The sequence below is a fragment of the Gopherus evgoodei genome, chromosome 10 (genome assembly GCF_007399415.2).
Source record: "Gopherus evgoodei ecotype Sinaloan lineage chromosome 10, rGopEvg1_v1.p, whole genome shotgun sequence".
Lineage (NCBI taxonomy): Eukaryota > Metazoa > Chordata > Testudines > Testudinidae > Gopherus > Gopherus evgoodei.
This window is the reverse complement of record NC_044331.1, coordinates 24,053,477-24,125,565: the sequence shown is the minus strand read 5'-3', so window position 1 is coordinate 24,125,565 and position 72,089 is coordinate 24,053,477. Positions and strand designations below refer to the sequence as shown.

Here is a 72,089-nt window from a genome sequence, read left to right as displayed (position 1 = left end):
AACACAGGGTAATACGAGTACTGCCAGAGAGTGCATAGTAGAATGAATACGATTTGATGCATGTTATCTGATAACGCTACTTTTTTAAAGCCTACATTAAAAATAATCTTATAGGGCTGAGTTAAATCCATAAAAGTAAAGAAATTCTGATTTAAGCAGCTGCTCCAAGTTTGTTCATCCTGTTGTGCCTACATATAAACTTTTTTTCCATAGTAATTTGCACTGACAGCAAAGCTTATCAGTAGGAGAGAAAGACAATGCATTATATATTCTGGAACAACATCTGGCCAGCAAGCTGTTGTTGAAACTGGTCATATATTAAATACCATAGACAAATAAGTAAGAACTGTACTTTTCTCTCTGTTCCATGTGAAACATACCAGCAAGGCTGAGGTCTAGAGATTCTCTCTTCAGTGTTGCTCACAGAATCACATCAACATCAGCACTGACACAAATAGCACCACCAGTTTTTTGCTATCTTCTAGAGAGAGCCAACAGAAACAAATGTGTTAGTTCATTAAACCAAAAATGAACTAGTTTAGAATTAAGAACAAATGATGGAAAGGGACCAGTTTACAAAAAATCCATTTGATCCGTTTGAAATTTGAAAATCTTGAAAAAATATCAATACCATAAATCATTATTGTGTTACTAAAGGGAAAATCTAGCCTGCTATCAGTCCTGTTATTTACATAGGATTATATAATGTACAGAATTGTATTGAGGTAGAGTTAACCCCATGTTACACCAGTGTTAACTTTGGTCAGTATCCGGCTCCTTGTACTTATCTAGGATCCAGTCCTGAATTCAGTGGGAATATTAGGTGCACAAGGAATTTGGGATCAGACCTTAAAGAAGTCAGGAACTGGCTGAAATATTCTGTCTCCAATTTAAGATCAATGCTGCATTAGTTCAATGAGATTTAAATGGCTATTTATGTGTTTATTGAGTTCTCACTGTGCACTATATTGTGAATTTGGGGCTCAAAAATCGAAATAATCCTGCAAATGTTCATTTTGCCTCAGCCTGATCACAGGTAGCCTTTCGAAAAAAAACTTCAGAAAGGAGCTTCAGAGTATGTATGCTGTTCTCTGACATGGGCAAACTGAAAATGCTTTGAGTTCCAGGTTTAAGTAGGGAAGGTTCACAATACTGCCATAATCAACCTTCATCAGTCACTCTATACAGCATGGATACAGAAAAGCTGATGGAAAGCTAACAAGCCTTTGTCAGTTAAAAGGTAGAACTGAGGGTGTCACGAGTGGTTAAACACTCAGTTTACTATATATGAAGGTAGAGCAATCTATATCCCAATCACTGAAGTCGTTTGAGGTTTGCGTGTTGCTGACAAATGAGGATGGACAGATATGTAAAGATGATGCGTCATGAGCTGCGGCAATGAGCTTACTGTGTCAAAGAGTGACAGAAGTACATCACACAAAGTCTGGCAGTTTAATTTGGTGTCAGCTATTAGTGTTGACTTTCAGCACTATTGCTGTTCAGTGTTTCTGCCAGCAAGGTGACATAGCCTCACAGATTGCTAAACTTCTTTGTTGTAAGAAATAGGGTTTCCTCTCTGCATGGCAGCCCTCCAACAGAGAAAATCCAGGAGGTCAGAAAACTCTTTTTTTCAGGTTGCAGGGCTCTGCTTCATAACCTAGACTTTTCAGTACATAATTTTTTAGTTTCATATTTGATTATATCAGTGTTTCTCAAACTGGGATCGCTGCTTGTGTAGGGAAAGCCCCTGGCAGGCCAGGCAGGTTTGTTTACCTACCTCATCCACAGGTCCGACCGATTGTGGCTCCCACTGGCCGTGGTTCGCCGCTGCAAGCCAAAGGGAGCTGCTGGAAGCAGCAGCCAGTACGTCACTCAGCCCGCGCCGCTTCCAACAGCTGCCATTGGCCTGCAGCGGCAAACAAACTTGCCTGGCTCACCAGAGGCTTTCTGTACACAAGCAGCGACCCTAGTTTGAGAAACACTGGATTATGTCTCTACACAAAAAAAAAAAAAATGGCATGGACATTTGGTAGTGGTTGGGGGTTCGTTTGTTTGTTTGTGATTGTTTTAATTACTCCCTCATGTTAAAGGCTTTATTAATGTTAAAGGTTAAGTTTACCTTTAAGAATATAAATGTCCATACTGAGTCAGACTAGTGGGCATCTAGCCCAGTATCCTGTCTTCCAGCAGTGCCATATGCTTCAGAGGGAATGAACGGAACAGGGCAATTACTCTGTCCTTCAGTCCCAGCTTCTGGCAGTCAGAGGCATAGGGACACCCAGAGGATGGGGTTGCATCGCTGACCATCTTGGCTCATAGCCAATGATGGGCCTATCCTCCATTGATATATCTGATTCTTTTTTTTAACCCAGTTATACTTTTGGCCTTCACAACATCTCCTGGCAACAAGTTTCAGAGATTGTCTGTGCATTGTGTGAAGAAATATTTCCTTATGTTTGTTTTAAACCTTCTGCCTATTAACTTCATAGTGTGATTCCTGGTTCTTGTGTTCTGTGAAGGAGTAAATAACACTTCCTTATTCACATTCTCCATATTGTTCATAACTTAATGAACATCTCGCATTTTCCCCCCAAGTCATCTCTTTTCTAAGCAATATTTCCTAGAATCTACTAAATTCATTGAAGAACAGCCAGGCCATTGTAAGTTTAAAACTGATTGAAAATTTTCCACTGAAAACACCTTTTAAGGGGAAAAGACGTTTTATTTCCAAATGAAATTTTTCACTGAAACTTTGCTTGTTAACTTATTCAGTTATTTGACAAAAGAACAAGAACAAAAACATTTTCAGACCTCCTCCCCCCATTTCTCTATATTTTTTATTCATTTCCACTTTTCTATTGGAAAAGGGAGAGTAAAAGAGAGAGAAAGGAGTAAATTGAACATCAAAAATAGTTCAGTTTTTGAAAACTGAAAAGATTTTGGGGGGGAAATGTTGAAAAACAAAAAAATTCAAAATTCCCTATGAAAAACTGGCATTTTTTTGACCACCTGTTCCTAAATCATTCACCATCCTCTTCCATGGAACTGAAGAATAGTGAATTATGAAAGGCACTTTCATAAGTTTTAATTTTGTTTAGAATTTAATTTTAGTGCAACCAAGCATAAGGAACTGAACCTGATTGACTGAAATTCTAGATTAGCACCTTAACCACTGAAACATCATTCCTATGCTTGGCCATGCTCCACCGCCTTTGTGCCACCCTTAGCCTCCCATTGCAATGGGCTGTCCAGTGGCTGGAGGGTGGCTGGAGCATGCTGCACTTAGGCACTCCTAGGCCAGCAGAACAGTTACTTTGGGGCCATTACTTCTGCCTCAAGTTAAATCTGCTCTTATGCTGCTTTCACTTGTGTTGAACAGGATTCCGCCATCCCCACAATTTAGGGGGAGATAAGTGGCTGAAAGTCACCTATGTGCCCCTCTGCTCACTTGCACCAAACCCAGCTATCATATACCTGAGGAGCTGATACCCTATACTGAGAGAGAGAGACAAACAAGGATTGTGACCAAGATGAAATGAATAAGTGGTTTGGGTCCAAGTCCTAGTGGACAGATGTCACAACACCAAGCCCAGCAATAAAACTAGCACTAGCTGCACAGACTTTTGAGGACGTGGCCCTTGTTTCCCCTAGTAACCTCAAACTGAGCTGCTGAGTCTCCACGTTAACATCAACTCCAGTAACATATTTTAACAATATGACATTTATCCAGAGTCCAAGATCTGAGGATGTTGCCTTCACACATGAGACAAGAGCCCACATAGAACCCTTTCAGGAAAGAATGGAAGAAATCAAGCCCATATAATGCAGTTTGACAGGAGCCATGGAATATCTATGCACAATTTTCATTTGGGTTTCCTTAACTGATGCTGAAACTGAACATCTTGAGGAATGAGACCAAATATAATTCCAGTCCACATCAGTCAAGTTCAGATTCATGTCCTTCCTTAACTATTCTCTCATACTCAGGAGGATTTTACCTTAAAATAAAATCAAGAGTCTCTCTTAAAGAATTCCTCAACGGTTGTCTCAAAACCAGTCGCTTATTCAACCAAAAGGGCCTAAAAGAGCTGAAAGTAGCCATTTGTGTGTTCAATACAGCTAATGTCACAAATCCCACCCATCAGCACACCATGACCTTCACACATTTAAAAGCTTGATCCTGCAAGATGCTGACTGGCTTCAACTCTCATTGCTTTTATGGAAGTTACAGATGCTCAGCACCTCCCAGAATCAGGTCCTTAAAACCTAATCTGTGGAACCCTTCATCAACTTTCTTCTAACCTAGTTTAGGGCTTTATTCTGCTACCCATCACAGTAGTATCTGAGTACCTTCCATGTAGAATTCAGAGCAATAGTGAATTCACTAGTGGACTTCATGGAGTTTCTGCAATGTCTCTCTTTTTGGAAAGGCTTTTTCGAAGAGGAAGTTTTTTCAACGTTTCTTAAAGTCAGTCAGACAGTGGCTTTGCCAACTCTCCTCTGCAATCGTGTTCCATAGTCAGATCCCTTTGACCGTGCTGTACACAATTCAGGATTCCATTTTTCTTTTTAGAAGTTCATTTTATTTAATATTTGATTTTTAATATTCTTATTTAAATTGTCCACTACTTTTGATTATTTAGCTGGTATTTGTTTCATTGGTTGGTTGAAATAATGTAAGTTTCCCCAAATCAATTGACCATTCTTAATTTGATAGTTTATAATGTGGCCTTTTAAAGCTATTGGTTGTTTTGTTTTTTTTAATTCAAACAAAGTGTTGATAATCCTATAGCTCTGAATGTGAGCTACCTAAAGTACAGGGCAGCACAGAATCAGTTCCCATGCGTTTTTGCTGATTTTTGTCAAGTTGAACTGTTAGAAAAATACAGCCCTGATTGGAATGACATTATTTAATATGTGTTTTCTCTCCTTTGGCAACGTAAGTTTAAGCAGCACATGAGCTCCTTTGACATTGAATTATACATTTGAAAACAAAAACTGTGCACTCTGCAAAGCATGGGTGGATGGATGGATGATTAGATGGATAGAAAACGATGGACTTCATCGGCTGCCTTTCAGTGATTGCAATAATAATTTTAAACATAAAGTACAGTTTAGAGCAAGGAAGGCAATATAACATATATTTTAATATATAATATTTTTAAGCCCAGAGGACACTTTTCAAGATTCTTACTTTCAACACATAAAGAGGGTGGGAGTTATTTTATAAAAAGGACAATGGTGAGCAAGACAGACTTTGTGGCAGAAGGGATGTTTTGTGCCATATCCATCTCAAACACTGGTAGTAACAGATTCACCACCACACAAGTAAAATCATCTGTACAAGAGCTATTAAATTTTACCTCTGTTAGGGTCTGATCCAAAGCCCATTGAATTTAACTCAGAGTGCCAATTATTTCAATAACCTCTGGCTTGGGCCCTACTAGCATGTCATGATTACCCAAACTAAATGATGAACTTAATAAAAATACCCAGCTCTTATATAGCATTTTTCATCAGCAGATCTCTAAGTGCTTTACAAAGAAGACTGGTATCATCCCCATTTTACAGATAAGGTCTTTTGTGGGGGGAGCTCTAGTCTATAGGGGGACACTCAGGAAAGTGAATCTAAAGGAGAATACCTGTATTCAGAAATAACAAAGTCTTAATTTGGGTTAGTTTAATTAACTTTAAGCAAGTTACTAAAAACTACACTGAATTAAAGCCACTTTAATTCAAATAAGGGTGTTCACCCAGGGGTTTAACCACTTTTTATTCACACCGTTCATTAGTTTGGATTAGTTTCTCAATAGTCCTTGTGTAGATTAGCCCAAAGTGACTTGTCCAAGGTCAGCGGCAGGCCAGTGACAGAGCTGGGAATAGAAATCATGTCTCCTGAGTCCCAGTCCAGTGCCCTGGTCACTGCATTGACTTTGTGCTGATCCAATATGTGGACTATGCAAGCGTTCAGTAGCTCTTCACAATTTCTTATTTGGTTCTTGTGGTCATATTGTCACCACCTACATCCAGACTGAGCCTGTCCCATAATCAGGTGCACCAGAGCAGGGCACAAGGAGCATCCTCCCATTTTGTGCAGTTGTTTATAAGGGCCAGGTACAATTGCAGTCTACAGCTCAGGGAGAGTCCCCTCCATTCTCCCCTCAGAGAAAAAGCACCCCAGTGGGGTGGGGAGGAGGTAAGGGCATGGCCCACTTCCTGTACCAGACAGGGCAGCAGAACTGGCACAGTGGGGAAATAAGTTGTCATGAAGGGGTATATGGGCACGTGCTCTGGAGAGCTCTGGGAGGAATTTAACCCATTGCCCACAACTGCATGGAATGTCTGATCTGCTCAAATGACTACGGGATTCACTCACCATATAAGAGCCCAATCAATCTCATGAGGTTCTGACAACTTCTTAGCTGCCAGGACCTGATTCCCTCCCCTGCGGGACCTGAATAACTTCCAAGGAGATCAGTTTGAAATATTTGTGCCTTGCAAGGTGAGATGGGTAAAATCTGGACTCTTGTTGCCCTCAGTGAAAGCTGAGGATGCTCAGCAGCTCTCAGGATCAGGCCCGAACCCAGGTAGAAACGCTGGCTCCAGACTTCTGTAAGGATTTCTTTATAGCAATGCCCATGTAATGGACCCATTCTCTACTTATCAGCAAGGGGTTTTTAGTTTCGGTATTTATCTCTGAGCCCTTATTAAAAAAAAAAAAAAAAACAAGACCTGGAGTGAGTGTTTTAATATGCCAGCGTGATAAGAGCGTAATAGCTGTGCACTGGGTGAGAGGTATAATAAACAAGCTGAAATGAGGAACCAAGCTAGCTGCCAGCCTGGGAGTTCCATGCAGCGCATTCCTAGCAAGGCTCTGGATCAAAAAGTGGTTCATCCACCAGCCAAACGTAGCCTTGAGAGGAACCAGGGCCAGCTCCAGGCCCCAGCGCGCCAAGTGTGTGCTTGGGGCGGCATGCCTCGGGGGGCGCTCTGCCGGTTGCCGGGAGGGTGGCAGGCAGCTCTGGTGGACCTCCCACAGGCGTCCCTGCGGAGGGTCCATCGGTCCCGCGGTTCCGGTGGAGCATCCGCAGGCAGAGCGCCCCCTGCGGTGTGCCGCCGTGCTTGGGGCGGGGAAATGGCTAGAGCCAGCCCTCAGAGTAACAATAGACAAAATCCCCTAGACAGAGGGGCAGTGTTACACTTCCTGTTTCTGAGGCTTCATTTGGGGAATTCCACTTCATTATGGCCTTTCCCATTATGTCTCTGATCCGTCCTCATCAGCAGCACATTCTTGAATGTCAGAAAACTGCTGCTGTCAATACCGGACTGTGTCCACCCCAGCTTTCAACACATCTTTAAATGACATTTTACCTTTACCGCGGCAGGAATTCGCTCCTTTCACTTATAGCTGCCAAAGCGTAAAGATAAACACAACGCACCAGCAGTAATGGGTACGTTACCATTGACATTCACCCCACCTTCACTATGCACTGTTGGCCTGTGAGCTGAAGTCTCCTGGTAGCCAGTCATATTACGCTGGCACTGTGAACCTGCACTCTATTGATTGGCTCTGTGATTAATGCTGAGTAATAGTATCCCTTATCTCCTTTCAGGTGGAAAAGTAAAAGGGTGTGTAGGCATGTAAGTATAATATGGCCATCCACTCATGTGTAATGCAAAGAAACAGGACTCAGAGGCCCATCTTCAAGATGTGAGCACAAATGTGAAAAAGTTCACTTGTTTTCATATAAAAATTGAGATTTTTGTGTGTCTGTCTCTTGGGACAGGGGGCTATACATGAATAGAAGCCTATAATTGAGACAGCTTCTTGTTCAGTTTTTAGGTTTCTTTCAGAGAAAACCCCATAAAGAAATGATGAAAAAACAGCAAACTTCATATGTCTGTGTAAAAAAAAGATCAGCATTGTACATTTTAAAGATAACTAGAGGGTAGCACCCTTTATTGCTGATGCAGCAAGCTAACAGGTGGGTGCGAAGGTTCTGGCTCAGAGAGGTTAAGTGAATTCACCATGGTCACAGAGAATGGCAGTTGCAGAACAAGGAACAAAGCAGCTGTCTCAGGGGTTCCAGCATTGTGCTGTAAACACTAGACCACACTGCCTGCCTCTGAATGCGCTATCCATTATGGACTAATGATGCTGAACATTTTTGCTTGTGGAGCGCAGCACTAATGATATAGAGCTGTTTATCATGAAATGGAACCAGAGAGCTACCAGGTAACTGTTGTGAAACATCCTGATGCAGTTAACGAGTGTTTTTACAATGTTTGTATAATATAAGCATGCATATAATTTTAATTAAAGAGAGTGTAACATTACAAGGTTACTTACACTCCCCACAAAAATGGTGCTGTTACCTTTGAAACCAAACTATTTGACTGTACACCTGACTGTGATAATCGACTATATAATATTAAGGTACTATGAAATATTGTAGCCTAGCAAATAAATGGTTAATTGTCTCTGTGTTTTCCACCTGGTTCACTTAGAACACTATCTACTGTGTAACTAGCAAACAGTGTCTGGAATAGACAATATCTAAAAGATATTTTTGCAATTAATGTTCTGACTTGTACCCTATGCCTGGCGAAGAGCTGCGTTGATTGTGGTGCTAAAAGAAAATTCAGCTGACTTTGGAGTTGGTGATAGCTGGTCAGGAATTTCTTTTTCCTTGTGAAATATGTTGATGAAAATGTTTCATATTCATTTTTCTTGGGTGTGTGTGTGTGTGTGTGTGTGTGTGTGTGTGTGTGTGTGTGTGTGTGTGTGTGTGTCCAAAAAAAATGAAAAACCTCAAAATCTCAGTTTTTGGAAACTGAACACCTTAAATTTTCAGTTTAAAACAAACATTCAGATTTTGGTTGCTGAAGGTCTCTCACAGCCAAAAACTCCTGATTTTCAGGAATTTTTTTAATGAAAATCTAAACATTTTGATACAAGCAAATTTTTTTTCAAAAAATGACTAATGAAAAGGCCGTTTTCCATCTAAAAAAGGTTTGACGGGAAAGTTTTGACCAACTCTATTAGACAATTGTTTCTCTTTCACTTAATGCATCTCTCTTCTGGTTTAATAAATTTAAGCATTGTGTTAAGTGGTTGCTTTTTGATTCTTCAGTACACCACTGGTGCCCTGTACTAAAAGGCTTTATAAACCACATTATGCTAAAAGTATGTGAGCTAAAGTACTCTCGACGCTATACAGTGAAATACTAAAACACTAAACTAAAAGTCTTTATAAAACAGACTTCAGCTAAATAAGATACAAATAGAGACTGTTCACTTGCTAAATCTTGGCCTTCTCACTTCTGGCTTTGCCATTTGTGTGAAAGCTTGTTATATCAATATAACTCACGTGTAAACCTCAACTCAGCTTTAACTATAGTCATGAAACCAGTGATTCTATGATAGATAAACATACAGGGGCATATGTATATATATTCTTGTCCCTTTTCACCCTAAGCAGCTAGTCAAAGTTCAGGGCTTGGGGAATGTTCCAGTGTGGGATAGAAATTGACGCTGGAGTCTGGTGTTTTCTTTAATATAATCTTGTTTATTTACAAGGAATGTACAAGTTCCTGCCTTTCTGAACACAGGAGGAATTAGGCACAAAAGAAGAGTTTCTTGACTTATCCCCCCAACCTTCTTGAGCTCACACTAGGCCCAAAATATACTCTCTCTGGCTTTTTCCAGGATCATGCACAGTGCTCATAGGCCGCTGCTTGACTTTCTTGCCTTTCGCCTTAGGGCTTGTCTATACTTGAAATGCAACAAGCGATACAGCTGCAGTGCTCTAGCACATCAGTGTCAACATGACCTATGCCAATGAGAGGGGTTCTCCCATTGGCATAGGTAATCCACCACCCTGAGAGCCTGTAGCTATGTTGATGGAAGAATTCTTCTATCAAGTTGTGGGTTAGGTTGGTTTAATTACATTGCTAGGAGGTATGGATTTTTCACACTCCTGAGTGACATAGCTGGGTCAACTTAACTTTATTTTAGTATAGACCAGGATCTAGTCTCTCTGTTTCTGTTCTCTGATATCCCTTCCCTCGCGCACACACACTGCACCGCAAAACAATTCTCAGCAAAAGCCCCTCCTCCCACCCTGTCCAAGACTCCTGGACAGGTTCACAGTCCCTTTTGTCTGAACTGGGGGACTTATGATTAATTTATCCTGACAGTTATGTTAGGATCTCAAAGAGGTTTGTGACCCATGCAGTCAGCAGCACCTCTCAGCATAACAGTATATAAAACTACACCAGTCAGAATATAAGCCATCAATAAACCATAGCATATCTATATATTAGATAACAGCATAAACTGCCACCACACAGATTCCACAGAACAGTTCTACCTATGGCTACCAATGGGCAACAGCATCCTCCACACTGCTGAATTGTTCTCATTTCAAACTCATGAAAATGAAATGAATACAACTGCCTCAGTCACATTTGTAGTCTAGCAGTAATGGCTGTCAGAGCCAGCATTTCCCGCCAGTTAATAAACAACTGGAGCTGTTGACTAGATTCTTTGTCTTTGGCTCACACTCTTATACTTACCAGTCATTGACTGACAGGAGAGGCTCGAAATAGCAATCGCAATTACAATTATAATCTGTGGCCATATTTAAATGTAAAAAAAAAAAGAAAACTGTGTCCTTGTGTGTTGCAAAGTTAAAATGTGAGTGGGACATTGCTGTGATGACAGTGCTTTCCCTGTAATACTTTTCTTGTTACATTTTCAGGCCTGATCCAATGCTCATCAGAGATTATGAGAATCTTTCACTTGACTTCAGCGACCACTGGAGTGAGTTTTTAGTAATCAATATGAAATTAAGGCATCATTCTGAATGCTCTACTTTATTTACCAGCTAAATACAGAATTTGCCTGCTTAGCAGCTCATATCAGTGGTCCATTTAGTCTAATATCTGGCATTTGACTAGTCTGACTTGCTACTTCAAACCCAAAACACCAATAATCTATTAAACCAACTGGAAAAGACTCTGGTTCCCAGGAGAGGAGAGCAGGGAGCGAATACCTTCCTGGCCCCTATAGTTGCTCATTTTATGCTGTGAAACATGGAATTTGATTACCCTTATCATTATCTTACCTCACATAGCTACAAATGTTATTAGTGGCCATAAAATTACCCAGCCCCTCTTCAAATCCATTTTTCAAGAGTGTGTGTGTGATGTATTAGCAGATCTGAAATCCTGATTTCAAATACCCACATATGACTATCAGAAGCAAAATGTAGATCTAAGCAGTGGCAGCAAAGCCTGAGAAGTGCTAATGAAGAGTGGTGTCATTGCCTAAGAGAAACATTACACATTATTAACACATTAGCCCACTAAGGCATGGTGCCAACTATAATAAGCAACCAATTTGGCATGCTAACTCAGATAAGCAGGATCATTCAGAAAATCTTCCCCCATTTTTTCTCCCCAGTGGACAAATACATGATGCAATGTGTTCTTGTCTAGCTAATGCCTAGAAAATCACTGCCTATACAAGGTTGCTAACTCCTAAGCGCAGCTGGCCATGGTGCATATTAATATTTTGACACTAATAATTCTTATGTGAGGTCCAGTTCACAAAACTGCTACATATTTTATATGTGGGGGAGGGGATAAATAAATCATATTCACTAGCCACATTCAAGAAATTCCAAACACATGAGAAGTACTGATGGCTTCCTTAGGGAACTAGAAACAGCTTGTCAGAGATATACAAGTAAAGGGTGCAAAATCAATTATGAAAGGAGATGTTTCCTGTTCTAACAACCTAATTCCTGTACATCTAGGGGAAACTGATGCTTTTTATTTTTTAATGGAGATGCTGTCAAATTAAATCAACTTGGAAGGAGCAGAGGGTTTAATGTATTCCCCCAGCCAATCTTCACTTTAACATATTTACATATGCAAACATGTTAATATTCTCCATCTGAGCAAGAGATATGAAACTGACAGAAAGTAAGTCAATAATAGACAAGGCAGGTTACAGCAAAACCACTGTGTGAGCCTGACTCTTCATTTCATTTACACCAGTAATGACTTCAAAAGAGAGAGCGAGCATGCAGAATCTGTCCCTATGGGAAAATTAGACTTTCCTAAATCCTGCCACAAGTGGAATGCATTTCAGTAAGATAACTAAATATAGAAATTGGTCATAACATATAATCAGATGCCTACATGCTATTCTACTGCATAACCCTTGGATCATAGTGTACTTCCAGCTGCTTCTCACAGAAAAATACCTCTTCTTTGCACGTTAGCTGCCCAAGCACTGGAAAGCACTTGTTTGACTTCCACAAATCCTACTTATCTCAAGTGCCAGCGATTCTCCTACCCTGCTCCAGTGAATTTTGAAAGCAGAGCTATGCCAGTGGCAACCCATTCTGAAAAGAATGTATCAAGAAAAGTTCACATCACCCCTTATACCCATAGGATAGATGTCCAATGCTGATCTTGCATCTCACCAACTCATCTGAGAATACTCAGAAGAAACAATGATGTTAATGCAAAGGCGGGGCTGACTGACAACCCCCTGAAGCCAATCAGCTTTAAAGGGAAATGCACAGGCCTCAGCTTTATGTCTGCCAGAGCCCTCCTAATATGTATTTCCAAGCTCGATTATCATGGTTGCATCCAGCTGTGTCAATCTATTTTCATCCATGAGCTGACTGTGGCTAGAAGGCAGATGATCTGATATGGGTTCTCTTACCTTTAACTATTCCTACATGATCAGGGGTGTTTCTGGGATACAGATAGTAGGCCAGATCCTGAAGTCCTTATCAGAGCTAAATTGTCCCTGTTTCTTGCAGTTCCAGGTGTGCAGGGAGAGATTACAAGGACCTTCCATATCCTTGCTCATTCAGCACAATGGTCAGAAGCAATTTCAGTGCTGCACTTGGAGGAGTTTAGAAGCTGCTCTCTGTTGTATCTCAGGGCAAAACTTTACCTTAAAGGGCATGGGGTGGAAGCTGGGCCATTCCCCACTGTCCTGCACCAGCCCGCATTACCACTCTGTGCCCTGCCAAGGAGCTTAAAAGGGATTGTGGCCCAATCTAGTTCTCAGTCCTCGCAAGCAAAACTCCCAATGTAGCTTTTCCTAAGTAAGACCTGAGTAAGGACTCCAGGATTTGGGCCCACTTTTTGCCAAATGTTTTGTTCCTTTGTTTGCTTTCCTTTGTCCTACAGAGAAGGCTTTGGCAACACTCAAAAACCATGTTCATAAAACTGATGCATGTCCCTGCAGGTTCAGCTGCATCTTGGGGGAAATGCACAATATGTCCGACAGGTAGATGGACTTACTCATTTGTGGAGCTTATCCCTTGGTCCCATTGTCTGACACAGGCTTTCCTTCACACACACGTCTGCAGATGACAATTTCCTATTTCATATGCCGCCCATCACTCCCATTTTCTCAGTGCTTCCACCCTCCAGGTACACAGTTTTATGTATTTAAGACTAAACAGGAGTGTTCAAGTATGACTAGACACGGGGTGTAAGTAAGTTAGCACAAACTTAGAGGAAAGACATCACATCATTGAATCCAGCCATCTTATTGTGACAGATTGGACAATTTCCTGCAACAGCCCTGAAAAAACCTTATTGGATTGAATTTAGGTAACGTTGAAGTCCATTTATTGACTGCAAAGTATTATTGTGGAATTGGATGTAACTTCTCTAGGGGAAGACATGACCAATGTAAGCCTTGAGAGAAATGTTCTGATCGTCAAAGGATTATTTTAAACCATGTGCCAGACAAGCAGCAACTTTTTGCCCACAGTAAAGTGGGTTTCCTATGAAATTCCCTGGGGCAGGTGAATTCAGGTGAACTCCCACCTCAGGACCCAGCCTTCTGAAGAGAATATTGTCTACTGATTACCTGTTCTGTGTATATGAAGATCAAAGGCCCAGGCTATATAAAGGAGATTCTGACTTATTCATGGCTGCTTGTTCTGAGCTAAACTGTTATAAACTTGTAAGCACAGAAAAACCCCTGTGTGGGGTTTGGAGGACAGTCTCCTACCAGATCCCTGGCTGAGGCAGGAGGGGTGGTCACGGGGAAGGTTTTAGTATGTTCATTGGAGCACTTATCATGTTTAATATGTTTTCTCTGTAATGCTTTTACCTTAAGAATAAATGTGCTTGCTTAGAAAGATCAGTGTGGTGCCTTATCACTGTGGGCAATTAGCCAGTTCACAGCCTCAGTAGAGAAAGCAAAGCACAGACACAGTTTTATGCAGTCTGGCTGGCTGGGGAACTCAGTATAGGTAAGGAACTGTGCAATCTGGAAAAACACTACTCAGGAGAAACAGCGATCAGGTCTCAGCCCAACAGATATAAAGGATGAAGAGCTGGGAGTCTAAAGTGGGTGCTCTTCCTGGACGATGGAGGAAGGGTACAGATGCAGTTTCCCTGAACTGCAACCTTGATCACACAAGGTTAGTTCTGGATGATGCATAGTGGATCAGAGACTGTAGTCCCCAGTCTTTGTGGGAAACAGACAAACAAAGAGTGTGGTTTTGTAATAATATTTAGTTTGCGGGGTGGGCCCAACCTCAGAGGATACAGAGAGGTGGAGCAACTGAAAACCTAGCTAAATACCTCCCAACACAAAGTCCTTGGCACTCTATCCAAATGAAAGAAGGCCCTGGCCTGATTAACTGTATTGCACAAAGCAGAGAATAAGGAAAATAATGGAAAATTCACTTGCTCAGATTTTCAAAACAGGGGTTCCTGGGCAGCTATGTGAGCACACCAGCACTGCTTTTTGTCCTCCAAAAAACTAGCTGAAAGAATTAAGTGCCTCTGGAAATTCTCTTTAAATTATGTTGGTCCCCCACACACTAAAGGCTTATTTACATGTGGACACTTGGGAAAGGTAACGCAGATTAAATTTTAAAGTAGAAAGTTTAGACTCACTGAAGCTCCTGTATGGATGCTTTTATTCAGAATTAAAGTTGTCCTATTCTGGTTTAGTTTAACATGCTCATAGGTTAAAATGACCTTTCTGCCACTTTTCACTCACATGAACAATTTAAGCCTTCAGACAAGGGCACGATTTAGTTTAATAATCATCAGTGCAAATTTGGAAGGCACAAGGAATACAAGATCAAAGCCTACAGTCAGTATAAGAAAAGAAAGATTAGTATGACTTTATGAATCATGTCAATATTAATATTTAGCTTAGCTTTTATATGCAGCAGTTTTCATCCATAGACCTTATCCTTGTTTTACAGATAGGAAAATTGAAAGACTGATTAAGCATTATCAATAATTGTGAAAATGTTGTGGGTTTTTTTAAAGCTAGTGTGGGAATTTGGGGGCATTGGCAACTGAGAAATAAAATGAGAACAAATAAGTCCTTAATTGCTTTTTAGTTCATTAGAAAATCTGAAATAAGAAATGGGTTAGAAACCTGATCCTGCAAACAGTTTCTACCAGGCATAGAGACTTGCCAATGCCCTCTGAAGTCAGTGGCAAGACTCCCATAAACTTAAAATGGCATTAGATCAAGCCATTATGCTACTGAAATGAATGGAACTGCTCACTGAGATAAACCTAGTACAGTAGTATTTCCAGAAGCAGGCCCTCATGCTGTGTCAAAAACTGGTATTTTTTACAACAAATCATCTGTTTAATATATATGCCCAAGCATGTGTACATGTGAGTGTATACCCAGACATACATATATGTACATATGTATGTTTATATATATATACACACAAAATATATTACATATTTTCTTTCGCTGTTTATCTTTGAAAAACAATAAATACTCTTTAAAATATAAAATAACAAAAAACTATCTGAAAAGTTGTTTTTGTTTTTCCCTTTTGAAAGGTGGATGTAGCAAAGCCAGCACCCACTTCATGTTCACAAACATTTATCTGCAGGGTCTCAAACATAATGATCAATATCCTGTCTGTTGTGGTAAACAGAAATTGTTTAAAAGATTCCTGCTCCATAGTCCACAGAAGTGAGTAGAATTTGATTTCCATGCCTATTGAATAATGATGGATTTTATGACAACAAATTTAAGATATGTCACGTGACTGGGATTAACTTTTGCTGATAGTCCAATATCTGATCATATTGCTAACTAGCTAATGTTTTACATCTCCTTTGCAGTATTTGTTCTCTTTGTGCTCTGCGTTCTAAGGCAATACAAAGGGCCTGATTTTTCTCTCACACACATACGTATGACTCCATTGACAGTACTGGAGTTACTCCTCATTTACAGCAATGCAAAGGAGAACAGCATCAGGCCCACAAGTAAGTAACCTGTAATATATCTTCCATTTCTAAATCCCTTGAAGAAAATGCATTGATTTTCCCTGTTTGATTACAGTACTTAAATTCCATTTGTTAATTTACTTTAAACATAGGGTTTGGTTTGTGTGTGTTTGCATCTTCAGATAATGGCCACCCCATCTCCATACTTTCCTGACATACCTCTCACACTATGATTCTATATATGCTTGTGTCCCTGGACTTTCTGAACAACTGAATGGTGGTTCTCCCTTAGAATCAGGCTGTTGGCAGAGGCACCAAGTAAACAAATAATCCTGTGTTGATGTTTTATTGCAGGGGCTCTCAACCCTTCCAGACTACTGTACCCCTTTCAGATGTCTGATTTCTCTTGCGTACCCACAGTTTCACCTCACTTAAAAACTACCTGCTTACAAAATCAGACATAAAAATACAAAAGTGTCACAGCACACTATTGCTGCAAAATTGCTTCCTTTCTCATTTTACCTTATAATTATAAAATAAATCAATTGGAATATAAATAGTGGACTTACAATAAACAAGCCATTGTCCATATGAAATTTTAGTTTGTACTGACTTGGCTAGGGCTTTTTAAGTAGCCTATTATGAAACTAGGCAAATATCTAGATGAGCTGATGTTCCCCATGGAAGACCTCTGAGTACCCCCTTGGAAACACATACCCCTGGTTCAGAACCATATATCATGCCTCTGTGTCCTCGCCATATGACAGATTCAGAAGCCATCCTGTTTTCAGGGGAAATTCGGAAAGAGATAGATAAACCATTAGGTGTTTAACTAGCGGGTTGGAGATAGCAGTGTAAGAATAAATGGTAGATACTGTAATCTTCACATTAATGAATTAACAGGGATAGTAAACTGAATGGCAGTTTTCTGTGAATAGCTGCTTAGTGTGAGTGGAACAGCTGCCATATGAATTTTTTAAAAATCACAGGTCACATACATAAACCAGCTGAGTAGCTTAATGCACCATGATAATTCACACAGTAGGCAAGTAACATTTTAGGTTGCTTCAACAGGCTTCTAAGATGTCTCTTATGAGAGTGTAGCAACCAAACACCCTGATTTCCACATCAATCAAGCCTTTTCAAATACTGAAACTACATAATATCAAAGAATGGTGTGATCCATTACATGCTGCAGCTCTAACATCTAAAACTGACCCAAAAAGTTAAAAATAAATAAAACACATCAGAACTTTTTATTTGTGTGATCGTCACTTAATAATAGTAATCTGTCGTCCTAAAATAGTGTATGCAGTGTTGTTGTCACTATATTGGTCCCAGGATATTAGAGCTCTGTGTAAGCTTGAAAGCTCATCTCTCTCACCAACAGAAGTTGGTCCAATAAACGTCATTCATCATGTCTCCTAAAATGGTAGTAGTTTTATTGTCCTCCTATTTTACAGTCATGCTGTCATGAAAAGATAATTGCCAAATTCCTGCATATGGCAGACACCCACCCTGCAAAGCATGGAGAAACAGGGTTTGCCTGGAAAACTTATGTAAGGGGTTGGGGGGAACCAAATCTTTCCCACCACCCAGTGCATAGAACAGCTGTGCAGCTGCTCCAGAGTCTCTACTGCAGTTTCCATGCTCTAGCAGCTGTAATGTCCCACTGTGTGAGATTTTCAAAAGCACCTAAGGGTATTATGCACCTAACTCCCATTGAAAGTCAGTGAGAACTGGGTTCCCAACTTTCTAAAATCTCACCGTGTTAACACTTATGTTGCACAATACAGAGTGCAAACAACTGTGCAAGGCTTTAAAGCAAGATTTGAGGACATCAGTAACTAAGCCAGAGGTTATGAGCCTATTACAGGAGTGGGTGGGTGAGGTTCAGTGGCCTGACAGGTGCAGGAGGTCAGACTGGATGATCAGGCTGGTTCATTCTGTCCTTAAAGTGTCTGAGCCTATGGGACTGACAACATTTGTACCTTTTAAGTCCAGGTTAACTTTTAGATCTCCTGCCTTTCTCTGATTGTTAACATTATGACTTTAGTGTTACTTTAAGCTATCCTTTGCCCTTAATTTAGGGTAGGCTGTTAGCATCTCAGGACTGGGGAGTCTTGGTGTAACCTCTTAGTCCAGGCAAACAGGACAATGCTCCCATCCTTTGGAGCAGTCAGGGCTCTGTTAGCGAAGGAAATGTTAGTGTCACCCTAGCCTGTTCTGGAGAAAGCATTTACTTTAGGTTAGGAGAAGTGCCAAGGGGAAAGGGGGCTGTCTCCCGCTGGCTATTAGGCATGTTAGTTAAATATTTATAATGTCTAAATTAGCATAGTGAACGCTCAATTCATCAATTTGTTCTGGTCTGGTTGTAAATCACAAAAGAACAAATAGCAGGACCTGCCTGTAGAAAACATAGGGCAGGGTCACTAGCAGGGTGACTGGATGTCTTAGGAACCTGTGGTCAAGTTCTTATTTGGATCCTCTTTAAAGATCCTGCTTTCTCCTGCAAGCCATTTGCCAGGCCTCCAGCTGGGGCCTGCGCTGGCCCAGCGCAGACAGCGGGAGAAGCCCTGGCTGGTCTGGGTCACAGGGCCCCTGTCCTCAGCTGGGGCCGGGGCGGCGGCTCCAACGCCAGAGCGGCTCCCTGCGTGGGGAGAAGAGCCGGGGGAGCAGCTCTCCCGCTTGTTCCTGGGAGGCTCCATGCCCGGCTCTGGCGGCGGCTCCCCTCTCCCTGCTGGGATCCGGGGCGTTGCGGGTGGAATCCCCCCGGGCCGGCAGCAGGCGGGTCCGACCCCGGAGCTGAAACCCGAGCGCTAATGACCGGTGCCCTTCGCCCTGCTGCGCTGGCAGCCGCAGGTCCCCGGCCGCGCCCGGCGCCGCCCCAGCGCACAGCTTGTCCCAGCTGTACCGCCCCCCTCCCCCGGCAGCAGGACGTTTTGTCCTGGGGTCACTGACCCCCGGCTCCCCCGTCAGCTGCCTGCGAGCCTTAATTGAATGACAGATGGTCAGCTTGGGGCCGCGGCGCCGGAGGGGGGGGGGGCGCCGGAGCCGGGGGTGGGCCCCTCTCCCCGCACACCCACGCGTGTCCTTTCCGCCCCCAGCCTCCCTCTGCCCGGCTCACGGGGCGCCGCTGGCCATCCCCCGCTGGCCCCTGACTCGGGCAGTTCCCTGCCGACCGCCCCTCCTTTGTGCTGCACCACAGAGGCCACGGGTGCCCGGGGGCGAATCGGGCCAAGGGGAGGCACCTGCCAATGATCCCTTTGTCCATCCTCCCACACCCATGATGAGCTGCCCTCCCACCTCATTATTATCCCCCCCTTGCTGCCCTCCGCTGTTCCCTACCCCCCAAAAACCCCATCACTCGCCTGAAGCTGGGGGACTTGTCATGGAAGAATCCAGAGGACACCGACTGCAGCTGGACGATGTGGGGGGGGGGGGCTGTTGTAACAGACTAGAGGAGCTGGTTCTTGCTAAGCTAACCCCTCTCCAGTTTCCCAGCACACCAGCCCGGTGTAGGTAAAAACTCACTGGTCCCAGAACAGGGCAGAGCAAAAGCCCTGCGGCCTCCAGAGGAAAGGCCTGGCCATGCCAATGTTGTGAGATGTTCAATTTTCTCCAGCTTTTTTTCCTCTCTCTCTTCTCCCCGCCCCTCCCCCAAATTGAGTAGGTGTGTGGCTGTTGGTCTACCTACTACGTTGGCTTTTTATCTGTGTTCTTGCATCCTTTCAGCTATTTCCCTTGTGGCAAGCAGAGACTCTTGGGAGATCAGCTCTCCGATTACTTGGGGGATAAGGGCAGAATGTTGCGGGGTGAAGGTGTTCTGGGCTCGCTTTAGCTTGCACTCTTTCTGATAGCTAAGCCAAGCTGGGAGCATAAAAGCCCCTTGGAGCTGGCTTTGTTGGACTTTGGGTGACACCACTGCTCTATACCAAGAAACCTAATGGCAAGTGAATAGGGAAATCCATGTGCTATAAACACCCTTCCCCATAGGCACCGGCATCTATTGGGCATCTTCCCGCTGCACTGAAACCTGAGGCCTGGTTTGCTAGAGGGAGCTGGCAGGGACCGAGTCCCGGGAACAGCAGGTAACAGCATTAGGAATCCCTGGGCTTTGGGGATGAAGAATGAAACCCCATTGGGTGGCAAGAAGCAGGGGATTGAATTGAATAATTACAATTACCTGCAGTGGGGTTCTGGCCTTCACAAAGGGGCAGTTTGTAGCAATGTCCATCCGCTGGCAGAGAGCCTGCCCCAGAGTCCATTGGAAAGGCTTGGTCGGGCTGCATTAGAGAGAAGTGAAAGGGTTCAGGTCCTGACAAAGATACATATGTCATGAGGGCTGTAGTTACAAGGGGGGCGAAAGTTCCCTTCATAGGAGCTGAGCGATATGCAAAAACATGTAACTAGCATATTAGAGATACAATAAATGTTTCCTTACCAGAAATCTATATGTATCTATGCAAAACTCGCCATCACCACCACGTTAAAGACTCCTATCCCTTTAAAATAAAAACGGTGAGTCCTACAATTACTGGGATTACTGTGAAAGGGGTATTGATTTGCAGCCTGCATTGTATGATCAGCACTAGGCAACCTCCCACCCCCAACGTCTTATACTGTAAGCACTAAACCATTCATAAATGTTTTATTTCACTGCTCCACTAACACCTGCTGCATAATAATCACCCGCCCAGAATGGCGATACATTCCCGCAGCCAGCGAAAGGCAGCGATGTGATATGCAGTAGACACTGATTTGTGTGCGTGTTTTAATTACTGACTGAAACCAGTACACAAGCATAACGAGAGGGAGAGAGGGAAGGCCCACATGAAGCAGGCAAATGCAGCCTAATGCACAGATAGCTGACATCAACTTCCGTTAGGCAGCTACTTCAGATCGAACCTTTCGATTGTAACTGAAACAATTTGCATACTGATTCCCTTTCATAGCCTCCCAGATCCATAACAAGCCAGCCAGCTATTCAAATGCAAGTAGCATCCCTAAATGCAAGGCTAGACTGACCAAAAAGCGCTGTCCAACAAGCAAAGACGAAGAAAAGCCTTTGATGATGATTATTTTTTTAACCTTTAAAGATTTAGCTGAAAGCTGCTTGTTTATGACGGGAATGTAAGGGAGAGAATTGATGGAGCAAAGGGCGCTGGAGACATTTTTGACCTAGACCACAAACTGAGGCTCTTTTGAGGCGGGGGAATGGGACTTTGTCCCCCCCGTATACACAAAAAAATCTGCTTGCAACTCAGCTCCTGCAGACCTAAGAAATACACAAATTGCTGTCTGTGTGTCTCGTGTATATTGGGCTGATGAAGAACGTGTAACTCTGGCTGTAATTTTTGCTTTTAAATTGGTCCAATAAAAGGTCTCAACCACATCTTGTGGGGTTTTGTGCTGTATATTTTTTGAACGGGACTGGCGTGACAACCAAGGTGTTTTTTTGTTGTTGTTTTTTTCTTCTCGTTCTCATTTGAAATTATGCAGATAGGGTTGGTTTTTTCTCCTAGCAGGCAAATCTAGGATGCGAACCTGCTTCGGATGTCAGAAAGGCAACTTGCCATGAAATCTGCTAATGTGCCACGGATCACGGGGGTAAGCATATCTAACCCGAGCATGGAGGGGGAGAGGAAAAAGGCTTTGGGGAAAGCTGCAGCCTGTGGTGATCAGGAGGGTTAGTGAAAGGGGGCCGGTGACATTTGGCACCCAGCTGAGTTTAGTGGACATGCAAACAAGGTTTAAAGCTCTGTAGAGGTCAGCAGCAGCGTCATGAGCTCAGAGAGCCTGCAAGCTCTAGTACTGCAGCGCGGAGGCTGCCAGCATCCTTTCCCTGCAACTCGCATTTCTCTCTGTCGAAATTAGCAAGAGATAGAGAATAGATCATATATACTGCACTGTACCAGTCTCCTATGGAGAGCAGTAATGCTGGGTGGGTGCGCGCGCAATATATACAGAGGGCGAGATCCGGTCTGGAGAAAAATTTCTTTCCTATGTTTCTTGAAGTTCAGTTCTGTCTCTTCTAATGGGTCCCCGAATTAATCCGCTGGCTACAAACCTGGGTTTCTCAAATTCTCCTCATATATATCTCTAGATAGCTCTATCTAGATAGAAAAGAAGTGGGATTTGACTAGACTATTAGGAACGGCGGATTTATTAGCTATTTTCTGATGCAGCCATGTGTCATTTTAAAGGTCCTTTTTTTTTAAGGTATGAACAATTCCCTCTTGTCAAATATTATTAATGCAGCAGCATTTTGCAGTTAGGAAAGAAAAAGGTCTTGATCTTAGAAAAAAACACCACCGGGTTTGTTTAATCTTTTGGAGCATTCAGAATCCATATTTGTGTTTTGTTCTTTGCTAAATTTTAAAATCAATCCAGATACTTTTCTGCTAATAATGAGCACTTCTTTATTTTATTTGGACAAAAATAACAATAATACTATAGACCAAGGCAAATCGATTATTAAATAGTTTCAGGATAAGACAATAAATTATATAAACTAGCGATGCAAATCCTAAGCATATGTTTGCTATGAACATGTATGCATAAATAAATATCCAAGAGAGGTGGATATTTGATTTATCAGCTACCGTTAAGGAAAGGCGTTTAAGATGGTGCGAAGATATTTACCTGTTTTCAGTCCTTATAAAATCCTCCTTTGCCTTTAGACATCACCGAAAATAACATATAGTTTTCCTCTTTTGAAAAAAAAAACGACAAACCAAACTGACAGAATTATTCCCTTTGAGAGCAGTATTTTCTGTTGAATTATTTTATTAATAGAATTCGGGTGAAATCAAATTAGTCCTCAAATTATTCTATGAGAAAGGCAAGTACTGGTACGATAAGAAATGATCCCAGTGTGACAGATTTTCATTTTGATTTTATTTGACTGCATTTGATGGTTGTAGATCTTTCTCTGGTTTGTTGAGTCACCACAGCTGACTTCTTAAAACAGTAACTCAAGATGTAAGTAAAAGTGTTTTCATTTTTATTGATCCTGCTAACATCTTTCATTACCCAACATGTAACCACAACAAATTATTGCTCATTTGATACAGAGAGTTTTATTGACAATCTTACTACTTCTGATCTCGTATTTACACGTATTAAATAAAGTTACTGTATATAAAATATCAGGCACAAATATGCATATTTTACACATTTTTTTAAATTTCCCTTATTGATGAACTAGCTAAATTTTATCGAAGGAAGGTGATTTTATTGGAAGCGGCTCTTAACTTCTTTGCTAAACTTTTAGACGGGTTACCAGAGCGGAAATGACGTGTGAAATAATTTGTCCTACAGTATTTCATAAGAGATTTCCCCAAACGTACAAGCCCAGTCAGGAGTGAAATGTGTGGCAGGCTAGTCGATAAAGCAGCGCAGGATGTGTGTCTGGGGCAGGGTCTGATGTGTCCATAGGCAGGGCCCTGAGTTTAAGACCTGCATATCCAGAAAATCAGTGGCTCTGGCCGAGTGCAGAGCAGACACCGTGACTGTGGTGCTAAACCTGAGGCCAGATCCATCATCTCTCACTCTGACAAAACTCTCGTTGAAGTCAGGACGTTTGACGATATCTTTGCTGGGTAAGGAGTGTAGGGCTGGACCCCAAAGTCAAGGGTGCTTTCTTGAGTACAGATCACAGGATGGCTCCCTGGGGTACATAATTCCCAAGCACCTTCTATGCAAATGAACTTGCCTAAGCAGCCTCCGGTGGGCGCTTATGTGCCCTGCGATGGGCTTTGCAAATACAAACACTCAGGCTTCCCAGGAAGGACACTGTGGGGATTTAGGATGAGCTCTGGGAAAGTGAACAATGGTAGAGCGTGGAGTTGCACGGATGCTGATGCTGCTTCTGCCTAGGGAGAGAGCAGCACGTGAGATGTAAAAAGCCCCCTCTAGTCTTATCCCCTCTCTCTTGTTATAAATCCCTCCAGAAAACAGCAGCGCACTTTGCAGGACGTCAGCAGAGACCGCGCGACCCCAGGACAGGGCTGGAGGGGGAGAGCGCTCTGTGCTCAGAGACAGCTGATTAACTGATATCTGCCTTTTCATTAATGAAGGCACCTCACCAACAGTTTTTCCTTGTTTAGTGGAGGATTTCAAGGGTCTGGATTTTGCTACCCATCATTTGTATGTAATGGGGAAGCTGATAGGAGAAATGGTATGCAGACATACACCCACACAGTATCTATTTTACATATACCCGCTGTACAGATATATTACACATACAGCAAGGCATCAAAACACATACACATTGTAAATAGTCTAATAGGATTTGGGGCTTCATTACGATTACAATGTCTAATGTCATTGCAATATTTTTGTTTTCATAATTGTCCTCGAAATGGGATAAAGACATTATTATTCAGTGTAATTAGTTAATATATTGAAAGTGTAAAACTGGTTGATATTGGATTTTTTTAAATGTAAACTTAAATGTGTCTTATGGAGAAGAAGAGACAAATAAAAGAAAACCTACCAACATTTATCTTGTACTTATATAATGATTCTCTATAAAAATATTATATGAGTAAATATGTGATTGTATACAGCGCACATCTACACACATATTATTTGCAAATACGTGTCCATATTACGTTTCCCACCTAGCATACATCTTATATCATGAGTACACGTGCATATCCAATATGTGTGCGTAGACACACACATTTTACTGCTCGCACACACAGTGAGAGGTTGACTGCGGCTTGTCTTGGTTCATATATATGTATACGTGTAAATGTAACTAGGTTTGAAATCATATTATCTTATAGACTTCCATTGAAAATGATCGCAGCTTCCTAAACATTGTGCGTTGATTACCCCTCGTTGTTAAAGCCATTCTCCATGTGCATATACAGATCCTTGGTACAATTGCTGCTACCAGTGCAGAATGCATCGCCTGCTTTACGGAGACGTCCGAAGTCCATTAGGAAAACACAAATATTCATGTCAAGCCTGCTTGCCAGAAGTATGGTGCCATTACTTTAATGAATTGATCGTGTTTGTAGATGGGCCTCGAGGATATCGTTCCTGAGGCAAATAGTTTGTTTCTCACCTGTTCTATACCGTTGAACCCAATACCAAGAAATACAATGAAATCAAATGTTTGAATGACAAGGTACACACTTCCTAGGCACCGCTCTCCAGTTTCTCATCTTACTTAAAGAGAATTTAAAATCTAATGTCGATTCATTTGATGTAATATGTTTGAATATTTCTTTAAAAATAAAACAAAATAATTTTACTGTAGGGAAGAACTATAAGGAGTCCTACTTGTTGTTATGGGCGGTGCAATGTCCAATGTTTACAAAAGTAAAAATCAGGCTCTTTTATTTACATACATTAGTGAACAAGGATTTTGGACTCCTAAAACAAACCCTAATATGTTAATTTTTTTTAAAACATTGTTTGTATTCTTATTACTAAAATACAATGTGATGTTTTCTCATAAAAATTGATGTTTTTTGATTCATGGGACATACAGTCAAATTAAAGTAGTTGGATTCTATAGTAAATTATTTTTAATCTTCCGCTTTTTTATGAAAATAAAAGGCAGCACTTTGTCATTTTTAACAACGTATGTAGCCAATAAATCTAATTTCAACATTGATTTTTGTAGGAATTAAGCGATCTCTGCATTATCTGCTGTGATTTGTTTTTGGAAACAAGCCTGCTGTCTCCTAGATTATGTAGTTTTTATAAATTGCTAATTACCGAAGGATTTTTCATTAATATTGCTTATATTTGACAGCTTTTTTTCATAGAACATATATATATATATATATATATTTGACCGTGCAAATATATTATACCATCAATATACCATCTATAATGGAGTTTTATGAACTACGTTAGGAAAGGCATGGAATATAACATGTTCAGTGAATGATTCCTATTCCTATAATTAGTTCTCAGAACAGTTTACGAAGTTGTCAGTCTCCTAGTATAAACGGGGGAAAGTGAGTGATCACATTCGCTCATACATGTAACTAACAAAGATCTCAGCAACACAGAAACTTATTATAATCAAATGCAGCTACTGTGCAGCCTCCAATTGATTAAAATGCACCTATGCCCAAATTAATTAATGGAGGTTCTAAAACGGCACGTGTTTCTCCCTTGCTTTCTTGTACAATCCAGTCTTTCTTTCGTTCCTTTTTGGGGGGACAGGGTTTTGTTATTTCTTTAGGATCTGAGGGAGCATCACCTTTTAACAAGCAGAGGATTTTTAACGCCCTCCTTCCCTAGCTGATCAAACAGATTAACAGTGTTCATTAAAGTGATATTGATCTCTATTGTATGACAGTCCAGGAGTGTGTGTATATTTGCATACATACATCTGTATTCACTCAGCGATGGTCTGTAATGTAATACTTGAAGAAAGATACATTTCATGTCATGTGATAGAAACGCGAGTGAGAGAGAGAGAAATTAGTGAAGCAGGGTTAGATCTAGATCACCTTTCCGGGTTAGATTTTGTGTAACAGAGTCCTGGGCATTCTTATAATACTTTAAATAGATATGAGTGAATTTACTTTCCCTCCTGGGCGTGGTAATGTAGATGGTGACTGAAGAAAACCGTGATGCCGCAAGCTGCTGAGTTCCCTCAATTGCCATTCAATTCAATAGGAAAAGGTGTTCAGCTCTGCGAGGATCTGATCCTAACTCACGTCTAGGGCGTATCAAAAATAGGGAAATGTGGCTTAGCTACAGAAGATCTGAATGTGCCCAAGGATGTTTTTTCCATGTGATTTTTCTCAATGAGAATGCTTCGGGCCAGATCGTGCTGCCGGATTAGTCGAACCGATCTGACTCCCCCAAATATCTCCGACTTTTCATCTTTGAATGCTTCAAATTCGACCTCGTCTACTAAACAGTTAGCAACGCAGCTACGAGGGTCCAGGGCTGCTCCGGAGAATTAAACACACTCGCTCTGTCAATGGACAGCGGAAGCCGCAACATTAAACTTTAGTCTCGGGGTTGCTGTTTTTTCCCCCTCCCCTTTCAGACTCGGAAATAGGCTGGCGTTTGAATTTATTTTGGCTCAAGGAGCTCTGACATCTCTTCCATTGCAATGTTCACAAAACAAAATGTAAAACGGTGTTTTCAACCAAACGAGATTATTCGCTGCACGCGGCTGACTCCTGTCATTGGCATATCAAACAGCAAATAAACCAAGTACAGAGTTCAAAAGGCTGGTGCCAGACAGTTTGCTTCGGTCCCCACCCACCAGCCCTCCCCAAAAGAAAGACCTAATATGTATTTTACTTCATGGGCCTTAACCTGCAGCCCCTCCACACCCAAACCTCCCAATGAAACCAGTCGGTAAGGAGTGCAGCATGGGGCCCAGCACTGAAAAATATTGTAATTAATGTTTGCCCTTGTGACCTTAAAGCTTTAATACGTTAACATGAAAGGACTGTGCAAAGTGGGCAGCACTTTTGCACAAGTCACCCTTGCTTGGGCTTCATTTCCAGTCTTTTCCTGACTTTCAGTTGGGGGGGATACATTAACCTGAGAAATGTATTCGGTTATTAGCAAACCTAGCTCTCTTCCATGGGGGGGAGGGTCTATTTCAACACAAATGCAGAATCAGAACCAGACAGCTGTAGCTTAATGGCAGCTAATTTGAACGAGTCAGTTCTTCAGCCTTGGCTTTAACCCTTTATTGCCTGGATGCCACAAGTTCAAACTTTTCCTTTGTATGTAGGAGTTTGGAACGATCTGTCACGAGTTAAAGTTAAATTCAGTAACTCTAATATTATTAGCTAATATTAATAGTAAGGTAATATTAATAGTATTCATAGCACTGATAACAAATAATAAAGAAGGAACAAAAAAAGCTGCACAAGAGAAGTAAGAAATCAGTCCAACCAGAAATTTCAGAAGCACGATAGACAATGTATTTTGCTGTACAAGCACTCATCACCGTATTTAGATGTTATGCTCTTCCCACCCTAGGAATAAGCGCATAGTTATTGCAATATCATTCCTTTGATCGGAGACAAGGGGATAATTTGTTTCGAACACACCAGCTTGGAGGTGAAACTTTGTAATAGTGGACTGTGGTTTCAGAGGCAGTCTCTCTTATCGGGGATCTTTTGCTTTATTTTAAGAAGGCTACTTGTTTATCAGGTAAACCTTCTTTGTGTAGCTGGGCAACATTCTTTCTTGCTGAATCCAACTCCTATGAGAATTAACTTTTTTCGGGAAAATACGTGTGTGTTGGTAGCTTCCGACCCAATTCTATTAGTAATTTACAATTTTCCAACCTGCGTATAAAATGGTTGGCTCTGACCTCCGGGTACTCTGTCTTCTGTTACGTGGGAGCACGTAGTGTGTGCCCTCTGCTGCTTCTGTGAAGTTAAAATAACTTTTTAAAGAGTCTTTTCAAATAAAAAAAACTCCACGTCTTGTTGGGAAACAAAAATCAAACACATTTTCAGCAAGTATTATTCGTAAAGAACTGGCAGCATAAACCGGAATTTAGTAATGAAAACCTAATGCAACCGGACAGGATTCGGAATGAAATTAACGTTTGATTTGCATACGGGTCGATTTTTGTTGAGTGAATAATCTGCCAATAAACTACACGCAGTGTGAGACAGTTTAGACGTTTCTACAGTCTGTGAATTTGTACTTTCACTTCTAAACACTCAGGGTCTGTTTAACTGTTCATTCTCCAACCGAGGATCATCAAAACATATTGTAGAAATTAAACAACCAGCCCAACCCTCTAGCTTCCCTTTAAAACATTTTTTTAAATTAACGTTAGAGTAGATGAAAGATCAGCTTTTATTCAGAAAACGCCCACCTTGTGCTTAGGCCTGTGGTAACAAAGTTCAACTGGTTTTGCTAGCTGGATTAATGCTTTCATTCTCCACTCCTAGAGATAACCCTAGATGTTTACCATATCATTAGTTTCCATTGATAGATCAGGGGTTTCTTTTCAAATATAGGAATATTCTAAGTGACTGTCGAGTCACGTTGGTTTGAAACCTTCGATTTTCTAGTTCTTGTCTCGATGGCGCTGAGAACAAAGAAGCCCCAGACTTTTTCTTAGTACCAGCAATGGCAATAAAGCTGTGATATTATTTTAGTGGCGGCTCTAAGCCCTAACAGTGAAGAGTCGGGAGTAGAGTTCAAATGCATCAAACTATCAGAAGTAATTTTTCCGGATTCATAAATAATGTCTTTATTACACTCAGCCCCCTTAATTCATGCTCCTGTCCGCTTTCTTGGCGGGGTTTCAACAGATAAAAAGTTTATAAGTTGGTTGGGTTTTTGTTTTCCTTTTTTCATCATTAACATCATTAATATAAGCTATCAATAACCCTGTCGTTTGGAGCATAGCTTCACAGTATTGATCCGCGTAGCTATTCATCTCTGCCATAGAAGACACGGAATAATTTTCGCATTACAGCAGCTTGGATTTGCTTTTAATTCATATTTAAAGCTGCAACTGGCTCTGTGGAGCTCTCTTCGAAAGACTAGAGGCGCCTAATTAATAATAAGTTAGAAACGAAGGAAGGCACCAGCGGATAAATAATTAATACAGACATCTATGTCTCTTTGAATATTGCTACTTTAAAAATTTAGACTTACCAGGGCTATACTGTAAGTCTGCAATTTATATTGAGGAGATGATTTAAGAAAGCTATTTTTTTCTCTGAAATACAATGCTAAATTATTTACAGTGTTTTGCAAGCCTCCATAAGTTCCTTCATTATCAAACACTGCGGTTTGCTCATTCTGGCGGGGCGGGGGGGGGAAGCACGAATCTAAAGACAAATCCGAAGTAGCAGCTGGATCTCCGCTTATATTTATGTATATACGGGGATAAAGCAGGCGAAGTCGTCCAAAGAGAAGGTTAAGAGAGCAGCCGGGGAGGAGCGCGTCTCTGACAAATTATTTTAAGAGACGTGTCGTAGTGTTACCAAGGCTCTGCTGCATTTACAAAGTGATCTCCAGGAAAATAAACATCGGGTTCGTATACCGAATGGCTCAGGGCTGTGAAACTGGACTCAAGGAAAATCAAAACAATAATCAACAACTTCCCTCCCGTTTCCCCCGTTTTGGGCCAGTGTCCAAACTCAATGAACTCTTACTTTTAAGTAAAACGATTTGGAATAAAAGAATGGAGGAGAAAAATAATTTGTTTAGCTGGGGGAATGGAGCGTGGGCTGGGACGAATTCCTAGAGATACAAATCTCGCTTCACCTGTTATTGGGGGGGGGTAACAGGGTGATCCTACATTAAACCCAAAATGGGTGAAGTGATTTGAGAGCCCCTATGCCCATCATCGAAGGAATTAGATTCACCCTCTTGGGTGAAACACAGTGGTGACTTGGTGGGATGGGTGAAGGCTGCACTGCGGGTCTCTTGGTGTGAATACTGCGGGAGAAAGCAATTAACTTTTAGTACAGTATCTCCCTACCTAACTTCTCCTTGACTTGTGGGTTTGACTGCGCACCCTTTGCGCTAAGCGCGCACAGCGCTTTAAGGTCATTTGCCCCTGAACTCCGACAGGCCAAGGGGAGCTTTGCGATCCGCATCACGGCCGCTTGAGTGCCTCCCAACAAAAAGAGTCCTTTCCCCCCTTGCAAGCCCGACAGCTAGGAGCGTGCAGGACAAATATCGACCACTCTGAGAATGGGAACAGATGCAGCGTGCTCTGCCAGCCCCACTTCGCTTTCATTCGGGTTCCCAGGATGTCTTTTTAAATGTTCATTAATGCCACTTCAGAATATTGACATTGTTTGGGCGGGGGGGGGGGAGAGCCTAGTGCATTAATGGGATAAAACCAATGGCCAAAATGGCTTTCCCCTCCTCCTCCCGTTTGGGATGGTTTAATGTACAACTGCACCGAGAAGAAGGGGGGTGGAGAGGGCCGGGGGAGGTCAAAAAAGAGTGTGCGCTTTTCAAAGCTGCTCAAATGCCTGATCAACAACCCCGGGAGGGGGGGGGATTTGTGTTTATGGGTGGGTATGGGTGTGTGGACGCGAGAGAGAATGGGTCTGTGTGCGTGGCCACGCGTGGGGAAGAGAGAACCTCTGAGCCTAGGACCTTCCCAGCGCTCCCTAGCTGTAGCTGCCACTCTCCCATTTCCATCCCTTCCTTCCTGAAAATGCTCTCGGTAGGAGATTTTAAAGTCCGGAGAGAAATGATAGCCTCTAACTACGCTCCCCGGGTTAACACAACCCTTTCGCGTTTTGCCGCGCCAACAAACGAGCTCCACAAAGTTGTGTGTCGCTGAACTCCGAGCTACTCTGTGTATATCGGGGGCGTTTCATGACGGTGCCACCAGTTGTCCCAGCCTTTTAAAGCGCCCTTTTCTCTGAACTCCCTATGACAGATGTATCTGTTTTCCTCACCAGGCAAGTTTCCAAGAAGCTCAACAGGGGAAAGTCTAGAAAAGTTAATCTCCTCCTGGCAGCTGTTGGCTTTTGGAGTCTTCAAGCGTCACCTTTGACATGTTCCCCTTTGGAACGGGGCGAGATCTCCATCCACTGACCACTGCAAGCTGTCACCAACACAAGGGGAGCAAAGGGGCCTTTTTATCATCTGACCACGACAGAGAATAAACATCGCTTACAAGGGGGAGAAGCAGAAAAGCCGGCCTCGTTTCAGAAACCTTCACAAAACACAGGCCCCTGTCAAATCCGCCCCAACATATTGTAATGGATTCCGCCCCACCGCCCCCTCCTCTCTGCTGTGCTTCAGCTTCCCGGGTTGTTTGCAATTTGTTTGGGCCGTCTTTAGCTTCGCATCATTTGCACACACAGCCCCTCCTCTTCTGCTGCGGGTAGGCCCGGCCCCAGGGTCAGACCTGGCTCGCCCAGGGAGGTCGCATAACTGCCTTTTCTCCCTCTTTTCTTTCTCTTTTTTCCCCTTCTTAATTGCTACAGTTTACAGGCTGCCAAATAATTATTACAACCCGCGCTGTATTTGTTAATGTCAAAGGGAGAGATGATGGATATTTCATGGCCTTGTTCTCTTGGATTTAAACCACACACACACACACTCACACCAGAATTCAAACAAGCAAAGTTGGGTTTTAAGTCCTCTCTGCTGATCAAATAAAGACTTAAGCGAGGTAACGATTTTTCTGTTAAATAGATGGCACTTGGCTACACGAAGTGTAATTGATTAGAGCGCCAAAATGATTTGTTTCCAGGGTTCTCTTGCACTCTTCCGCAAGATCCATCTGGGTTGAGGCTCCCTTAAACATCACAAACTTTAAGCATTTCAAAGATGAAACTCCACAGAGCAGGACTCCCTCAGAGTCAGATTCTGTGGTTTTCATTTAAGCCTCCTAAAGCCAGAAATGTATTCTACAATGTCTAACCCTTGGCAGGTCAGCCAGGGATTGGTAGGTTAGGATCTCCCATATCCTGGCTTTGCAGACCGCTGTAAAACAGGCTTTTGTCCAAGGAGCTGCGTCAGGTGTAGGCCCGGGAAATTCTCCGTTGTTGGTTTGTATGCTAGTCGATGGATTTTTGTGTTCAGTTTCCTTTTCACTTCGGGGGGAGGGGAGCAGAGAAATCGATCTCTGAGATTAATTTACATCACTTTATGATCCTTCCATGAAGAAGGGGACCTCAATAGACCCCCATCCAGCGCTACCCGGACCCTAATCCATAGAGAGCTGACACCATACACTGTTGTGTATTACTGGGAACTCTGAGCCTGTGGATTACTGAGACCAGAGTGGCTGTGTGACTAGGTTGTTGTAATCTGTGGATTATTGACACTCTAGATCTTGGGAGCTGTTTACACTCTCCCATGTTAACAGCACAAACATATGGGGAGTAAACTGTGTCCTATATTTCTCTGGCACAGAAATCTTCATAGAAAATACTGACTGTACCCATACAGTACTAACCCTTCACAATTTTTAAAAAATCGGGGCCATTTCGTTGCATTTTTTTCACAAGCAAAAGAATAAATGTAGACTATGAATTAATTAAAATGTTCGTATTTTAAATTTCAATCATGTTAAGGTATTAGAGTGTCAAACAGTTATTGAAACCTTCGCACAAAAACATTCTATCCTTTTTAAGACAAATTTGATCCAATAATTGACTGCAGGCAGGACAGAGTTTCATTATAAAATAGAAAAGTTGGGATCCAGTTAGACTGGTAACATGGCTATAGTGCTGCTCCTGTGAAACATCAGATTCTGCTTTTTTTCATTTATTTCGGCTGTTTATTTTTAAATAAACTTAAAAACTTTCTGAAATCATTAATCGAGCTTCAGATCCATTGTTTGTGCAACCTGCAGCTTCGATAGTTCTTGTTCTCTGTTCATCAATATTAGAAATGGAGATAGCTTTTATCTTAACATTACAGGTATTACAAGAGGTTTAGCAGGGTTAATTTTTAGCATAGACTCTGTTTTTGGGGGGAGGAGGATAGCAAGGTATTAAAGATTAAGATATTAAAATTATGTAGGACTGAGATGTAGGTACTAGCACAATTTATAAGTGTACGGAGTTTCAGACGGGAAGGGAAAATAAAACTGTCGGAGTAATTGATGGCTTTCCGCCATCTGTTGAAGTAGGGCTGAATTCTGACAAATACAATCTTGTAATCAGTTTTCCAGAGAATTAATAAAGCAGCCCCAATCACTTTGGAAATGTTGACTTTTTCAAATAGCTCTAATGTTTGCCTTTGGGAGATGACTATTAAACATGTGTATCAGCTACTTATCATTAGGAAAAGTTTTCCTCTGCGCTTACTCTGCATTTTATCTTCTCCTCAGTCGTATTCAGAATCAGGCTGTTCTCTCTTTGGGAGGCTTTGCGTTGTAACCGCTCTGCTCATTTGGTGTCCGGCTCAGAGGGCCTTACGTCTCCCCTTTTGAACATCCCTACATGGAACCTCAATGTATCGATAGATCTATGAGCCTGATCAAGGCAGAGGTCAATGTCGCCCGCTCCACCCTTTGATTTCCATGGACCACGGTCTGCGGATCTGGATATGGCCGGTATTATCAGACACTTCTGACAAATACCGTCAGCGCTGCGCTCACATGTGTGTCTGTGTAGATACAGATGTAGGCATTTTCCACTGTAATGGGCCTAACTGTAGGCTTAGGCACCAAACAGGGCCGGCTCTAGCCATTTCGCCGCCCCAAGCACGGCGGCACGCCGCTGGGGGCGCTCTGTCTGCGGATGCTCCACCGGAACCGCCGGGACCTGCGGACCCTCCTCAAGGAGACCTGCGGGAGGTCCACCGGAGCTGCCTCCCGCCCTCCCGGCAACCTGCAGAGCGCCCCCCGTGGCATGCCGCCCCAAGCACGAGCTTGGCGCGCTGGGGCCTGGAGCCACCCCAAGCCCTAATCAGGATCCTTAGCCATTCCTGTGCTTGACATAACTTAGACCAGCGTATGGGAAGTGTAGATTGCTTTATCCGAAGTGCTCCAAGGCTCATCCATGGGCTCCTCTAGGCAATGAGCTGGCTAAGGGATGGATCGGTTTTCTTGTACTGATGGCCTAGCGCACACAGACAACGAGAGGCCTGTTACAAAGCAGCGTTTGCATCCGTGCTGCGCCCCTTGCCCCTAACTCATGTTGCGAGACCCCTGCTATACCGTATTACTCCCCATGGGGTCTCAGGCAGCAGACTATGACCTCCACCTTTCACACTGGGATGGGTGTCTGCTGACAGATTCCTCCCCTTTGTGGACATTTCTCTGGCGCATCTATTCCTACCCTCCACGGGAAGCGCCCGGGTACTTCCGTAATGGGCAGATAAAGAAGCAAGTGTCTGTGTTGTGCAGAGCTAGGGAGCCGAGCAACAACTCCAGAGCATGGAGAAGTGGAGGCTAATCCTTCTGGAGGAGAAGATAGATGTGAGAACCGGGGGGGGACATGAAAGAGGACGAGATTAGCACGAAGAGGAGAGGGAAGGAAGTAAAACAGGGCGCAGATGAGATGGAGGGAGGGAGTGTGACCAGAGGAGATGGTGGGAGAGGAGGGTTGTGGAAGGAGAGGGGAGAAGACCAGAACGGGGAGTAGCAAGGGACGAGCGAGGCAAGCGGAGCAGCGCGGGGGGCTGCAGGAAGGAGAACAAGACCAGGCAGGCTAAAGGAGGAGACTGTGGAGCGAGGGGCACCGCAGGAGCAGGGCGAGGGGTCACGGGGAGCGGGGCAGGGAAGAGGAGCAAAGCGGAGGATGGATGGGACGGGGTCGTTTCCACTCCGACAAACGGGGAGATGGCGCCAAGGAAAGGGCGGCCATAGGGGAGAGCGAGAGGAAATACACCGCAGCGGCCAAACTCCAGGCAGCTAGACCAGGAGGAAAGGATAAAAGAGGGAGATGAAGGAAGGAGCCTGCACGCCGGAAAACACCCTTCATCCCTTCCCCAGCGCGGGTTTCCATCCGCCCAGCCACCCTCTCTGCCAGTCACAGGAGAATAAAGCCCGTCCCCTGGAGGGCTCCAGTGTTCAGGCGCGGGCCTGCTGCTGCTGCAGACCTTGAGGCGGTGCTCGGCTCTGGGGTGCCCCAGCTGGGAGGGAAGTTTTACCCCTTCATGCCAGTGTGGCGGGTAAATCACCTGCGGGCCAAGGTCTGAGTCTGAGCACCAGCTTCTGCACCCTGCGGCCCAGAGCAGCGAGCTGTTCCATTCCACGCCTTTGGGTGAAACGGGCCCCGCTGCAGTCCGGGGCCAGGATTTCACCTTCACTCCACTGCTGCAGGGGAGCCACTTAGGTGGCTAGTGTTAAAGTAACGTTGCTGGCGATGTCATTAGATCAGTTCAGTATTGCTGGCTTTATTTGATTACGGTTAAATTAGGGGGTCAGTTTTGGGGGACAGCCTTGGGCCTGCGGTGGGGGTCCCAGACTGGGAGTGCGGAGGTCTGGTTTCTAGTTTCTAGTCTCAGCTCTGCCTGTGCTTTGGGGATTAGTTCCCTCCTTTGTAAAACGGGATAATAAAGCTTGCTCACCTTTGTAAAGCCCTTTGAGCTGTACAGAGGAATAGCTCTATGTACCTGCAGAACATGGTCCTATATGTGTTTCTAGCTACTTTGTTTTATTATCGTCTTGTGCTTTATTCTTGCTTGAAAATGTTGACGTGCCTGCAGGAACATTGAGCGATTTGCCTTATTGTAGCATCACCCCGCTTTATTTTCGAGGCACCCTCTTTTCCGCCGGCTTCGGACAGTACTTTCAGAATAGCAAATGAAAGGTCAGGTCATTTTCCTTTGTTTTGGCCAAGGATTTGGTCTAAAGATCAAACACAACAAACCTAGGGTGCCTTCTGGTTCACAAAATATGCACTATAAATGTAGTAGAAGGTTCTTTTCTAGGGACACCGTATGAAAGATTTTCTCAAATGTGCTTAATATTTGTTTAGCCAAGTGGGTTTGTTTTCATCTTGATTAATATGGTCCGCGTTTAAGGCTAAATAAACTATTTTGCACAGTTGTTTACAGAATGTTTGCAGGAGAAAATGTCCACAAAACCCTTGTGATAAAGTTCTAGCAGGAGACGTTTCCAAATGATCCTATGATTTACTTTTCAAGTCGCTTCAAAAGAGGGATGGCTTATTTTGTTCTGGGTTCACCCCTATTTCTGTCTCCACATGACCTCTGAAAAATTGTGAGACTGACTTGATTGCATTGATATTGGTAGCCAAAGACTGGCTGTTTATAGCTGAGAGGTAACGTCAAGATTTCACAATATAAAACAGCCTTTGATCTGATGCATTTTCCAGCCAGACGGGTGGACAGGAAAGGATGATGGCAAATTTCAGTCATTGCTGCTATTACAAACCTATGTACACAGTGAAGTGTACTTTGAACAAGAGAAGGACCAACGATTTGCCCAACAATTCTATCTAGACAGCTTCGTTTTGCCAGCTTAGAACACATCTGTCCGTCATAGATACATTATAACAGAGCCTCCTGTTTCAGATGAAACCATTTGAGTAGTTGATGTATCCAGTTAAATCTGCTTCATTTGGGTCACCCACACTCCTTTCAGGATATCGCCATAAGAAATGTAGAAAGCCTGTGGTCCTGGTGGTGTGCAGTTTCTGAAGGATGAATGAACTGGGAGCGCTAGTAAACTCAATCAGGGATAAATTTGCATTGACAGGGAGACTGTCCAAGCAATCCACTGGGGTTGGGGGGCGGTGTTTTCTCAGAATTACATATGTGACTCCAAGGGTCTAAGAATTCATACAGAGCAGTGGTGTAACACAGAAATTGCTAGATGACCCTTCGACATATTATTCCAAATCTGTTAGATTAACCCTGGAAATCTGAGGAAGCAACATGTTATTACCACATTTTCTGGCTACACAGAATCTCATCTAAGGGTTGATACACATCGTATATTTATTTTTCCTGTACAAACGCTCACTGATTTCATGGTAAGATCTGTATTGTAACGGTTCTATTGGCATCATGTCAGATCAAAAGATCTGTTTTGAAGATAATAGAAGTATAGTATTCATGTACATTACTCCTGCGACCAAAATCCTGGGAACTACTTAACACTGTATATATTTTAGATCAACAGCCTTCTCCTTATATAACAATCTCGTAGCTTTGAAGGGACTTGATACAAACAAATCTGCACGGCGAGAGACCTTCTGATCTTCCATGGGATCTGCAGGTGCTCAAGCACCTCTAATGATTGGCCTCTTGGTTCTAGCCCAGCGATGGGCACCTCTGATAGGATAGAAATGTCTCCCAAGAAGACACACTCCGCAATGGGCCATACACATTTACCTTGGCATCACAACCGGGGCCAGTCATGTTAGTGGCACAATATGCCCAGCTAGGAGTAGAGTTTTGTTTAGTTTGAGAACGGCTATTAAACTACATTAATTCAGTGTCCCAAGTCGGTATCGCTGAATTCTCAAGTGAAAAGCCATTCCCAGTTGAGGTTGCTGCTCCTGCTTTAATTAACCAGACGTGGGTTGGGATTGCACTACAGACTATACGGAGGAGCACCCATTAGTCTGGGGCTGGCAAGAGAGGGAGGGCTGACCAGAACGCACTCTCCCTCTTAGCCTTAGCATCGCTCTAATCTGCATGTATTTGTAAATAACCACTGTGCTGTCAGCAGTTCAGGCGAGAAGCTGCTGCTTGCACCACCATAAAACACCCTTCTCCCCAGGTCTTCGTCTCACTGGGCCATTACACCCGTTAACGTCAGCGGGCTGAAGACATGTTTAAATACATTATTTTTACGTGCAGTGAATAAATATAAAAAGTCCCATTTAAAAAAAAAACCTCATACCGGGCGAGGGGTACATTTGTCAGCTAAGCAGGGCTCGGCGCTAATCGGATAGCATGGAAGGAAATCACTTAAATTTCCTTCCCTTAATTTTCTTCCACCCCAACACAGTTATGTAAATACTATTGCGAAGCCGAGCCTGGCTTCTCCTAATCAGTTATGTTACTTCCCCGTAGATCGGCTCAGATATAATGTAGAGTGTCATAATTCCACCCTCCCGCGGCTCGGTTTGGGGAGAGAGAAGCCACATTTTAACTGGCTTGGTTCGTTATTGTTAATGGACGAACAATAGGCACATCTGTCCTTTCTTCCGCTAGAAAAGCACCTTAGCTAACAAGTTTTTCTTTCTTTCTTTCTTTCCCTTTGGAAAAAACAGCGGCATGTGGTAGCTGGAGCGTCCTTACAAATGTTCGGTTTTCACAAGCCGGACAGTTGACATTTTTTCCTCTCTGCCCCCCACCCAAACTTGCTCTGAGCTCATTCCTTGCAAGGGGGAGGGATTGGGGATGGGCGGGGTGCCTGGGAGCGCGGATCCCATTTAGTCCCAGCAGGTCGCAAGGACTGGAAAAGCTGCCAACTTGAGCTACTCCTGGAGAGCTCCAGTCTGCTAGTCTTGCGGGGTTTCGGAGGGATAGGGGGAGAAAAGATGGGAAGGGGAGAGCTGGGGATTGGGGAGTGAAAGTAGATAATATGAAACATGATCACCAAATGTTTACAATAAGGATGTGTCTTCCCGGGTACTTAAAATAAAAGTTTCCCTATCGAGAAGCAAAGAGCAGCGGGCAACAGGGAGCGAGGCGCGCAGAGAGGCCCCACACAGGGTCGCCTTCCGGCCCCCCCAGTTTAGCCCCCCATCCCCTCTCCCATCGTATTTCCCTTGGGGGAGCGAGAAGGGGACACGTGTGAACAGCCCAGCTCTCCGGGCTGCGGCCCCATCCAGGGGGCGGCTCACACTCCCGGAGCCCCTGGGAGCGCTGGGCGGCTTTGCCGGTGCGTCCCGCAGCTGCCTGCCTTTTGTTGGTTGGCTGGCTGGCCGGGACGCTGCGATTTTTCACCTTGATGTGTTGACTCGAGGAAACCCGGAAGTTAATATTAAAATTCAATTTAAGGAGGCTCGCTCACTAAAAATGCTAAGTCACCAAAGGGGAGGGACCGGTCGCTTTAATTACACAGGGAAGCCCGCGCGCGTCTCCCGCACCTAGAGGGAAGGGCGACGGGGAGACAGGGAGACCCAGCGCTCTGCAGCTCGGACCCTGAACAGCCTCCCTCCCTCCCGAGCCCAGCTGAGGTTGCCGTGTGGGTGGAGGTGACGGGTTATTGGGGGCGGGGGTGAGGTGCTCGCCTGCAGCGTTCTGAACATGCTGGGGCTCTACAGTCCCGTGTACATCCCGGGTTAAAGCCCTGTGGGTGCTGTCCCCGGCCAGGGAACAGCACATCTGCCTCCAGCCCCTGGGGGACAACCTGCAGTCCTGGTACCTGCCTGGGGGTGGGAGACCAGAGCCAAGCTGCAGCTTGCCCTGCTCCTCACCTCTGGCTTCTCTTGGTGGCTGGGGCGACCCAGGCAGCAGCAGTGCAATGGGTTAGTGCACAAAACTATTAGTAGCTGTGCTGAGTGGAATGATGCTGAAGTTGTGAGTTCAAACCTCACCTAAAGTACTGGTGGCTGGGGCGCCTAGGGTCAGATCGCTGGAGGGAGGGGTGCGATCGATGAGAAGGGCCACACAAAACAGCTGGGGTGGGGGGCGCACAGCCTACAGCGCCCAGGGGCGCGTGTGCCAGGCCAGGGTCTGTTTCTGACAGGCACAAGGGCCCCCACTCCAGAACAGCTCCTTTGTGCTCCGCGCAGCCGAGGGGTTGTTCTCGTTTTCCCGTACACAGCCATCTAATCTGCTGACGGGGACATGCAGACTTCTGCAGCTCGCTGCCTGTGGGCTGAGTGCAGGCTTTTCCCCCCACCCCCTTCCCGGGAGGGGCTTCTTCGGAGCTTGGGAGCGGAGAGAGCCGGGCTTGGATAGGAAGGAGAGACGGTCCTGCTTCCTTAATATGTACGGTGATGTCACGGGCAGGAGTGTGTGTGTGTGAATGTAAGGAGGGGGAGGGGGTGTGCATGGGGCCCGCAGCGCGCATGCCCGCTCTCTACCAGCAGCAGCAGCTGCAGCAGCAGGAGCTGTGGCCAAAGACGTTGAAACAGTAAGAGCCATGGCTAGAGATGGCGAGGGACGCGACCAGACACCTACTGGGGCTGCTGAGGCTGTTTTAAAAGAACGGGGGCCTTAAAATTGATCAACCATCACGAAAAAAATAAATAAATCACACAAAAGAGAGAGCCCAACCAACCCCCCCGCCCAAGCGCCTGATCCTTTCCACAGGGGGTGGAATCCTGCATGCCTCCAACGTGAAGACCTCCTAGGACTTTCCACCCACAGACCAGATAGATGTGGTGTCCACAAGCCTGCATGAATAACAATGAACGCGCAGCTGACGATGGAGAACATTGGCGATCTGCACGGGGTGAGCCATGAGCCGGTGCCAACCACGGCCGATCTGATGAGCAGCAGCCCCCATCACAGGAGCTCGGTGGCCCATCGCAGCAATCATTTGCCAGCCCATCCTCGCTCCATGGGCATGGCTTCCATCCTGGACGGTGGCGACTACCACCACCACCACCGGCCTCCTGACCACGCTCTGACAGGACCTCTGCATCCCACCATGACCATGGCCTGCGAGACACCCCCCGGGATGAGCATGAGCAGCACCTACACCACGTTAACCCCTCTGCAACCGCTACCTCCCATCTCCACCGTCTCGGACAAGTTCCCTCACCATCACCACCACCACCACCACCACCATCACCACCAGCGGATCCCTGGGAATGTGAGTGGCAGCTTCACCCTCATGAGGGACGACCGGGGTCTGGCTTCTATGAACAATCTCTACACCCCTTACCATAAGGATGTTACCGGCATGGGGCAGAGCCTCTCCCCTTTGTCTGGATCAGGCCTGGGGGGCATCCACAACTCCCAGCAAGGGCTGCCTCATTATGCTCACCCGAGTGCCCCCATGCCTGCCGAGAAAATGCTTACCCCGAACGGATTCGAAGCCCACCACCCTGCCATGCTGGGCAGGCATGGGGACCAACATCTTACCCCTACATCCGCCGGCATGGTGCCTATCAATGGGATCCCGCATCACCCTCATGCCCACCTGAATGCCCAGAGTCACGGGCAGATTCTGGGCTCTGCCAGGGAACAAAACCCTTCTGTCACTGGTTCGCAGGTCAACAGTGGAAGTAATTCAGGGCAAATGGAAGAAATCAATACCAAAGAAGTAGCTCAGAGGATCACCACCGAGCTCAAACGGTACAGCATCCCCCAGGCTATCTTCGCCCAGAGGGTGCTGTGCCGGTCTCAAGGGACCCTCTCAGACCTATTGAGGAACCCCAAGCCCTGGAGCAAACTCAAATCCGGCCGGGAGACCTTTCGGAGGATGTGGAAGTGGCTTCAGGAGCCAGAATTCCAGAGAATGTCTGCTCTCAGGCTAGCAGGTGAGCCTCAGCGATTACTGCTGGGGGGGGGGAGGTGTAGACAGACGGAGATCTCAGAGCTGTGTAGCTGCTTGCCCAGAAAAAGCCCATTCCAATACGTATGTGCAGATAAATAATATCACAAGTCACATCACACCTTGTATTTTTTGTTTCTTTCCAGTGCAATATGTCTCTCCCTTTCAAGTCTGACATTCCCACTGGATTTCCCTTCTAGCTTCGTCATATGAAAAGGGAGCGTTTGATTTATTTGCACCGTCGTCCCCGTCCCTAAACAATGATATGCTAGGATGGTGAGGTGCTGTGATGCCGTGTGCATGTCTGGAGTTAGAGGAGAGAAACAGAGGTGTGGGGGGTCATGCTGTGTACTGTGACACCCACAGGATCAAAATCTATCCAGTCAAGTCTTACTATATAGACATGTAAAGCCTATATGTTTATACCTGTGAACTGTACACAACATTGCATGTATACGTACATGAACTAGCAGGTGCACACAGAAGCAAAAGCTAGTGGACATTTTGGAGTGCCCATGAAATACGGATCAGGCCCCGTATTAGATAGATATTTCCTGTTATTGCCTATCTCCATATTAGTATATTTGCAAATACTCTCTGGTGTGAGGTACAGCCAGCTGATCAGCACACAGAACTGGACTAAGCTGTTGTATATAAAATTGCTTTCAAACTTAACATTATGTGTGTGTGTGTGTGTGTGTGTGTGTGTGTGTGTGTACTGTCTCTGCCTCTTACACACACACACACACACACACACACACACACACTCTTGAAGTGTTGAAAACCCTGTAGTGGAGACTTAGGGGAGGCTTCACAATTTTTCAAGGACCTCTCTGTTAAATGATGTTACCCATATGTTTGCATCTACGTTTTCGTTGCGTTTCTTTGGGTTTATTTGCTTGTACAAGAAATAAGAGCATAAAAGGCTGCCCAGAGCGAAATATTCATGTTTGTTTGTGTGATCGTGTTGTAACTGGGTTTATTACCCGGGAATTGTGGGGTTTGTTAACCGGGACTGTGTAGATATTAAAAAGAAAGAATCAATTTAAATGTTTCGGTTAAGTGTTGGGGAAATTGAAGCTAAGACCTCATAATAAATCGTTTTATATACATCGGTGGATCTACTTTGTAGCAAAAGTAGCCTTGTGACAAGGGTGAATAGATAATAGCTAAGTTGAAAAGGGAGCAGATGCTAGTTTCCTATTCTGCTTATTTCGGATCGGGCATTTTAGAACTTTGCTTTTTGACACAAATGATACAATTATGGAATGTAACTTGTGGCTAAAGAGAAGGACTGGAACTGGTCAAAATTTGCAAAGGATCACAAGTCTCATTAGTCCGCAGAGTTTTAATTTACATAGTTCCAGTCTGTATATGCATGTGAGACTAAGTATGCGTTATGCACAATTTATGCACTGGCTCCGTAACCTGTGGTAAACAGAAATAGCACCTGGGATTAACGTGGCCATAATTCGCTAGTTCAGTTTCTTCCTAGGGAATGGCTGGCTGTATTGTCTGCTGTGACCCGAACAAGCAGAGTAAGAATATTTCAATCCATTTCGTTTGTCTCTCTCTATTTTGTTCCCCAGCCCCAGCTTGTACTCAGTCATAGTACCGAGCCCGCGTTTAATATGATGGTGGTGCCTTGAGTGAAGGTTTGTTAATTAACTGATAGGTCTCCATTAATTTGTCCCTGGAGAATGCGAGACAGTCAATCCGAGTTGGAGTCAGGGTCACTGATCCGTTTCACAGGCAGAAATAAAGGGAAGGGCCAAATCTTCTCTTTCCAGTGCACAAATGCCTCTGCCTAAACAGTAGAATGAATACGGTAATAAATGCTCCCGGGCTCTTCGGAGACCTCAAACGGGCTATACATTTGATTCCTCGCCTCCTTTTCCCATGCTTATGCTCGCTTGGCTTTGAAGGCTGCACTAGTGTTAGAAAGTGGGTCTAGCAGTGATCTTTTCTCTCTTAAACTGGAGATGTTCTCTCTACATACAGAGGGGCGAATGAGGCGGGCTTTGCTGGATATTTTCTGGTCTTCTCACTCCCCCAGAGTCATGTAGGTTTCACAGGTCTTATCTGCCAGAAAATCCCATTCTGTCTCTCTCTCTCTCTCTCTCTCTTTCACTCTCTCAATAACAAACCCCCTGAACGGTAAATCCCAGTCCTGCTGCGGCTGTCCAGGCGGGAGGCGCGGGGAGGGAGGGAGTTGGTGCCCGAGATCTCCCCTTAACGATTGACAGGGCGAACTTCGATTTGGAGCGTATTTTTAGGACAATTTGGACGACCTGAATTTCCACTTATTTACATAGATCGATACTGGAAACAACCACTCGAATTAGACTATGTTGGAGCCCCCTTCTTGGCATGAGCTGGAAGGAAATTATGCCAAGCCAGGCTGGGCTGCTGAAAAGAAGATAGACGGGAGCTGGGAGCTTACAGCAGGGCCGATTTCTGCAGTGTAGGATTGACACGCTATTCCCCGCACTTCCAGAGATTCAGAGAAACAGGCAGCATTGTTCGGTACTGCCCCAAATCAACCCCCCTCCCCACCCAATTCCTCCTCCGGCCCACCCCATCAGGACAGCGCTGGGTGTAAATGGATCTCCATAATCTCTTTAGGAAGACAAAGACTCATTATTCCGCCCTCTCATTCAAATCCAACCTGAATGCTGGATATTTGCACATGAGGGAAACAGAATCCCATCCCTTAGGGTAATTTAAGCAAACATGGACATGGAGACACAGCATCTATTCTGATCTGGGTGGGGGTGGACGGGGCTCTGGCTGTACTGTTTATTTTTTAATCCTTCTGGCTTTGTAACAAGTTCCTGTATTTCCCCTATAAATATTGTAGGACCGTTAGGATCCGAAAAACAGATCCGGATCCTCTCCTGACCAGTCACCGGGCCTTTTTTGTCTAGTGTGTGGCCCTGGACGGGCTGGCGATTGGAAGCGGCTGAGCCTCCTAATTATCCGGGCCTCTGTTGTATGCTTGTTGCCACGGCTCGAGCGCCGGTCCCTTATGCAGGCTGCTCTGCCGGACACCCACCCTCTGGCTCCAGGCTTGCGGCCTCTCTTGTGACCCCGGGCTCCTTAATGGGGGGTCTGCTCAGCCCCCGGGGGTCTGACCTCCGGGGCCCCTGGCCGGGCCATTCCTTGTCTCCAGCACAGCAGCCACCGTGTGGGATGGGGAAGGGGGCGCAGGGCGGATTCACACGGACCCAGGGCTGCAGCCGGTCCCAGGCACTGGGGGGGGGATCCTTAGCAAGGGCTCGGAGCCTGGAGGGGGGGAGCAGAGGGAGATAGGGAGGGATAGACCTGGAGCCCTGGGCCATGAGAGGCCCTCGGGTTATCCTGCCACCTGGGAGAAGCAACAATCGCCGCGGACGCAGGACAGAGCAAAGCGGCAGCAGCCTGGAGGAGCTCGGGCAGTGGGGGTCGCTCGTTCCCATTACGGCCAGGGGCCGGACTGGTGGGGGACCCCAGGGGAGCAGGAAACAGTGCGATGCGGCACCGCCTTAGGCCCTGCCCCTGCCCCTGCCCAGAACAGAGGGTCCTGGGCAGGTGAAATCCGCCGGAGATCCCCGCACCTGCCCGATTGGAGGCGAAGCCCGGTGCCGGCTCGGGCCTGCGAAGGGGCAGCTCGGGAACACGTGTCTGTTTACATGGAGCTGATTCCCGACCGATGGGGCCCTGGCGCGCACACGCACCGGGCCGGGGCCTTCTCCAGGGCGGACGCCAGCCACTCCCATCCCCCGCTGTGGGCTCCCGGCACAGCCCACGGCTGCCCCCGCACCCCGCCGGAGGCCCGTGGGTGTTGAGGGGAGGGCGCTGGGTAGTTCTCGGGCTGGCCCCCAGTAATGCGAAGTGCCCGCGTCCAGGGCAGGCTGCCATGCGCTGGGAGGGATGCAGGCGTTGCTAGAAAGGCAATCTGCTGTAAATGCATAAACTATCGATTTTATTTTGTGCAGGTTTTAAATGTGTGATGATCTTACTAAGTGGTAAAAATCTGCCCCGATTGATATTGATGTATGAACATCAATTCGAAATATCATAAATTACTCCAGCCAACGCAAATTAAATTTCACGTCCAAATTATAACTCACTCTCGGGCATTTAGAGAATTATCAGGCAGATTAATATCCCGAGCAGGCTGTCAGACTGTTTATTTATTTTCTACCCGTTTCTTAAAGCCAACAGCAAGAAGGCGACATGGAGGAAAACAAAACCCTGGTTATTTTAGGCTTCACAGTCTTGTCCAGCACTTTATCTTGAGTATTTGCTCCTTCCAGCGATCCCTGGGGGTTTCTTACCTCCCCGATTACACCGAGGCTCCGACAAATAAAAGAAAAATTGGTAGTTACATGGAAGCTGTATTGAGGGCTTGACACTTCCTGGGCTGTCTCTCGAAATGTAAGCAGAGCTGCTAATTGCAAAGCTGACCTCTTCCAGCCTCCATTTTATTCACCCCATCTTCCTTCTCCTCTCTAGCCTCTTTTCCTTTGTCTGTCCCAGTCCCTCTGCCCTTCACTTTGCATATTTATAAATTTACCCGTTTTTCTGCTTCCCTCTTAGAAACATTCTTTCAGGGATGATTTCTTTTTTGCCTTCGTGATGTTTCAAAGGGAAAGTTAAGGATTATTATTATTAATATGAATAAAAGGCTAGAGTCCATCTACAATCTGTTGGGATCGGAATGTCGATTTATTTTAGCGTGCAAGGTACATTTGAAAAAAATAGTTTTGAGAAGAGTGAAGGCTTGAAAGGACAGAGCTAGCCCAGAAAAAATAAAGTGCCTACTTCGCTTTGAGCTGGATCTAGGATCTGAAATGAATCTGGCCAAATGATGCTTTCAGAAAGGTGTGTTTTGAAAAGAACATCATAGTCACACACACATATACACTTGCCCAGCCAAGGTAGACTCACTCCAGGGAGCTAAGAAGGTAAAACGTTAAGGTGAGATCAGATTTCGAAATAACTGGACAATACAAGAGAAAGCTACAAGTGTACAGGACTGGACCAGAGTTTCCCTTTGATACAAAACTCCCCACATGTATATTGTATAACGAGGCGGTCAGAAGAGCAGAGAATTTATCAAACGGCCGCTTCCTAGCAGCATGTTCTCAAACAGATTCTTTCACGGATGCATTTTATTTCCAGTTGCTAGAGAAAACAAAGTCCAGTTCTCCTCTGAAGGCAGCAGGGCCCAAGGAGGGAAGCTGGGCGCTTTCGGATGTAGGGAACATTTCCTCTGCAAATGGCTCACCCTAAATTGCAGACGCAGAGTTTGCCTACGGGCGCTGCCCGCTGCTGCATGGCACAGGGTGACTTTGCTTCCTATATCAGGAATCAGTCAATATCTTCCGGAAGCCTAATTTTTTTTTTAAATCGTTGCTTTGCCTTTCCCCCGCCCCCCCTCGAACTTGTTTTCCTCCATAAGAAATTAAATCTCAACTCAACTGAAGCCTGGGAAACCGGAGAGAAATTCTCACCAATTTAACTGTAAAGAAATCAATACTGTAATCAGGGCAGTTTTCCCATTAAATATAAAATCTAATGAACGCCGTTTGCAACACTTACCCTGAAGACTACTGTGTGCAAACTCACCGCGTGCAAGGAAAAGTCGATGCATTTCTGATATTAGCAGATCGTCACACGAGCAGGCAATTAGTTCATCATTATAGATCTGTTTAATATTTACACAGTGGAGATTATGCATAAATATATTTGTATCAGAAACGATCGATTTTCGGTTTAACATGAATGTCTTGCTGCTTGTTTTAGTTATGGAGAGCCCATCATTGTAGGGTTTCTAAAAGACTGCAAATCTCCCTTCAAGGAAACTGAAAAGCGACGCACCTGCAGTCTGATCATTAAACAATCCATCCCACGCCCATAGGCCTGTGCCTTGCGAAGTGGACATCTATTTACACATCTCTGTGGCTTGTACAAGTGCTGCTTGTTAGAGAGGGAGCTTTGGGGAAAGGTTTCTCCTCCTGTGTGTTTGTTTTATGAATTAATTGCTAAAGGAAATCAAGTGCATTAGGACCTTCCAAGCCTAAAACAAGCAATGAGGCTAGGTGATTATTTTTTTTAAGTTCACGTTTCTTTTCTGATCTTTAGGGAGGGCAAAGTTCTCACCCGTGCATTTCAGAGGATGCCTCTGCTTCCCACCAGGACAACTCATTAGTTGCCATTTACCTACAGGTCACGTGTTGTATCAGTTAGCAACAAGCTTTGTGGTTTCGCTGGGATTGCTGTGAAGTAGCCTTTTAAATAAGATAAAGTTAACTGCATTCGCTCTAGCTGGGTTGGCAGAGAGCAGCAGCCGGTGACTCAAAATGATAAGGGCCGAACCAGAAATCCCATTCCCCTGGCAGCTAGTAATAAGTGCTCTGAGAAAGTCCTCCAGTGAAGAATCTGCGCTTGTTTGTTGTCGGTGTCCTTGTAGCCTGATTGATTTATAACCCGCTAATACACAGCCTCATTTGCTTTTTGTTAATATTTATCCAAAGGAGGGACTGAAGGACTGCTTGGCTCTCTGGTAGCGTGTCAACAGGTGACCGCGTTCCTCTAGGCCGGGCTTGCAGAGGATTCTGCAGTCACAAGCGGGGGCGGCTCAAATGAGATTAGAAACACACGCAGTGCTCTCAGGGCATGGCTCGACGGGTTCGTGGCTATCCGGGCCACGCTGCCTCTCTGATGGGCGAGCAGCCCATGGCATTTACACAGCAACGCCAGCATGGCTCCCTGAAATGATCTATACCAAGGCATCAGTGCGGTGGGTTTGATTAGTTACCCCGTTGTATTACTGTCAGGAAACGCAGAGAGCTGCTTGAGGGGCCCAGGAGGCTCGAAGGGGGTGCAATTGAAGGGGGTCTCTTCCAATCCCGAAGTTTGACGGATGTGATTGATTCTTGTGACGTGAGCTGGATCCAGTTAAGGGCCTGACTTTCGCTGGGTTTTCATGCACTTGTTCACCTTAGCCTCCAATGATAGAACAAGAAGCAATGGGCTTAAACTGCAGCAAGGGAGATTTAGGTTGGACATTAGGAAAAAGTTCCTAACTGTCAGGGTAGTTAAACACTGGAATAGATTGCCTAGGGAAGTTGTGGAATCCCCATCCCTGGAGATATTTAAGAGTAGGTTAGATAAATGTCTATTAGGGATGGTCTAGACAGTATTTGGTCCTGCCATGAGGGCAGGGGACTGGACTCGATGACTTCTCGAGGTCCCTTCCAGTCCTAGAGTCTATGAGTCTATGTGGTGCATTGTCTATTTCTAATGAGCATTTCTGGCTTGTCTGTCACCCAAAAGGGACAGGGCCAGCAGAGAGAAGGACTTGCCTGGTTCCAATGCGCAAAAGCAGTGTAAGCCGGAAGCAAGATAACTTGCAATGAGTGGCAAAAAGGGAGGGGTTCAACATGGGTTAACCTGGCTATAGCCACAGTCTGCTGCGCTGGAGTTCTTCCATTTGAAACTGGTCTTCCCTGTCTCTTTTTAAGATGCTGCCATAATGTAAATGTTTCACATCTCTGGTTATTTATTTGGCTTGGCAGAACTCCTCTGAAATCACAGCGTGCTGGGAGTGAAGCGCATTGGGATGCGGGCCCGGAAGCTGTGGGAGATGGGGTGGTAAACAGATAAAGGAGTATTTGGGGATTACCTTGCTAGTCAATAACAACCCTTAGTTGCCACAACAGGTGTTTAAAGATGTTTAAACATTACTTTTCTCCAAATGACATTTTCCCACGGTTTCCTAGTCATTATTCAGTTCTGATTTTTGTTTGTTTGTAATTAATCACGTGTTATTTGAAAGACACAGTGGGGCTGGGCAGGGAATGATATTTTAGAAAAAAACTGTAAGAGGAAGAGAGATATTAAGGGGATGTGATTGTCCCTGGTGGGTCTCTTCTGGGCTGCCATTTTGATGATGATGGGAGAGTTCATCAAAATGGGAGCTGCTCCTGGCCTTTTGAGGGAGGCCTCTTGGCTAATGTGAACCCGGGATTGTTTCCTTCCACTAAAGAAATGGGATTTGACGAGGAAATGTGAGCTCAGGGAAATCCCAGCCTCACGCAATGCAAGGAGAGTCAGCTGCAACTATTCCAAAAAGAGGTGTCACAGATTCACATGCAATTGGAGGGGCTGGGGCCCTAGCCTGGTTGGGACCCCAGTTTATAGATGCAGCCTCCGTACATATACAGCTGAGTGGTTGCATAGTCTCACCGTTCACGAGACCTCTGTTGGATTTTGCTGCTTGTAATTTCTTCTACAAAGTAATCCCCAATAGTTGTGTTGTCATATATATAGATTGCTCATTTGAAGTGTGTGCAAGACTATCTGCTAATCTGAATGGAAAGCAATCAGTTAATGTCATCATATATGTCCGCAGATTTCTCACATCTCCTCTCCACAAATTAAAGAACGATTGTATGCATAATATTGACATGCTGCTCTACATTTCAACTGACATTTTACTTCCTTGTTTGAGCCGTGCTTGTTATTCAGAAGCCATGCGCCATCTACTGTCCAACAGTAGCTAGTGCGAAAAACTGTAAAGTACCCAACTGGTCTTTGTACTAGTTGAGAGAGTCTAATTGATGGGTGCGGGGTATTTTGGAGAAGCCTCTCCTAGAGAGGCATCTGTTATTCCTGCAGCACGTGTCATCGCCTCTGAATTTATCAAGTCCTAATTCAGACACAAAAATACAAAGAACTTTCCTGAAACTTTGCAAACATCTGGTTGCCAACGAGTTGCTAATGAGAGGACATGTTCATTTCAGTCGCTTGAAAGGAAAGTTTTTCAGTCTTTTCTTTAGGGATTAGTGTTCATGTGAATGAGAATCTATGAAATGAAGACTAATTTTTCAAGCAAAACAAACGCTGCGCCTTCGGTTATATGTGGTGGAGGAGTCTATTGCCCTTTTTGTTCTAAATTGGGTTTTAATTGATAAGCTCATCTGACCAGAATTCGTGCACAGGTAGGGTTCTGAATTTCAGCACTTTGGACAGTTACCTGCCTGCTCCCCCGCTGCGATTTCTATTCGCAGATCTTTGTCTTGTCCCTATTCTGCAGGCTGCATTTCCTGAAGGACTCAGGTGGGAAAGGTTGTGGGTGACATGGTAAGCAAGAAGGGAATCTACTAATTTCGTACAATAAAGTCAAAAGAGGTAAAGATCACTCCGGAGGAGGTAGAGCGTGTCCATTGCTGTGACACCTGCAGGAGCGTGACACCGCAATGCTTGACGAATGCCAGTCAGTGGCTGGTGGGGGCAGGGACATGCTGAAGAACCAGTGGCTAGGAAGCGGTGCTGGTACCATGCGAATTTGACCATGAGTTCGGGGGTGAGGATAATAGGAGACGGATTAGGAAGGGGAAAGAGAGAGAGAGAATTCTCTAGCTAGAAAGTGGTGATTCCGGTCCCAATTGGTACATGGGGCTGTAGGAAAATTTGTCACAATGCTGCAATCGAGCGCTGGACACTTGCAAACCACGGCTGTCAGATAACTGAGAGGGAATTTCTCAATACTCGCAAAGAATGATCCTAAAAAGGCACGGATAGTGAATCCTTTCCTATACGTTCCTTTGTTAGTTCCTATTTGAATGACCCCGCGTGTTTGGGCCTGGGCAAGCTGTCAGATGCCCTCTAGTGGATCCTCAAGGTAGCACATCACAAAAGCAGCTCATACTTTGGGACAATTAGTGGGTTTAGGACTGAAGAGGACATTGCTGAGGTGCACTAGGGGCTTCATCAGAAGCCTACTGGAGTCTTCAATGGGATTGGGATCAGGGCCTACCCTAGGCTGCATAAAGGCCTGGTAGCATCATGCCCAGGGCCACATCATCACAAAACCTGTCATTTTCATGACCACTAGATTTATTTATGAGCAAATCAACACATGTCAACATGACAGAGAGGGCAACTTCCTGCAGTATCTTGGTGAGATCATACTGTATTAAGTGTGTGAATGGTTTGTGTATAATTGTGTGCCAGGGACTGTGTGCACTCCATGGGGGAAGGGCTACCACAGCTCCTCCAGAAAGGGAAAGTAGTAGGGGATGATCAAGGCAAATCAAGGGGATTATCAAGGCAAATAACACCTCCAGGGAGGCATCACCTCCTGGGGAGGCTCTCCTATTCTGGTTCTGACTGGAGTCTCCAGAGACCAACAGACGAAGACAGGACTTTTGGATAAACAGCCTGAGCTTAAATTTACTTGGGGCCTTAGTTCTAGTTCTTGATCTAAAAAATGATCTGAACTTGTAACCAGAGGAAAACCCAGTTGTGAGGTTGGAAGGGCTGACACTACCTACCAGAGCCCAATATGGAGTTGGGGGTGCTCTGGTAAGCTGGTTAGCATGTGGATAGGTTGTTTTATTGTGTCTATGTTTTTGTTGTAATGCTTTTACTTTAAGAATAAATGTGCTTGCTGAGAAGGAGCTGTGATATAACCACAGGAAATATGCTGGTCGTAGCCCGTGAAGTAAAAGCAAAGCACAGGCATTGGGCTTTTAGACAAACTGGCTTGCTAGGGCTATCCCAGTGTGGATCATGGAGGTGTGCAGCCTTTAAAACCCCTCTCAGAAGGGAATGAGATGTAGGTCTTCACCCAGTGGAGGTGATGGCCAGGAGCCAGGAATCTTTTAGTGGATGCTCTTAAGGGACCATGGAGGAGAAATACAGTGCAGTTACCCTACAACTATGACAGTCAACTCTTACTTTAGGTGAATATAAACTTATTTTCAAATATCATATCTTGATAAAACAAAAATGATGCTTCCTGGATTTGTTCCAAGATGCATCATTTTTTGGCCAATAAGAAAACTGATTTTGGTTGTGTAATGGCAAAATAATCATTTGTGGGAAAATCTTGTAGGAACAAGAATAGTTTTAATTGTATCCCATTTTAGAGTGATAAAAATCTTCAATGCTGAAATTAGATATGTTCCCATAATGTTAAAATAAGGGTACATTGGTTATTGTTCAGCAACTTTTACACACAGTATTACTGGCTAACTCATAATGCTAAGGCCGAGATGACCTAAGGATTGTTAATTTTTTAAATGATTTTTTTCTGTTGGGCCACCAACCTGCTGCCACTTCAAACTGAACTTCAAATATTAGTGCACCACATGTGATTCCAGCAAATTTTAAATAAGAAGACACAAACTTCTATTCTTTAGTGATTTTGCTACAAAAAAATTGCAAAGAACCTTAAAGTCATAGACAGTTTTAAAGTACAGTGATATTAACATGAAAGACTATGAGGGTTAGTCTGAAATGAGAGTCAGAAAAGATTAGTGACTTTTAAAAAGTCTAGCTGCTGATTTGAATGTTCTTGGCAAACATTTTGAAATACTTTCATGAATATTTGTCCAACAATGGAACACTTGGGAAAATGCATTTTCACCACAGTTTCAACAGAAATCCTATATCAATGTTTCTATAATTTCTACAAGAGAAAGCTCTTTTGTATATGCTGAATGAAATCTGTGATGTTTTAAAAGCAAAACGGATACTTCACAGAGCTTTAAAATTCATGTAGACTGAAATAGCTACATTTTATCATGATGAGTCTTGATTATCTTGTTTAATCTTGAAACTTGTTAGCCACCTACTTTTTAAAATAATAATAATCAAAATTAAGTCTCTTTGAAACTGAGACGTTCATTTATCCATATTACGACTATATTCAATTTTATTAACCAATAAGAAATATTTGCCCTATGTGATGCTCAGAATGAGCTAAATATTTCAGTACTTCACTCTGGAGGTCACAAAGGCATGAATAACTGGGGCCAGGCCCACGTCAGAGAGAAATTGTTACAACAATCAGACATCGTATTATTAAATATCCAATTTTGCTCAAGCAAAGGCAGAGATTGAGTTGAGTATTTGTATCTTTGCCTTCTTTCGACGTCACAAATGAGGAAGAGGCGCCACCTAGCGTCCGCCAGCGCTAACAGCTACCTAAGCTGGTTAGTGCGATAGGAATGGTGAGCATGATTCAAATATTGATGTAGTCACAAGAACCGTTCATTAAGGCAATTTAATCTTTGCTATTAATGTCCCTTCAATTCATTTGGGGTAATTAAGATGCAGTTAAAGTGATTACATTCTAATTACTTATGCTAGACTAAGGAGCGTTTGTCACGCTAATGCGGTTACCTAAGGACTTGGCTAAAGAAAGTTAACATTTGCTTTAGATGATGTAACTGGAAAATCAGGTCCTTTCCCTGTATTAATCCAGTTAGCAGCATATTCTGTAAAGGTGACATCAGCTCATTGGAGCAGTTAAGGATCCTTCAACATTGCCACGTGGGGTAAGCCCCTGAATCCCAGCTCTGTTGAGTCAGCACCACTCATCCTGGATCACTTTGTTATTGCAGTGGAAGCAAATTAAGGTCACTAATTTTCATACAGTGCCTATAACTGGGATGCTCACAATTAAGATTCTCCTTTGGAATCTCCCTGGCCAATCTGTGGACATTCTACCTTGTTTCCCACAGAAAGATGCTTTTCTTTCAAACTGTTCTTTTATTCAGATATGAAATAGCAACAAAGTTAGCAGAACTGGAATCCAATTTGAATCAGGTGAGAGATGAACTAGGAGGATATATCCTAGCACTCACTTTCCAAACATCTAGAGTGGACTAGGCTGACAGTGAAATACTGCACTCTAAAGAAGTGTAAACCTGAACAATCAGTGAGTTTTTATAGGCAAACATGATTGATCTATGTCAAGAGTGGAAAGAAATAACATGATGTAGTTTAGGATGTACCCGATGATTTTAAAACCATTAATATACTTTTCTGCTGGTGTGGGAGAGAAAGAGACATTCCTTAGTGAACAGTGCTGAGCGGCACTAATGTTTTACTGGGCTGGGGAAGTTTTGGTCTGCTAAGCTGGGAATGAGTCCTGGTGTGTTTGTGCTGACCTAGCCCAAGTGCAGCCTGACGTTGCTTGCTTTGTACGTGTAGGCACTACCATAGCACTCCTTTTGCACAAGGCTAGGTGGGGCTGCACAGTAGAGCATTGACAGAAACAGCCACATGGCCTCCCATGTCCTAGTGAACACCACTGAGGGCAGTGTGAATGAGATAGGGCAAGTCAAGGACAGGGACCACATGGACCAAGTGGCCCTAATACTATGTGTAATGGCACAGAGGGACTGGGCCTGTCGCTTCAGGCCAAACAGGAATGTTTGGCTTTGTGAATGAATCGCATTAAATGAACATGATTCGTATAAGACCGTAATTACATTCTTATACATGCTATATTTTAAGAGTTCTGTGAGAATGTGATGTATTTCTATCACTATTCCTATCTCTTCACACTCTATATTTGTGTGGAGATGATATCCATGTGATAAATTAATTTACCATACACTTTTGACCATTTTGCCAGCAGTATGCCCACTGAGTCATATTCGCTGGGACTACTTTTAACACCCAACCTCCTAAGCAGCTTAAAATAGATGCCATTTAAATAAATCAATCTGTTAGTGAAATGTTTCCTCCTTCTCTGTCCAAATGTGGAATTTCTCCAAGAAATCTTCTCCCAGGATGGATGAGATACAGTCCTGCTCCACTGATAGGTTTTCTATACATGAAGATGTCACTGCATATTTTGTGATGCTAAAAGCAGGATCTTTGGAAAGAGATTGTTCCGAGCTTCACAATGTGGCTCAATCCCTTCTAGCGCTGGATGGTCCCAAGATAATGGTTTTTTTAATCGTGACATGTTTCGGTTTAGAAAAGACATTTAAGGTCAATCTAAAGGGGTCTGTGGTTCCATCTAAGACCTGGAGATTTGGACTTGGGGCTAGATTCACAAAAGTATTTAGGCCCCCATATCCCAGACTTAGGCACCTAAGTATTGGGTTTAGGTGCTTAAATCCCCATTTTAGACTCTATTGCAATTCACAGAACCACCTTTGAGCCCTGTAGATACCTAAACTCACTCAGCCCTTGCATTTTTGCAGTAAAAAGGTGCTTATGTTTCTGCTCTCCACATGCACACTGCTGCCTCATTCTAGGTGTCTGGTGCTTATCTCCCACCCATGCACCAGAGTGATTCACAAACTGAGGAAAACAGGCATTTGCCTGCCTAACTCACGTGTGGCCCAATCCAGCAGGTGTGCTCAAACCATGTCTACTGGATCAGGCCTCTCAGGCAAATTCAGACAAAATGGAGGAGATCCTCCCTAATAACTTTTATCCTAGTGGTTAGAGTACTTACCTGGGAGATGGGCACTGTGGATAAATAATCAAACAGTCATTGGGCAGACAGCGAGCATGAGAAAGTGCAAGCATGAGAATGACTCTATAGCCTGGTGGTTAGTGCACTTACCCAGCAAGTGGAACCAGTCCCCAGGAGCTAGTGACTCTTCAATTATTTTTCCACAGTGGGAAAGCTTCAACTGGAGAGACTGAAGGAGCCACACATCAGAATGTCCCAAAGCCCAGTGGATATGGCATGCACCTGAGCAGTGAGGAATCCCTGTTCAATTCCCTTCTTCTCATCAGGCGGAATGGAGAACAGAGCCCAGGGTCTCCCACATCCCAGAGAGTGCTCTAACTACTAGGATAAAGGTTATAAGGAACCTCTTCTCCACCCCTCTTCCACCAGCTTCTTGCAACAACACACCTTAGGCACCTAACTCCAAGAGATGGGTTCACAGCTCAAAATCACTAGCAGAGGGAGGTGCCTCCCTGGACTTAGATGCCTATCTCCATGAGAGGGGTGGGGCTTAGCACACATCGCTCTCATTGGCATCTCCCATTGGCTAACTTAGGTATCTTTCCACCTAGTGTGCTGGCTTTTGTGACTTGCAGTCTGAGAAGCCTGTTCCTCATATAGGGAATCTCAGCACCCGACTCAGGCTTTGTGAGTTGCAGTGTTGTTCCTGTGATTTTCTAAGCATCTAGGTATTGTGATGTGGAGTGCCTTCATGAACATAAGCCAGGGTAACTAAAGGATCTGGCTTTACAAGCGGAGGAATATGAAAAATTAATTCCAACAAAACATTTGCAAACTCTCTAAAACATTCCTAAAATAATTTTTCCATAGGATATGCAGATAATGTGAGATAAGGGGTTTACTGGCATTAGCCCTGGATGTCATGCAGAATTCCACACTCATGAGTAATGTGCACAGAAAAGCACATAGATACAATTTGTAAAAGTATCTTTGGAATCTTCAGGATCAAAGGCACCATGTACCAGCACATTATTTATCCCAAAGTAGGGAAAACTTGCAAGACTTCCCAGTTTTGCTCCACTAAGGTCTTTCAGGAAGATTATCTAGAGTTGAGGGGGAAGTTTCAGTTTCCATGCTTGTTCAATCCGTAGCATACTGTTGAAACTTCCAGCCATGCTGCTAATTGGTATTAAGTGCCCCCACATGACAAATGCAATGGAAATTAGTGTGGTGTGAACCTCCCAACCAGGAACTGAACTGAGACCACTACTTTATTTAATATAGGACACAAACAACCATCAAACAATAATGATCTGTGGTCACTAGGCCAGGTCTGAAAACACGTCCTATCATCTTGAGGTGAAAGACACTATATCCCACCACCAGTCCACTTCTACTTTTTAAAAAAACTAAAACATTTTCGATATATGAAATCACCATATTTGGAGCTGTATATCTGCATACATCTATCTACAGTTGCATTGATACATACATCTCAAAAAGTAAGCAGACAAATAAATAAATCCACCAAAACATAAACCAACAATGTGTCTTGGTTTTTCTATTTGCTATGTGCTAGAATCAGGCTATGATACTCATGGAACTGCAAGAGTTTTTCAAAGAGAAACAGCTGAGCAGTAGAATTCCGTTTGCTGCCATGTTGTGTTGCACTCAGATGGAAGAATTACCCTCAGCGCTACATCCCTCAGGTCACAGCTCTGTAGGAAAATATTTCCAGAATCCTTCCATTTATTGAGTTGTTGAGAACATGACACTTTTCCATTTTATATCTGAAAGAGCGTGGTCACTGCCGTTAACATTTTTAGCCATTGGCTGATCAACTTTTCTTTCAGTGGCAGCTCACCTGTGATTTCAAAATATTTCACAGAAGTCAGTGCAAGTTTTGTCCATATAGTTTATTCTGTTCTCCATTTTGACCCTGAGTACCAAATTTTCAAAAGGAGAAGCTGTGGTGGAGTGGAAGTCATGGTGTTGTCTCTTTATAACATGTCTGACGCAGAAGGAATATTCCTTTTGATATTATCTGTCTTCATGTGTGTTGTTTCTGTGTATTTAGGAGTTGAAAATCCAGAAGGAAAGGAAAATTGTCACTTTTGTTTATATGTTTTAGGTATGAGAGAGAGAATGAGTTGTACTACTCCTGAAAGTGGGCAGTAACTAAATAGTTCTGTTTTGTTTTTTCTTAGACTTTAAAAAGGTAAATTTCCCCTTACAGATGATCCTCTGAGTGAGGCAGTGCAGTCAGCACAACATTGCCTACTGCAGTTTTGGCTTTTGGACCCACAGAAAAGTTTAGTTCCCAGTGCAGATGGAAAAAAATATCTACTTCTCTACCCCTAATCCCATGAACTGAGAGTGGTCAATCTCATTACTGAGTTTTCATATGGGGCTTGATTCTTCCCCCACTGAAATCAATAGGCACTTTGCTATTTACCTCAATGGGACCAGGGTTGATCCCACTGTGTGGGTACAATCAGCCCAACTCCTTGTTTAAAAGGGAGCTTAAAAGAGCACTGACAAATGGTGTGATGCTCCCATTCTAGTGAGCAGTAGGTACAGCAGGAAGTTCTGTACCACTCACAGGCAACTGGGCCTTAAGAGGTACCAAACTTGGCAAGTTACGTCAGCCAAATCCCCAAGGCAACTTAGAAGGAACAAAGGAGACAAAAATAGATGGATGGACTGAATCAGGAGAATTGCAAGTGTCAAAATATCTGTTGCTCAGGGCAGAGAAAGATGGAAGTGACTAGAAGAGGCCACAGTTCAGCCATGGATTTATAAGTCTCCTTGTGACGCTGATAATATTACATTGTCCTAGCTACACACACAGAGTGTTAGAGTCAAAGTGACTTTCTTTCTATATTCTGCTTTGCCTTTTTCTTAAACAGGCTTTTTTCAGAATCTTTCAAATGGCAGCTCAAGGGGTATCACTCAGCTGCAGGCAATGCTCTAAACAAAAGGCACTGTTCTTTTTATTGGTTGACATGGGGAAATGGCCAGCTATGCTACACATGCTAACATTGTGATAAAGAGATACAATTGTAGCGTGATCATCTACAAAAGTGCAACATCCCAGTAGTTTTAAATTGAAAGCATTTTTGTGAATTCAGGATCTGTCTGGTTGGAACCAATCAGACAACTCAAAAACTTAAACTGCTTCTGGGTAGGTGCATGTTAAAGACATGAATCCAAATTAGTTCTAGTGTTATTCTCTGCTACTTAAAAAAAAATAGTGCTCATAAAGATACAGGATTAACTATCCAGGAGACCAAGACCTGATGGTTGTCCAGAAAGGACCTAATGCAGGGGTCCCCAACGCGGTGCCCGCAGGCGCCACTGCTCCTGCAGGGGCATCTAAATGCACCCGCATCCTGGCCATAGGTGGAGCATCCGCCGAAATGCCGCCGAATTTCTGTGGCATTTCGGCATCAATGCCTCTTGATGACGCCACTTGCCGCCAAGTGACATCATCGAGAGTGTCACTGCTGAAATGCCACAGAAATTCAGTAGCATTTTGGTGGATGCTCCACCACCACCATGGTCCTTCATCTGGCGCCCACCAGACGAAAAGGTTGGGGACCACTGGCCTAATATATCAGTCTTTAAGCAAGCCCTGACTTCAGCAATTAGCTTTGCCTACTTAAAGAAAAAGAACTCTGGCCCAGAAAAGAGCGATGCAGCTGCTTCCTCTTCCCACTACCTTGGACTGGAGTTGAACCAGTGACACACAGGTAGAAGATTCCATTTACCATCACTCATGTTAGGAAACAACCATCCTCCACTACTGCTTTTGACAGACTCTCATTTTGGAGCATTTGTTTCATCCCTTGTCTACGTTTGTGCTTTGGCAATTTGAGAGCTACAATTTATTATTAAAATTGATTGATTGGCTATAAAACAGAGAAAATGGTCTCAAGGAAAACCTATTATTGTTTTTCATTATCTCTGTTATTTATTGTTAGTGCTAGCAGTGTTCTTGGTACTGTATAAAGCTCAGAAAATAAGAGTAGTGCCTGCCCCAAAGAGCTTACAAACTAAGTGGGTACAATTTTCAAAAGGTGCTTCCAATGGAATTTAGGCTCTTGAGTCCCTTAAGCACTTCTGAAAATTTCAACCCGATCTGTTTTCCACGGAAGTCAATAACAGTATTTCCTCTGACTGCCATGGGAGTTGGACCGATCCCTAGGAGACCAAGAAGACCATGTTAGATTGTCTAAATGTTTGTGAAGTTATAGTTTTAAAGTATATGCTTGTCTGAATAGGTGGGAGTAGCACACATGTTTAAAGTTAGCTGAATTGGAGGCCTAAATGCATTTGTTCTCTACTGTGCTTTTTAGGTCAATCAGTTTGCAAGTTTAGACACATTATTGACAAACATGGATATTTGTATATATATCCATGGAAACATGGATAGCATATTGCATTTCTGAAAAAGAAGGCCTATGTATTTTTGTCTTTAGAAGAAGGTCATAGCAATGTCACCAGCAGGGCAAAGTATCAGCACATAAGTGCTTTGCTGAATAAAATTGGGATTACTCACATGCTTAAAGTTAAGCACAAGCTGAAGTGCATTGCTGTATCAGGACCTTTGTTAGTACAGCTAATGGAACTTCCCTGCTGTAGTTTTCTAGCTATACCATGAATTTACAAGATATTGCACAGGCATGAGAGTTCAGATTTTTGCAGTAAACATTGGAGACTTTTCAGTACAGTTGAAATGTACAGACATTCTTTTGCACCAAAAGATACAGAAGAAAAGATATTTTTAAAGTAATGACAAAAAATGTCTTATGATTTAGGATATTTCCACTGATGTCAGTGGGGCTAAGATTTCATCCTGCATTTCTGAAGTAGAAATAAGTAAGATCTGGTGATTAAGGCACCAGAATGGGACTCAGGAGTTCTGGATTCAGTTTCTGGCCCTGCTACAGATTCAGTGTGTGACCATGGGCAAGTCATCTAATCTATATGCACTTCAGTTCCTATTCTGTAAAATGGGGATAACAATGTTCCCTTTTATTTCACCCCTGGCCTGCTTGGTCTAGTTAGAGTGCAAACTCTTTGGGACACATTCTGTCTTACTCTGTGTTTGTAAAGTGCTTAATACAATGGGGCCCTGATCTTGGTTAGGCTCTCTATGTGCTACTGTAATACAAATTATAAAATAATAATAATAATTAATAATAACATGAGAGATCCATCCCCAGCAGCACTGAGAGGTGTCTGGTGGTAGGCTGGGGAGATATGGGACATAGCTGGTGTATCTGCAATTACAAGGACTTGTCCTCACTACCGGGAGATCCATGCCCCCGGGGTTGATTTAGTGGGTCTAGTGAAGACCTGCTAAATCAATGGCAGAACGCTCTCTGGTGGACCCCACTACTTCAGCTCTCCAAGAAGAGTAAAGTAAGACACCGCAGTAAGTCGATCTAAGCTACGTTGACTCCAGCTATGTTATTCATGACTTAGGTTGACTTACCCTGGTAGTGAAAACAAGCCTCCAGGTTCAACTGGACAAAATAGTTAAGGAGATGACTGTAAGTATATTTACTGAGAGTTTTCCTTTCATATGGACTGGAGAATACATAATACTGGGGAAAACTTGCCTCAGCAGTCTGTGACACGCTAATGTATCATTTCAATAACATATCAATACTATGATGTGTTACACAAAACAATCTTTATGTATTTTCATTTCTTGCAAGTGCCCATCCCAACAGCTCAGTTAAAGCCAGAATCTCTCACTAAAGCCAGAATTTTCAGAAGGGTTCAGCACGCATAAGCAACATTAGATTTTCAGAAGTGCCCAGCTCCTACTGGGGCACGAAAATGAGTTTCACATGAGGTCACCAGATTTTCACATGAGGTTAGTATGTAGGAGGTTGAGTTCTTTTGTGGCCCTAAGTTCCACAGTGGGAGTGGCAGAATGCTGAGCACATGAGAGCTGAGCACTTTTGAAACTCTGGCCCCATATGTTTGTGTAGCAGCTAGCACATTGGGAATCCATTCTCATTTGGGCTACTGTAATACATTTCTTGCAAACAGTGCAAGGCTTTTCTGAGATCATTTATACTGAAAGATGAAAAACACAAAATTTTACTCGTACAGCTAATCCTGACTAAAGCCAATACACACTCAGACAAAAATATAAAATCTCTCTCTCATCTGACCACCCTCTTATATCTCAATCCACACCCTCAAAGATTGGAGAAAAGAGGTGAGTCTCTCAGGATGCCTAAAGATCAAGAGATCCAGAAATTAGTTCACTTCACTAATGTCAAAGCTGCAAAGCTCTCGTTAGCTGCCTACGCTACCAGTGATTTTGCAGTGAGATCTCCAAAAAAACACAGTTTTGCCCAAAACTGGAAAAAGTGTTTGTTTTTAAAATTAAATGTCTTGAATTTTAAAGCAAAATGCCACAAATGAAATACAAACATCTAGAAATCCCGACACTGGTTTATGCACCAGTATAGAATGCATACGCTGCCCCTGTCCATGCAAACACGTTGTGTGCTGGGCTGATAACTTGTCCTGGGAATACCAGTCCAGTGTGCAAGGGGAGGAGGGGCAGAAGGAAAGGATGACACTAGTACCCACTCCTTGGATTCGAATGGATGACGACTAGAGAATTCATATACAGCCCCCATCTGGAGTAGATCTGTGTCTAGCTCTGGCCCTCTCTTTTCCTTTCCTTGGTGGGCAGATCACCTCTGGGAAGGGAGATGAGTTAGATGGTGATTTAACCATTCCACAGCTGCTTCAGAGGACATATTTGTAGCTTCAGGCTCCATGCACTAGATAGATAGTCCTAGTGTTGGGTCCTATATAAACAGATGAAATTATGTAGCTATATTTACACTTACAATGCATGTTAAAAATCAAGCATCAGTTATTAATTAAGAGCATCCTCTCATAAAAATTTAGCTGACAGTTCTGACAATTATAATATAGGTGGAGCTGGTAGCAACACCTGTTATTAAGGTTGGCTGACACATCGCATTATAAGACTCTGTTTTCAATTGCTTATAACTTTGCCAAACAGTAACCATTCAGGATGAAATTCTCTATGCTGGATGCCTGTTTCAGAATGACTTTTTTAAAAAATCTGCATCAAAAGCAGCTGATTCCAAGAATCAGAATGGGGGAAATATGCTGTTTTGTTCCTGTTTAAAAAATTCTTACAGCCCTTTAATTGAAAAGATCTTGCACCCCCATGCTTTGTAGCCAATCTTTGAAATTTGACTGGAGTAGAGAGAGGCTGGCCTGCTGCAGGGATATGCCTTTTGCCAACCCTGTGAAAAACTACCTTTAAAAAGCCTCTAAAAATAGTCAGTTCACACATGCTCAGTAGAGTATTGTTAAAGTTTGGCAGCTAAATTCTCTGAGATTCCATCTGTACTGAGCATGCTCCATCCCTCGGCTACAGGGGCCCTGAAGAGCAGGACATCCAGGGGCGGCTCTAGGGATTTTGCTGCCCCAAGCATGGCAGGCAGGCTGCCTACAGCGGTTTGCCTGCGGAGGGTCCGCTGGTCCCGCGGCTTCGGCGGACCCCCCACAGGCATCCTCAGAAGCCGCGGGACCAGCGGACCTTCTGCAGGCAAACCACCAGAGGCAGCCTGCCTGCTGCCCTCACGGCACCGGCAGACCCATGCTGGGGCCTGGAGCCGCCCTGAGGACATCTGTGGGCCACTGTCATGCTGGGCACTGGACAGAGTGGAGATACTGTCACTTCTATGGTCTTGATGCCCCATGCTGTCACCCTGGTAGTGGAGAGGAAAAGGGCGAATCAGCTCAACTGAAATGCGGAAGGGATGAAAGCTGCACCAAGGATGGGAGGGAGAGGGAGTAGATTGGGAAAAGGATCTGGGGCTGGGGTAGAGGAAGCCATGCTGAGAAGATATTGGGATTGTCTGGGCAAAGAGCCTCAGTGGGGAGGCTGGAATGAGGAGCTTGAGGAGGGAGACTGAGACTGGATGAGAAGCTGAGGGCATAGAGGAAACTGGGATGCAGTGCCAGATTAATGTATAGGCAAACTAGACACATGCCTAGGGCCAAAATTCTTGGGGGGAGGAGGGCCATGCACAAAGTCACAATGCCACTCAGGTTTGGCCTGGCTGCCCCTGTGTCATGACAGAGGTGTGGCCAGACCAAATTTCAGTGACTGGCACTCACATTAGAAGTGTATGTTTACCTAGGGCCCTGTGATGGGTTAATCCGGCTCTTCTGGGATGAGTAGTTGTGGTGGGATGGGGAGACAGGACTGGCACAGGGTCAGGCTGGAAGGAACATGAACAGGAGGGGTCAGATTTCAGGGAGGGGGGCAGAAGAGTTTGTGCCCTCTAAAGCATGCTCCCCTCCGAAAACAGGTATTGCACCCAAAAATTCTGAGATTCCCCATACCTCTGCTGTCAGCAGATATCTGTGAAACCTGTCTGGCAAAGTGTGTGTCTGATTCTTCACTAGTCGAGGTCCACATAGAGGATGACAACCTACTACTGCTATCAGTTACTCTGTTAGCTGAAGTAGCAGAGGTCTGTGTTGTAGATCTAAAAGTTCTAACTCTGATGCCAAACAACATAGGAGTCCATATAATTCAAGTTATGTGTTTTTATCTTGGTTTTTTTAAAAACCTAGGAAATTACACACAAAAATCTACATTTGAAAGAAAGATTAATGTTGCAAAGTCAAGCACTCAAAAGGTAGGAAATGTCAGAAACCAGATTACCCTTGCAACCTTAATTCGGCCTCCTTGTGCATATGCAATATGATACAGTCCTTAATTACGTGATCATATACTATTTTTTTCACAGGACCCCTGCCTCAATCAGTGCACAGGATGGATTGTGGTCTGGGGATTAATCGGGGATGTGTAGTGAAGGAGGCTGTTATTTCTTGAACACCAGCCTCATAGACTCATAGACTCATAGACTCTAGGACTGGAAGGGACCTCGAGAGGTCATCGAGTCCAGTCCCCTGCCCTCATGGCAGGACCAAATACTGTCTAGACCATCCCTAATAGACATTTATCTAATCTACTCTTAAATATCTCCAGAGATGGAGATTCCACAACTTCCCTAGGCAATCTATTCCAGTGTTTAACTACCCTGACAGTTAGGAACTTTTTCCTAATGTCCAACCTAAATCTCCCTTGCTGCAGTTTAAGCCCATTGCTTCTTGTTCTATCATTGGAGGCTAAGGTGAACAAGTTTTCTCCCTCCTCCTGATGACACCCTTTTAGATACCTGAAAACTGATATCAGGTCCCCTCTCAATCTTCTCTTTTCCAAACTAAATAAACCCAATTCCTTCAGCCTTCCTTCATAGGTCATGTTCTCAAGACCTTTAATCATTCTTGTTGCTCTTCTCTGGACCCTCTCCAATTTCTCCACATCTTTCTTGAAATGCGGTGCCCAGAACTGGACACAATACTCCAGTTGAGGCCTAACCAGCGCAGAGTAAAGCGGAAGAATGACTTCTCGTGTCTTGTTTACAACACACCTGTTAATGCATCCCAGAATCATGTTTGCTTTTTTTGCAACAGTATCACACTGTTCACTCATATTAAGCTTGTGGTCCACTATGACCCCTAGATCTCTTTCTGCCATACTCCTTCCTAGACAGTCTCTTCCCATTCTGTATGTGTGAAACTGATTGTTCCTTCCTAAGTGGAGCACTTTGCATTTATCTTTATTGAACTTCATCCTGTTTACCTCAGACCATTTCTCCAATTTGTCCAGATCATTTTGAATTTTGACCCCATCCTCCAGAGCAGTTGCAATCCCTCCCAGTTTGGTATCATCCGCAAACTTAATAAGCGTACTTTCTATGCCAACATCTAAATCGTTGATGAAGATATTGAACAGAACCGGTCCCAAAACAGACCCCTGCGGAACCCCACTTGTTATACCTTTCCAGCAGGATTGGGAGCCATTAACAACTACTCTCTGAGTACGGTTATCCAGCCAGTTATGCACCCACCTTATAGTAGCCCCATCTAAATTGTACTTTCCTAGCTTATCTATAAGAATATCATGCGATATTCTTATAGATAAGCTAGGAAGCCTCATTTATTGCAGAAGCTGGAAGGTGTGTAGTGAATGAGGAAAGGAACTGCAGGAAGAGAAGGGACAGTCCATGGTCAAGGCAGTTGAATGCTGCCCTGGCAAACTGGATTATATCACTGCCTCTGCTACAGAATTCCTAGGTGATTCTGGGCAAGGCACTTAAATCAAACTCATCGGAGATGATTTCTAATTAAGTGTTTCTCATTTTCTGAGAACCTGAATTGAGACCCTGGGTTTTGATTTGCAGAAGTGCTGAGCACTCACAGCTGCAGCTAAGGTCAGTGGGAGCCAGGGCTGCCCAGGGGATTCAGGGGTCCTGGGGCAAAGGAATTTCCGGGGCCCCTTCCATAAAAAAAAAGGTTCCAATATTATAGAATATTATTTTCTCATGGGGGCCCCTGTGGGGCCTGGGGGTAAATTGCCCCACTTGCCCCCTCCCCCTCTGGGCGGCCCTGGTGGGAGCTGTGCTTTGAATGTAGACCGTGCAATAAAAATACTAAGTACTCTGAAAAATCATGTCCTAGATGTCTCAAAATGGGCACCCAAAATTAGTGGACACTTTTGACCTTAATCTTCAGTACTGCAACTGGAAAAGGGGGATAATACCTCCCTGTCACCTCACACGGGTATGGGGAAAATAAATTAATATTTGTGAAGCGCTTGGATACGATAGTGATAAGCTCCAGAGAAAAGCCCCTGAGGTAATTAATAATTTAATATCCAGAGAAGGTTTGAATAGCATGCCGTAAATAAAGCATGGGGCCACACATTGAATAATGAGACTAAAACAAGATATCGAACAGCTGCTCATTCAGTAAGTACTATCCAGCCTGTCAGCATTTAAACTGGCTTATTTTTTGGAGCAGAACCACACTTTACTCAGATAGGAAGAATGTCAGAAAAATTTATATCACTTTCCTGAGAGGACTGCAACTGAACGTTGCCTGCTCTGATGAGATAGTTTTTTCTCAGCTTAAATTAGGAAGTATCTGTCACATGATTTCTGTGAGAATTCCCTTGCTCTAGAATGTGTTCTCTTCCTGATCCATCACACTCTAGATTTCTCAATCATCCTGCCATTGCAAAGCCTACCATTTTTCCTGGGCACTTAGATGGGGATTGATCTGAGGGGAGAGGCTGGTAAAATATGGGGTTATTGTTTTGTTGGTTTTGTTGGCAAGTCTGATGGTGTATTATGTGATCAATCTAATTCAATCTACAATATTGTGCCGCATTAGGCACTTTTTTATCATTTTGATCAGTGTACAGCCAAGGTGAGGCATTTTCAATTAAACTGAACAAAATTAAATTAATTTTGGAAGCATTGGTAGCAGCCACATAGTTAAGGCTGGGTTTTGAATTTGGTTCTAAGCTCTGCTTCCAAGATCTCTTACAACTTTTGAAGGGAGTAACCAATTTGTTCGCAGATTGAAATGCTGCCTCTACTGGGACATAAGAAGAATGTTCTAACAATTTGGAAAGTGACAGATGTTTATTGATCTTTAATCACAATTTTAACATTTTATGTTTTCTCCCCAGTACCTTAAACTTTTTGGATCCCTGTGTTCTCAGCAGTGATAGGTTTTGAGAACCTGAGGTCTTGTGCAGATGCTGAGGTCCTCAGGAACAAGGTATTTTCAAATCATGGGGCCATTTTCTAGGGAATTGTTTAGGAATCTTAACTTGTATGGAGCCACAAAGGTGAAGAAGATGTCAAGCTTTACAAGGCAGATTCGCAATGCATGTTTATTTTCTGCTATTCTTCATGTTTCTGGAGAACTGTCCTATACTTGTTTGACCTAGAACTAGGAGGTTTATATATGCAGATAAACCAACTCTGTATTTACTGCTGTGTGTCTGTCTGGTTGTGATTCTAATGCTATTTGTCCAATCAGGACAAATTATAACGAATGATTATTTCAGCAGTGAACAGTGCGTCTGTGCACAGGTCAGAATTTGAGCAACCATTGACAGATGAGAGAGGGGGCATTCTGAGGAAATGAAATTGTTTTTAATTTTCTTTCAAAGTTTGTTTCCCTGACTCCCCTCAGGGCATCACTACATGGGCAAAGGTAAGGATGGACACTGGGGTCATTATAGCAGCAGTTTAGGTTCTTTGGATGCCTTTACTGTGAATTTCCATACTTTCAAATATTTGAGGTTTTGTTAAAGTTTATTCTTTACTGTGAATTTCCTTGCTTTTTATTGTTTGTTAATAGATAATACAACATTCTTGCAAGGGTATTTAAACTCAGGTTACCAATATATATTCTCAACTTGAACTCCAGCTTTTGTCCAGGAATTAATTAATTAATATACAAAGCATAACTTCACTGAGGGTTTGCTTGAATGAAAAACACAAGATTTGACATATTAATGGTATATTATCATAGAGGACAGGGAGTTTGGATTTTAAATGGTTCTTTAGTTCAAAACAGCTATAAAAGTTTTTGAATCTCTGTCCATTTGATTAATGTGTTATAACCAAGCAAACGTGCTGTAACTGGAATAAATATTGGCAAGTAACTTCTTCAAAAACTTCACTGCTGAGAGAACTGAAATGCCCTTATCCCCTGCCTCATACACAGGTTGCTGTGAGTGACAATACATGAGATATCTGGGGGTCTTAGTGGAATAATTTGATCTCCTCAATCCAGTACTAAAGGAATGGGTGACAGCAGAAATGAGGACTGAATGGGCATGGAGGAGGAAATTTAATTTTCTATTTAGAGGTGGTCCCTCCAGATCAGCAATGAGACATAATTGCTGGGGAATGAAAGGGAAGCTTGCATTCCCACTGCCCCTTCTGTCTCTGTCCAAAGGATAATCTCCAGGTCTTTCAATACAGCATTTTCACAAGTGCTATGTTCACTTTAAAAGTACAGAACAAAACAACACCAAAAAACAAGAATGGAAAGAGAGATGAAATTAAATGGAAATGTTTTAACCAAGATTTACTGTGTCACTGTTCTGGGTGTCACAATGTCATTTATTTTGTTCAAAATATCTAAGTATCAGGCCTGCAAGAGTGTAATACAACCCTGTTTCTTCTCAGTTCTTTGTTCCTCTGCTAATTAAAAGATGCTACAGAAAATGAGTTGACAACAAAAAAAGAAAAATTAAAAAAATGTGGAAAAGTTTGACTTGAAAAATCAGTAAATTTCCACTTCATCTTACAGGGATGATACATAGGTATACACCCAGCATTACTGGGCACTACAAAAGTTAAATGCCTCAATTGTAGCATTTTAACAGACAGTTATAGAGTGCCTCTCCCTCCTTAGATGTTTTCTCTATACAACAAAGTAAAACAGGACAGTAAGTCTGGGTCAACATGGTTACAAGCATATCTGTGACCATCACAGGATGTTATTGGGGAATAAAAGGCCAGATTACCCCTTCCCTGGGAGAAGTCAAGGGTATGGGAGGATTTCCTCCTGGTGTTTCTTTCTTATGGTCCTGCCAGGGGGATGAGGTTTGCTCCATGGAATGGAGAAGCCACCCTCACACATCATGAAGCCCTAGAGATCTGTAGGATGCCAGGCAACTGTGAGGTGCCTCTGTGCTGGTTCCATATTCCAGCAGCCTCCTCTCAGCTCCCTGGCATCATGGCTCTGGACCCACACTGCCGGGGACTGCCCCTAGATGTAGCTTCCTCAGGGCCACACCCTTTCCCACTTGGAGGGGGATTCCATGGGTCGAATTCAGAGATGAACCTAAGGGAGACTAAACTAGTGTAATATACTAGGTCCCTCAGTATGTATGGTACCCCAACTCTGAGTCCCTCAGAAGTCTCTCAAACTTAATTAGACTCTGACTTCCTGAGACTTACTTTGACTCACATCCACTGACCACCCTGCAAGCTACACCTCACTCCAAACCTTACATATCATCGTTGAATTTGACCCACTGAGTCTGAGTGTAAGGGAGTCTTTGGGAATATAAATTAATGTAACTCACAGTCCAAAGGGCCATAAGAGATGAGTGAAATGAGTTGTAAAAAAAAATCAACTAGTGGGTGGATGTAAGAATGTACAAATTCATGAAAGAATGCCAGACCCTCCTCCATCTTACACCTTCCTATATTGTTATCTAGCTGTTCAGCATATAAATTACACCAACACAAACTCACTTATATATAGATAAGTGAATATAGGTAGGTCCAAGTGGGGCTGACTGTAGAAGGATCTGACTTACCCAAGCTTAGACATCATCCCTAAATTTGGAAAATCTAAGGTGAAATGAATGTTATTTCCAACTTGTTTACTACATTAGCAACATCTTCTCCAATGCCCTCTCAGTCCAAACTCTAACATCTCCTGTGTTTTATTGCAGCATGCAAGAGGAAAGAACAAGAACATGGGAAAGATAGAGGGAATACACCCAAAAAGCCTCGGTTGGTTTTCACGGATGTCCAGCGTCGAACTCTACATGCAATATTCAAGGAAAATAAGCGTCCATCCAAAGAATTACAAATCACCATTTCCCAGCAGCTAGGGTTGGAGCTGAGCACCGTCAGCAACTTTTTCATGAATGCACGGAGGAGGAGTCTGGATAAGTGGCAAGACGAGGGCAGCTCCAATTCAGGCAATTCATCATCTTCATCAAGCACTTGTACCAAAGCATGAAGGAGTAACCACGAATTAAACCTCGGTGAAAAAGCTTTAAAAATAAATAAATAAATAAAGACCAGGACCTCAAGATAGCAGGTTTATACTTAGAACTATTTGAAAAAAAAAAGTTATTTATAAGTCCAAAGAAACCAAAGACTTATTTCACCTGCATTTTGACTTTGTTCTGAGACACACACTTTAGTAGGATGACGACTTGCAAAAAAACAGAAAAGAAAGAAACAAAACAAAAAACAGAGAGAAATGAAAGAAACCACTGGTCTTACACCTTCATCCATGATCATTTTCACCGTATTTGGCTTGTTTAGTGGTTTGGAGCATAGTGATTTCTTGTCATTGAATGGACACCTTTTCAGATATGGCTCTTCATTTCCACAGATATTGCCATGAAGGTGTATGGTGTATCCGTACTGTGTACACACCAGTGGTTAGGGACTTAGTCAGGGTTCGTCTTCAGAAAGGGTTGTGCCATAGCACAACCAATATAGCATGGAGTCATCTGAATTCATTGAACGGTGGTGTGATTTTTTGCTGTTTTATTGTTTGAACTTCGCCGGTGCGACACCTGGAAACAAGTTCAAACTAGGCAAAGAAATTTTGAATGATACCTAAACCAGTGCATTCTCTTTGTTTGTTAAGGAATGTTCAGATTTTAAACAAGTGAAATAATATTCCATCCATTAAAAAAATCGACTAGCTACCAAAGAATACATTTAATATTATATTGCAGGTATTTTATTGCAATGATTTTAATATTCCAAAGCTATTTTTACACAAAATACTATGTAGAGTTATAGGTAGAAACTAATCTAACTGTATAACACACAAAACCTGTCATCAAGACTGTTGTTTGCAATTACTAAACCACTTTAATATTTGTTTCCAAGACTGGCAAGAAAGAATGTCATTTTAGGAGTCACAGTGTCAGAGCACAGGTGCTGATAGTGGGATCCTGCTTCCACCGAAGTCAGTGAGTTTTGCCATTGGCTTCAATAGGAGCAGGATGTGGCTTTACAGCTGTGTGAATGGCTGATGTGATATTTGCCATGTTTGCATACTTTT

At 43.7% G+C, this 72,089-nt stretch overlaps 1 protein-coding gene across 1 annotated transcript; it reads left to right on the top strand.

Annotated features, from left to right (window-relative positions):
• Positions 1-40,243: 40,243 nt before the first annotated feature.
• On the top strand, positions 40,244-71,133 carry ONECUT1 (one cut homeobox 1). The gene is made up of 2 exons (XM_030578054.1): positions 40,244-42,083; positions 70,732-71,133. Exons 1-2 carry the CDS (start codon positions 41,006-41,008, stop codon positions 71,022-71,024), a joined length of 1,371 nt encoding a protein of 456 aa, XP_030433914.1. The 5' UTR covers positions 40,244-41,005; the 3' UTR covers positions 71,025-71,133.
• The last annotated feature ends 956 nt before the right edge of the window (positions 71,134-72,089 follow it).

Bases quoted from the DNA above. Each gene is read 5' to 3' on its own strand.
- ONECUT1 (XM_030578054.1), top strand. From the start codon at position 41,006: ATGAACGCGCAGCTGACGATGGAGAACATTGGCGATCTGCACGGGGTG. The intron at 42,084-70,731 runs GTGAGCCTCAGC...GTTTTATTGCAG, and splicing joins GTCTGCTCTCAGGCTAGCAG to CATGCAAGAGGAAAGAACAA.